Source organism: Petromyzon marinus, chromosome 68, assembly GCF_048934315.1.
Source record: "Petromyzon marinus isolate PM22_M1 ecotype Great Lakes invasive population chromosome 68, UKy_Petmar_22M1.pri1.0, whole genome shotgun sequence".
NCBI lineage: Eukaryota > Metazoa > Chordata > Hyperoartia > Petromyzontiformes > Petromyzontidae > Petromyzon > Petromyzon marinus.
In genome coordinates, this window is record NC_133734.1 from 6,857,548 (window position 1) to 6,917,419 (window position 59,872).

General features: G+C 50.5%; 2 protein-coding genes across 2 annotated transcripts; one reads left to right on the forward strand and one right to left on the reverse strand.

The window, feature by feature from the left end:
• Window positions 1-18,554: 18,554 nt before the first annotated feature.
• LOC116956987 (uncharacterized) lies at window positions 18,555-30,572 on the forward strand. The gene is made up of 5 exons (XM_032978904.2): window positions 18,555-20,516; window positions 22,018-22,111; window positions 22,861-23,198; window positions 25,882-25,992; window positions 28,725-30,572. The coding sequence occupies exons 1-5, from the start codon at window positions 20,433-20,435 to the stop codon at window positions 29,358-29,360; spliced, it is 1,263 nt and encodes a 420-aa protein (XP_032834795.2). The 5' UTR covers window positions 18,555-20,432; the 3' UTR covers window positions 29,361-30,572.
• A 17,670-nt stretch (window positions 30,573-48,242) lies between these two features.
• On the reverse strand, window positions 48,243-56,318 carry LOC142906641 (uncharacterized). The gene is made up of 3 exons (XM_076054876.1): window positions 56,217-56,318; window positions 55,853-55,921; window positions 48,243-53,429 (listed from the first exon to the last, which is right to left on the reverse strand). Exon 3 carries the CDS (start codon window positions 53,399-53,401, stop codon window positions 52,079-52,081), a length of 1,323 nt encoding a protein of 440 aa, XP_075910991.1. The 5' UTR covers window positions 53,402-53,429; window positions 55,853-55,921; window positions 56,217-56,318; the 3' UTR covers window positions 48,243-52,078.
• Window positions 56,319-59,872: the final 3,554 nt, after the last annotated feature.

The window sequence follows — 59,872 nt, forward strand, 5'->3', positions numbered from 1 at the left end:
ACTGTCACACTCACTCACCCTCACTAACCTCACTCACCCTCACTAACTCACTGTCACACTCACTCTCACTCACCTACTCACTGTCACACTCACTCTCACTCACCTATTCACTGTCACACTCACTCACCCTCACTAACCGACTCACTGTCACACTCACCCTCACTCACCTACTCACTGTCACACTCACTCTCACTCACCTACTCACTCACCTAATCACTCTCACTCACCTACTCACTCTCACTCACCTACTCACGCGCACACTCACCTACTCCCTGTCACACTCACTCTCACTCACCTACTCACTCTCACTCACCTACTCACTCTCACTCACCTACTCACCCTCACTCACCTACTCACTCTCACTCACCTACTCACTCTCACTCACCTACTCACTCTCACTCACCTACTCACACTCACTCACCTACTCACTCTCACACTAACCTACTCACTCTCACCCATTCACTCACCCTCACTCATTGTCACACTCACCCTCACTCATTCTCACTCACCTACACACACTCACCCACTCACTCGCACACTCACCTACTCACTGTCACGCTCACTCTCACTCACCTACTCACTCTCACTCACCTACTCACACTCACCTGCCCCTCCCTCGCACTCATTCACACTCGTGTTTTTTTGGGTCGAGGGTGTGAGGGTGTTTGAGTGAGTAGGTGAGTGTGTGAGAGGGTGTGAGTGAGTGTGAGTGAGTAGGTTAAACTGTTAAACTGTTAACAGTTTAACATCAGAGGTCTGACTCCGAATCAGTCGAGCGGCAATATCTTTTCATCGGATGCGTAACGCTGTGTCGAAGCTACCTGGTCTGTCGCTCCGCACTAAGCCTCAGGTCTTCTCGGCCACGGTCATTCCCTCCCTTCTCTACGCTTGCGAAACGTGGACCCCCCTAATGGAACATCTTCGCCGGTTAGAAACATTTAGGCTGGCCTGCCTATGATCCATCCTGGGTTTAACCAGACTGGATTGTGTGAGGAGCTCACAAATCCTTGAAAGATCTGGGCACGGTCCCATCGGTGAGCACCTCCGGCGGGCAAGGCTGCGATGACTGGGTCATGTTTTCCGCATGCCCAGCCACCGCATGCCGAAACAGCTTTTGTTCGGCCGGATCGAGGCGGCTAGACGGGCGCGGCACAGGCTAGAGAAGAGATGGAGTGATGCGGTATAGGAGGACGTGGAGTTGAGTGGACTTGCCGATGACTGGTACCAGCGGTGTCAAGATCGGCCTCTGTGGAGGAGGCTCGTGAAGGACGCTACTTAGCAGTTGGAGGCAGTCGCCCTCCAACAACAACGGAGGGCGGAGGAGCGACGCTCACAACAATGAGCGGAGCGCCGGGTGGCTAAAGCAGAGCAGGTTGGCACAGTAGGGGGCACAGGTGGTGCATCAGCCAGTCATCTCAGTCATCTCAGTCAGTCGACCCGTGGCACCTGGGTCTGCCCCATGACCTCCTGCCAGCGGGCGTTCGACATTTCACGTGGCCTCAAGGTGCACATGGCCTGGCACAAGCGTCGTGGTGACGTCACCGCCACTTTGTGGCGAATGGCGGTTGTTGTTGAGTGAGTAGGTGAGTGTGTGAGAGAGTGTGAGTGAGTAGGTGAGTCTGTGAGACAGTGTGAGTGAGTAGGTGAGTGCAGGAGAGAGTGTGAGTGAGTAGGTGAGTGTGTGATAGAGTGTGAGTGAGTAGGTGAGTGTGTGAGAGTGTGAGTGAGTAGGTGAGTGTGTGAAAGAGTGTGAGTGAGTAGGTGAGTGTGTGAGAGGGTGTGAGTGAGTATGTGAGTGTGTGAGAGGGTGTGAGTGAGTATGTGAGTGTGAGAGAGTGTGAGTGAGTAGGTGAGTGTGAGAGAGTGTGAGTGAGTAGGTGAGTGTGTAAAAGAGTGTGAGTGAGTAGGTGAGTGTGTGAGAGAGTGTGAGTGAGTATGTGAGTGTGAGAGAGTGTGAGTGAGTAGGTGAGTGTGTGAGAGAGTGTGAGTGAGTAGGTGAGTGTGAGTGAGTGAGTCTCTGAGTGAGTGAAAGTGTGAGAGTGAGTAGGTGAGTGTGAGTGAGTGAGTCTCTGAGTGAGTGAGTGAGAGTGTGAGGGTGAGTAGGTGAGTGTGAGTGAGTATGAGTCTCTGAGTGAGTGAGTGAGTCTCTGAGTGAGTGAGTGAAAGTGAGTGAGTGAGAGTGTGAGAGTTAGTAGGTGAGTGTGAGTGAGTGAGTCTCTGAGTGAGTGAGTGAAAGTGAGTGAGTGAGAGTTAGTAGGTGAGTGTGAGTGAGTATGAGTCTCTGAGTGAGTGAGTGAGTCTCTGAGTGAGTGAGTGAAAGCGTGAGTGCGAGTGTGAGATTTAGTAGGTGAGTGTGAATGAGTGAGTCTCTGAGTGAGTGAGTGAGAGTGTGAGGGTGAGTTGGTGAGTGTGAGTGAGTATGAGTCTCTGAGGGAGTAAGTGAGTCTCTGAGTGAGTGAGTGAAAGTGAGTGAGTGAGAGTGTGAGAGTTAGTAGGTGAGTGTGAGTGAGTATGAGTCTCTGAGTGAGTGAGTGAGTCTCTGAGTGAGTGAGAGTTAGTAGGTGAGTGTGAGTGAGTGAGTCTCTGAGTGAGTGAGTGAAAGTGAGTGAGTGAGAGTTAGTAGGTGAGTGAGTGAGTATGAGTCTCTGAGTGAGTCTCTGAGTGAGTGAGTGAAAGCGTGAGTGAGTGAGAGTGTGAGAGTTAGTAGGTGAGTGTGAGTGAGTATGAGTCTCTGAGTGAGTGAGTGAGTCTCTGAGTGAGTGAGTGAGAGTGTGAGAGTTAGTAGGTGAGCGGTGCTGTTCCCATTCTCGTTCAGCACCATGGCAAGTCGGGAGTCCCATCGCTGTCGAAACTCCCCGTTTGGGACACCGACTTCGTTTACGAAACAGCCCCTGGGGGGAGTCCCCTAGACCCGGGGCTGGCAACCGAAACAACGAGAAGAGCGAATAATGTCACGAAGCAGCCCTTGAAGATTCCACTCAACCCGAAGCCCATTCAGCTCCTCAGTTAATTTTTACTTGCAGCGTCTTCACAGCACTGTGGTGCGACTTTCATCAAATCACCCAGCGGTCTTTAATTCACGTTCACAAATGTTCGGGCTGTCCTCCAATGCATGTGCACGGATTATCTTAGGAAATGTACGTAGGACGTTCACAATTTAAGATTACAGGAGTGTGACTACAGGAGTGTGACTACATGAGTGTGACTACAGGAGTGTGACTACAGGAGTGTAACTACAGGAGTGTGACTACAGGAGTGTAACTACAGGAGTGTGACTACAGAGGTGTGACTACAGGAGTGTGACTACAGGAGTGTAACTACAGGAGTGTCACTACAGGAATGTAACTACAGGAGTGTGACTACAGGAGTGTCACTACAGGAGTGTAACTACAGGAGTGTGACTACAGGAGTGTCACTACAGGAGTGTAACTACAGGAGTGTGACTACAGGAGTGTTACTACAGGAGTGTAACTACAGGAGTATAACTACAGGAGTGTGACTACAGGAGTGTAACTACAGGAGTGTGACTACAGGGGTGTGACTACAGGAGTGTGACTACAGGGGTGTGACTACAGGAGTGTCACTACAGGAGTGTGACTACAGGAGTGTGACTATAGGAGTGTAACTACAGGGGTGTCACTACAGGGGTGTCACTACAGGAGTGTATTAATTCTGGGTTCTTTGGGTTGAATTTTGGATTCGAGATGTCCCCCCACACTAAATCATGATAATGGACACAATTTTAACGTAAAGAATAGGCAACTAAAATATTATAATTCCAGTGTCCTGACTTGTGGGCCACCCTGTATAATAATAACAATACCCTTACGTGTGTCCTGGCTTGTGGGCCACCCTGTATAATAATAACAATAGCCTTACGTGTGTCCTGGCTTGTGGGCCACCCTGTATAATAATAACAATAGCCCTATGTGTGTCCTGGCTTGTGGGCCACCCTGTATAATAATAACAATAGCCCTATGTGTGTCCTGACTTGTGGGCCACCCTGTATAATAATAACAATAGCCTTAGGTGTGTCCTGGCTTGTGGGCCACCCTGTATAATAATACCAATAGCCCTATGCGTGTCCTGACTTGTGGGCCACCCTGTATAATAATAACAATAGCCCTGTGTGTGTCCTGGCTTGTGGGCCACCCTGTATAATAATAACAATAGCCTTACGTTTGTCCTGACTTGTGGGCCACCCTGTATAATAATAACAATAGCCCTATGTGTGTCCTGACTTGTGGGCCACCCTGTATAATAATAACAATAGCCCTATGTGTGTCCTGGCTTGTGGGCCACCCTGTATAATAATAACAATAGCCTTACGTTTGTCCTGACTTGTGGGCCAGCCTGTATAATTAATAACAATAGCCTTACGTGTGTCCTGACTTGTGGGCCACCCTGTATAATAATAACAATAGCCATATGTGTGTCCTGACTTGTGGGCCACCCTGTATAATAATAACAATAGCCTTACGTGTGTCCTGACTTGTGGGCCAGCCTGTATAATAACAATTGCCCTATGTGTGTCTTTACTTTTGGGCCACCCTGTATTGCAACATCCGATAATAACATTTGAGAGTGAGATGTCATCTCCACGTGAACTCGTTCTGTCTATAGACGCAGGCTAACCATAGTGTTTGTTGTAATCTCGCTGACCACCTTAGCACGTCCGGAATAACCCGCCACGGAATCTCGAAATCGGTGCTGCGCTAACCGCTGCGCCACCGCTCCATGTGCTCTGTTGGTAGCAGCAGTGGGGGGTGGGGGTAGCGGGTGGGGTTAGGGGGGTAGGGGGTAGGGGGTGGGCGTAGGGGTGGGTTTAGGGGGGTAGGGGGGGTTTGTTTGGCCCGTGTGGCGTTGCTAAGGGTCACGTGACATGCCAGTAAGGTGGGGGGGCAGCGCGCGCACCGTGACGACTGCGCGCGCTGCCAGGGGGTCGCGTGGCCCCTCCCTCCTCGTCCCACGGACTTACCCCTCCTCATTCCAGTAGCAATCACACAGGTAGACACACACAGGTATATACACACACACAGGTACACACACACAGGTACACACACAGATACACACACACAAACACAGGTACACACACAGGTACACACAACAACAACCGCCATTCGCCACTAAGTGGCGGTGACGTCACTACGACGCTTGTGCCAGGCCATGTGCACCTTGAGGCCACGTGAAGTGTCGAACGCCCGCGGGCAGGAGGTCACGGGACAGACCCAGGTGCCACGGGTCGACTGACTGAGATGACTGGCTGGTGCACCACCTGTGCCCCCTACTGTGCCAACCTGCTGTGCTTTAGCCACCCGGCGCTCCGCTCGTTGTTGTGAGCGTCGCTCCTCCGCCCTTCGTTGTTGTTGGAGGGCGACTACCTCCAACTGCCCAGTAGCGTCCTTCACGAGCCTCCTCCACAGAGGCCGATCTTGACACCGCTGATACCAGTCATCTGCAAGTCCACTCAGCTCCACGTCCTCCTGTACCACATCACTCCATCTCTTCTCTGAATGCCACAGAGATCCAGGCAGTACTGGTCCAGCTCCCGACAGAAGAGTGGCAGCCTCTCCTCGGCAGTGAGCATTCGAACATTCCACGTGGCCACACGAAGTGGCTTATCGTTGTTTCTGGAGGAGCCCCGAGGGTAGAGATTCAATCTCCTGGCTCAATTGGGGTTTGGCTTGGAGACGTCATAGACGCTTGTCCCCCCAGGGCCTCCGGCACAAGTATATTAGTTATATATTTAAGCCGTACTTTCGTGGTAATTTTTTGAAGGTGGAGGGGTTACCAGCCCCTCGCACCCGTCCAGAGCCCCCGTTTAGCCACTGTGGTGGTCACAAACCCCATGAGGGGAGAGGGCCAATCGGAATTGGCCCTCTCCCCACAGCACTGTCCACGACAGAGTTGCCCGTCCGGCGCCGCGAGGAGGTAGGGGGTTGTTTTGCCGGACGGTACACACACACACAGGTACACACACACAGATATACACACACACACAGGTGCACACACACAGGTACACCCACACACACAGGTACACACACACAGGTACACACACACACAGGTACACACACACACAGGTACACACACAGGTACACAAACAGGTACACACACAGGTACACACACAGGTACACACACACAACAACAACTGCCAATTCGCCACTAAGTGGCGGTGACGTCACCACAACGCTTGCGCCAGGCCATGTGCACCTTGAGGCAGTCACGTCAAGTTTCGAACGCCCGCTTGCAGGAGCCCACGGGGCAGACCCAGGTGCCACGGGTCGACTGACTGAGATGACTAAGATGACTGGCTGATGCACCACCTGTGCCCTCTACTGTGCCAACTTGCTGTGCTTTAGCCACCCGGCGCTCCGCTCGTTGTTGTGAGCGTCGCTCCTCCGCCTTCCGATGTTGCTGGAGCGGGACTGCCTCCAACTGCCCAGTAGCGTCCTTCACGAGCCTCCTTCACAGAGGCCGATCTTGACACCGCTGGTACCAGTCATCGGCAAGTCCACTCAGCTCCACATCCTCCTGTACCACGTAACTCCATCTCTTCTCTAGCCCGTGCCGCGCCCGTTTAACCCTCTCGATCCGGCCGAACAAAAGCTGTTTCGGCATGTGGTGGATGGGCATGCGGGCCACATGACCCAGCCAACGCAGCCTTGCCTGCCGGAGGAGCTCACCGATGGGACCTTGCCCAGATCTTTCAAGGATTTGTGAGCTCCTCACACAATCCAGCCTGGTTAAACCCAGGATGGATCGTAGGCAGGCCAGCCTAAATGTTTCTAACCGGCGAAGATGTTCCATTAGGGGGGTCCACGTTTCGCAAGCGTAGAGTAAGGGAGGGAATGACCGTGGCCGAGAAGACCCGAAGCTTCGTGCGGAGCGACAGGCCAGGTAGCTTCCACACAGCGTTACGCAACCGATGAAAAGATATTGCCGCTCGACTGATTCGAAGTGAGACCTCTGCCGTCAATCCGGAGCCGGTCAGGTACACACACAGGTACACACACACAGGTACACACACACAGGTACACACACACAGGTACACACACACAGGTACACACACACAGGTACACACACACAGACAAAGATCCCCCATGTAGCCTTAACAGACTGCAGGGGCAAGTGAGCTCCTATGAAGGCCGGCACGGCACACGAGGGGGTGGGTGGCCAACACCACGCACGACCGCCTTTGTCTCCCCAGTGGCGAAGTTTACACACCGCACCAGGTACTCATTCGAGGCTGAGTCAACCTAGGGGAGGCCCAGGCACGGTTCAGATAATCGTCACCGGTAGTGTTGGCCGTGAGCGGGAATTGAACACGCGTCGCCGGGTCTGTAGTGCAGCGCGCTAACCACTACACTACCGCTCCCCACGCACAGATACACACACAGGGGGGTGAGGGTGGGGGGTGAGGGGGGGTGAGGGGGGGTGAGGGTGGGGGGTGAGGGGGGGTGGGTGGGGGTTGAGGGGGGGGGGTGCCCCGTGACCCCCCCACCCACCAGGCCGGGTTAATGAGTCCCAAGTTTTGCCGCCCCTCTCCGCGCGGTGTTCGAAGATAAAAGCGGCAACGCCACGAGCACAGGGGGCAGAAACTCGGCACTCGCACACAGCAGTAGCACACAGCACTAGCATACAGCACTATCATACAGCTGTAGCTGTAGCTCACATTACTAGCAAACAGCTGTAGCAGTAGCACACAGCAGTAGCATACAGCAGTAGCACACAGCACTAGCATACAGCACTAGCATACAGTTGTAGCACACAGCACTAGCATACAGCTGTAGCACACAGCACTAGCATACAGCTGTAGCTGTAGCTCACAGCACTAGCATACAGCTGTAGCAGTAGCACACAGCAGTAGCACACAGCAGTAGCACACAGCTGTAGTAGTAGCACACAGCAGTAGCACACAGCAGTAGCACACAGCTGTAGCAGTAGCACACAGCAGTAGCACACAGCACTAGCATACAGCACTAGCATACAGCTGTAGCACACAGCACTAGCATACAGCTGTAGCACACAGCAGTAACTGTAGCACACAGCAGTAGCACACAGCAGTAGCACACAGCACTAGCATACAGCACTAGCATACAGCTGTAGCACACAGCACTAACATACAGCTGTAGCACACAGCACTAGCATACAGCTGTAGCACACAGCAGTAGCACACAGCTGTAGCAGTAGCACACAGCAGTAGCACACAGCAGTAGCACACAGCACTAGCATACAGCTGTAGCACACAGCACTAGCATACAGCTGTAGCAGTAGCACACAGCACTAGCATACAGCTGTAGCACACAGCACTAGCACACAGCTGTAGCAGTAGCACACAGAAGTAGCACACAGCTGTAGCACACAGCAGTAACTGTAGCACACAGCAGTAGCTCACAGCACTAACATATAGCTGTAGCAGTAGCACACAGCAGTAGCACACAGCACTAGCATACAGCACTCAGCACTAACACTCAGCACTAACACTCAGCATACAGCACTAACACACAGCACTAGCATACAGCACTCAGCACTAACACTCAGCACTCAGCACTAACACTCAGTACTCAGCACTAACACTCAGTACTCAGAACTAACACTCAGCACTAACACTCAGCACTAATACTCAGCACTAACACACAGCACTAACACTCAGCACTAACACACAGCACTAACACTCAGCACTAACACTCAGCACACAGCACTAACACACAGCACACAGCACTAACACACAGCACTAACACTCAGCACTCAGCACTAACACTCAGCACTAACACTCAGCACTAACACACAGCACTAACACGCAGCACTAACACTCAGCACTAACACTCAGCACTAACACTCAGTACTAACACTCAGCACACAGCACTAACACACAGCACTAACACTCAGCACTAACACTCAGCACTAACACTCAGCACTAACACTCAGCACTCAGCACTAACACTCAGCACTAACACTCAGCACTAACACACAGCACTAACACTCAGCACTCAGCACTAACACTCAGCACTAACACTCAGCACTAACACTCACCACTAATACTCAGCACTAACACACAGCACTAACACACAGCACTAACACTCAGCACTAACACTCAGCACTAACACAGCACTAACACTCAGCACTCAGCACACAGCGGCAGCCCAGGGGTCTCCTCTGGCCCCATCCCGGCGTCGTCTCGCCGAGCGAAGTCCTCGATGGGGGGGCAGCAGCCCGGGCCGGGCTTGGCGGGGGGTCACGGCGCGCCGGGGTCGTCCGTCCGGCACGGGTAGCGCCGCAAGTTGCCCAGGCGGGGACTCCGACGACAAATCACCGACAGCTGCGGCGAGGCACAGCTGGACACGGGGCCACAGCAGCGGCAGCAGCCGCGGCATCTCGGTGTCGAACTCGATTGGAGCGGGGGGGGGGGGAAGGTTTGCTGGCTGGCTGGGTGACTGGGTGACTGGCTGGCTCGCACGTTCGGAGGGGAGGGAAGAACGGGGGGACCCTTCAACGTAAGTGTGAGTGCGAATGATGTCATTAATAGCCTACACACAGCGTACACACAGCCTACACACACACATAGCGTACACACAGCGTACACAATCATAGCGTACACACACACACATAGCATACAATACACTTAGCGTACACACACATAGGTTACACACAGCGTACACACACACATAGCTTACGCACAGCGTACACACACACATAGCATACAACGCACATAGCGTACACACACATAGCGTACACAATCATAGCGTGTACACACACATAGCATACAACACCCATAGAATACACACGCAGCGTACACAATCATAGCATACACAATCATAGCATACACACACACAGCCTACACACACACATAGCATACACACACACATAGCGTACACAGTATCTGCGTATAATTACATCAGGCATACCGATAGGTAAAGACAAAGAACCCCCGTATAGCCTCACGGACCGGTGGGGCGAGTGCTGTAAGCGAGCAGCGATTGAGGCTACCGGCACTGTGGCTACACACGAGGGGGTGGGTGGCCGGCACCACGCCCGGCCGCCTTTGTCTGCCAAGTGCTAGCGATGTTCACTACACTACACCACCACCACTACACCACCACCACCACCACTATACCACCACCACTACACCACCACCACTACACCACCACCACTACCACTACACCACCACCACCACTACACCACCACCACTACACCACCACCACTACAGCACCACCACTACGCCACCACCACCACTACAGCACCACCACTACACCGCTACACCACCACCACTACACCACCATCACCACTACACCACCACTACACCACCACCACTACGCCACCACCACTACACCACCACCACACACTACACCACCACCACTACACCACCACCACTACTACACCACCACTACACCACCACTACACCACCACCACTACACCACCACCACCACTACACCACCACTACACCACCACCACTACACCACCACTACACCACCACCACTACACCACTACCACTACACCACCACTACACCACTACCACTACACCACCACCACTACACCACCACCACCACTACACCACCACCACTACACCACCGCCACACACTACACCACCACCACTACACCACTACCACTACACCACCACCACTACACCACCACCACCACTACACCACCACCACTACACCACCGCCACACACTACACCACCACCACTACACCACCACCACTACACCACCATCACCACTACAGCACCACCACTACACCGCTACACCACCACCACTACACCGCTACACCAGACGTGACTCACGTGAGGCTGAGTCGACCTACAAACACAGACACACTCAGTGCTAGGTGCGTTTCAATACGTAGACAAATTGCTGCTAGCTAACAGCACCTGTTAAAGGGCTACCTGGGGGATCTTTGTTGTAGAGACGCACTTGCCCCAACCTTCTACTGAAGGCTACCTGGGGGATCTTTGTCTGTGTTGTCTAGACGCACTTGCCCCAACCTTCTACTGAAGGCTACCTGGGGAATCTTTGTCTGTGTTGTAGAGACGCACTTGCCCCAACCTTCTACTGAAGGCTACCTGGGGGATCTTTGTCTGTGTTGTAGAGACGCACTTGCCCCAACCTTCTACTGAAGGTTACCTGGGGGATCTTTGTCTGTGTTGTCTAGACGCACTTGCCCCAACCTTCTACTGAAGGCTACCTGGGGGATCTTTGTCTGTGTTGTCTAGACGCACTTGCCCCAACGTTCTACTGAAGGCTACCTGGGGGATCTTTGTCTGTGTTGTAGAGACGCACTTGCCCCAACCTTCTACTGAAGGCTACCTGGGGGATCTTTGTCTGTGTTGTAGAGACGCACTTGCCCCAACCTTCTACTGAAGGCTACCTGGGGGATCTTTGTCTGTGTTGTCTAGACGCACTTGCCCCAACCTTCTACTGAAGGCTACCTGGGGGATCTTTGTCTGTGTTGTCTAGACGCACTTGCCCCAACTTTCTACTGAAGGCTACCTGGGGGATCTTTGTCTGTGTTGTCTAGACGCACTTGCCCCAACCTTCTACTGAAGGCTACCTGGGGGATCTTTGTCTGTGTTGTCTAGACGCACTTGCCCCAACCTTCTACTGAAGGATACCTGGGGGATCTTTGTCTTTGTTGTCTAGACACACTTGCCCCAACCTTCTACTGAAGGCTACCTGGGGGATCTTTGTCTGTGTTGTCTAGACGCACTTGCCCCAACCTTCTACTGAAGGCTACCTGGGGGATCTTTGTCTATGTTGTCTAGACGCACTTGCCCCAACGTTCTACTGAAGGCTACCTGGGGGATCTTTGTCTTTGTTGTCTAGACGCACTTGCCCCAACCTTCTACTGAAGGCTACTTGGGGGATCTTTGTCTGTGTTGTCTAGACGCACTTGCCCCAACGTTCTACTGAAGGCTACCTGGGGGATCTTTGTCTGTGTTGTAGAGACGCACTTGCCCCAACCTTCTACTGAAGGTTACCTGGGGGATCTTTGTCTGTGTTGTAGAGACGCACTTGCTCCAACCTTCTACTGAAGGCTACCTGGGGGATCTTTGTCTGTGTTGTCTAGACGCACTTGCCCCAGCCTTCTACTGAAGGCTACCTGGGGGATCTTTGTCTGTGTTGTCTAGACGCACTTGCCCCAACTTTCTACTGAAGGCTACCTGGGGGATCTTTGTCTGTGTTGTCTAGACGCACTTGCCCCAACCTTCTACTGAAGGCTACCTGGGGGATCTTTGTCTGTGTTGTCTAGACGCACTTGCCCCAACTTTCTACTGAAGGCTACCTGGGGGGTCTTTGTCTTTGTTGTCTAGACGCACTTGCCCCAACTTTCTACTGAAGGCTACCTGGGGGATCTTTGTCTGTGTTGTCTAGACGCACTTGCCCCAACCTTCTACTGAAGGCTACCTGGGGGATCTTTGTCTGTGTTGTCTAGACGCACTTGCCCCAACGTTCTACTGAAGGCTACCTGGGGGATCTTTGTCTTTGTTGTCTAGACACACTTGCCCCAACCTTCTACTGAAGGCTACCTGGGGGATCTTTGTCTGTGTTGTCTAGACGCACTTGCCCCAACGTTCTACTGAAGGCTACCTGGGGGATCTTTGTCTTTGTTGTCTAGACACACTTGCCCCAACCTTCTACTGAAGGCTACCTGGGGGATCTTTGTCTGTGTTGTCTAGACGCACTTGCCCCAACGTTCTACTGAAGGCTACCTGGGGGATCTTTGTCTTTGTTGTCTAGACGCACTTGCTCCAACCTTCTACTGAAGGCTACCTGGGGGATCTTTGTCTGTGTTGTAGATTGGCCGCGCACGCGCAGTGACCCCGAGGAGGAGGAGGGGGCGGGGGGGGGCCCGGCACGCGCCATGGAGGTGAAGGCGGCGGGGAGGGGGGCGCGGGGGGCGCGGGGGAGGGGCGGGGGAGGGGCGGGGGGGCGGAGACCGCTGGGGGAGTCGTTCCACAACGAGCGGGAGGAGGATGAGGAGGCGGTGATGAAGAGGAGGAAGGTGCGGGGCGTCTAGAACCTGTAGTGTGTGTCACTGTGTGTGTGTCACTGTGTGTGTCACTGTGTGTGTGTCACTGTGTGTGTGTCACTGTGTGTGTCACTGTGTGTGTGTGTCACTGTGTGTGTCACTGTGTGTGTGTGTCACTGTGTGTGTGTCACTGTGTGTGTCACTGTGTGTGTGTGTCACTGTGTGTGTCACTGTGTGTGTGTCACTGTGTGTGTCACTGTGTGTGTGTCACTGTGTGTGTGTGTGTCACTGTGTGTGTGTCACTGTGTGTGTGTGTCACTGTGTGTGTCACTGTGTGTGTGTCACTGTGTGTGTGTGTCACTGTGTGTGTCACTGTGTGTGTGTCACTGTGTGTGTCACTGTGTATGTGTGTGTCACTGTGTGTGTCACTGTGTGTGTGTCACTGTATATGTGTGTGTCACTGTGTGTATGTAGTCACTGTGTGTGTGTGTCACTGTGTGTGTGTGTCACTGTGTGTGTGTAACTGTGTGTGTAGTCACTGTGTATGTCACTGTGTATGGCACTGTGTGTGTGTCACTGTGTGTGTAGTCACTGTGTGTGTAGTCACTGTGTATGTCACTGTGTGTGTGTCACTGTGTGTGTAGTCACTGTGTGTGTAGTCACTGTGTATGTCACTGTGTGTGTGTCACTGTGTGTGTAGTCACTGTGTGTGTAGTCACTGTGTATGTCACTGTGTGTGTGTCACTGTGTGTGTGTCACTGTGAGGCAAAACAACCCCCTACCTCCTTGCGGTGCCGGACAGGCAACTCTGTCATGGACAGTGCTGTGGGGGGAGGTCTAATTTCGATTGGCTGCTCCCCTCATGGCATCTGTGTCCACCACAGGGGCTAAACGGGGGCTCTGGACAGATGCGAGGGGCTGGTAACCCCTCCACCTTCAATTAATTACCACTAAACCGCGAATTAAGTATATAACTAATAGGCCCCGGGGGGACAAGCGTCTATGACGTCTCCTGGCCAAACCCCAATTGGTGGAGCCAGGAGATTTAATATCTACCCTTGGGGCTCCTCCAGAAACAACGAAAACCCACTATGAGTGGCCACGTGGAATGTTCGAACGCTCACTGCGGAGAAGAGGCTGACACTCCTCTGTCGGGAGCTGGACCGGTACCGCCTGGATCTCTGTGGCATTCAGGAGGTCCGGTGGACCGGTTCTGGCTCCTGCCACCATGAGGGGTGGACAGTCCTCTACTCGGGGCAGCAGAGTGCCAAACAACAGGGTGTGGCTCTTCTTTTGAACAAAAGAATGAAGGGGGCAAGGGAGCGTGGCGGTGAGGTGTGGGAAGCTGTAAGCTCCAGGCTACTTTGGGCTCGCCTTCCCATAAACCGGAGGTGAGGAATGGTGGTCGTGGTTACTTATGCCCCCACCGAGGATGAACATCCGTTGAGGGATGCAGGCAAAGCCGATGAGTCAGATGCCTTCTATGACCTCCTGTCACAGGTGCTGGCTAAAGTGGCCCCTCGGGATAGAGTCATCATGTTGGGTGACTTCAATGCCCGAGTTGGTCATGATGCTGGCACCTGGTCTGGAGTGATTGGAGGGCATGGGCCAGATCAGCTCAATAACAACGGTAGGAGGCTGCTAGATTTTTGTGCAGCCCATGGGCTTGTAATTGCCAACACGCTGTTCCGGCATCGGCGCATCCACACAACATCATGGATGCATGCCGGGTCCAAGCAAGAACATCTGCTGGACTACATAGTGACGGACCAGCGGATGCGAGCCCATGTCCTTGACACCAGGACCTACCGTGGAACTGATCTGCCCTCTGACCATCGACTAGTCATCTGTAAGATGCGCCTGCCATTCTTCCACTCCGGTGGTGGGTGTACACCCAGGACAACATTACAACCTAAAGTGGCCTGGTCTCAGCTGATGAAAGTTGCAAGCGAGAATTTTATCATCGCTTGCGGCTGGGTTTGGCATCGTCCCCGACTCCTCCTGATGTCGAGGGTAAATGGGCGAGGTTTAGGACTGTGACTCATGCAGCTGCAATCGCTGCTTAGGGTACGCGGTCCAGACCTCCCCAGAGACCCTGGCTGACAGAGGAGGTGTTCAGGATGGTTGAGAAAAAGCGACAGGCCCACTGCCATCGGCTACAGAATCCCACGTCAGAGAATGAGGAGGCTTACCGCAGCCTTCGCTTGGAGGTTCGGAGAGCCGTGAGGCGCTGCAAGGATGGGTGGTGGTCGCGGGTTGCTGAGGAGACGGAGTCTGCCTCAGTGGCCTGTGATCACAAATCTCTATTTAACTCCATCAAAAAAGTAACCTGCAGCGCCACACCTATTACAATCATTAGGGGAAAAAACGGTGATCCAATCGCCAACCCCCAGGAACAGGTTTGCAGATTTGCTGAGCATATCTGTGAGGTCCTGGGGGGGGGGGGGGAAATCCCTCAGCCAGGAAAACATCGTGGCACAAAGTGAGGATGACCCTACTGAGGCTGCGGTGCCTCAAATATTGGAAGAAGTCACCCCCTGTGAGTGGCTGGCTGAGGTGCCATCTGTTGAGGAAGTACTGAAGGCGATCCGGAGTCTGAGACCAGGAAAGGCAGCGGGCAGAGATGATCTCCCAAGCGAAATGCTGAGGGAGGGTGGCGTTTGCACACAGACTGCCCTATATGACATCATAACAACAGTCTGGACCACTGGATGGGTTCCGCAGGATTGGAAGGATGCCCTGGTGGTCCCCCTTTTTAAAAAGGGGGACCGCACAGACTGTAACAACTACAGGGGCATTACACTCCTCAGTGTGCCGGGAAAGGTCCTGGCAAGGATTATTCAGCATCGCCTTGCCATGCATGCTGAGGAGAGGCTTGCGGAGCCCCAATGCGGTTTCAGGAAAGGGCGGTCCTGCACAGATGCCATATTTTCTGTCCGTCTGCTACAGCAGAGGTGTAGCGAATTCCAACAAGACCTACATCTCTGCTTTATTGACCTAGTCAAGGCCTATGATACCATCAGTAGGCCTGGGCTCTGGGTTGTTCTTCGTGCTTTTGGAGTACCTGCCCCTCTGCTCACGATCATTAAGGACCTTCATGATGGTGAGCGGGCCCGGGTAAAACTACGTGGCTAGGAGTCAGAGCCATTCCCTGTACACCTTGGGGTGCGATAGGGATGTCCCACATTATTTAACATATATTTTGACCACGTAGTTCGTGAAGCCTTCAATGGCTGTACCGGGGGAATCTCCATATGGTACAAATATAATGGGAGGCTGATCGATGCCCAGGTGCGGTCAAGGGATGGCTCCCTATTGCTCAACCACGTTATGTATGCTGATGATTTGGTAATAGCTGCTCATTCAGAGGAGGAGTTGGAGACGCTGCTGCTGAGACTGGAGCGTGCCACTAAGAGGTGGGGCCTTACCATCAGTCCCACCAAAACTAAGCACCTGCCTGGGTATTTTGTACCATCGGACACTACACCCCCACAACTCCCAATCGGTGATGGGGCAGTTGTGGAGCGAGTGGAGAGTTTCCCATACCTGGGCAGTGTGCTTATGACCGGCTCCAGTTTAACAGCAGAGGTCTCACTCCGAATCAGTCGAGCGGCAATATCTTTCCATTGGTTGGGTAACGCTGTGTGGAAGCTACCTGGTCTGTCGCTCCGCACTAAGCTTCAGGTCTTCTCGTCCACGGTCATTCCCTCCCTTCTCTATACTTGCGAAACGTGGACCCCCCTAATGGAACATCTTTGCCGGTCAGAAACATTTAGGCTGGCCTGCCTACGATCCATCCTGGGTTTAACCAGACTGGATTGTGTGAGGAGCTCACAAATCCTTGAAAGATCTGGGCAGGGTCCCATCGGTGAGCTCCTCCAGCGGGGAAAGCTGCGATGGCTGGGTCATGTAGCCCGCATGCCCAGCCACCGCATGCCGAAACAGCTTTTGTTCGGCTGGATTGAGGGGGCTAAGCGGGCGCGGCACGGGCTAGAGAAGAGATGGAGTGATGTGGTACAGGAGGACGTGGAGCTGAGTGGACTTGCCGATGACTGGTACCAGTGGTGTCAAGATCGGCCTCTGTGGAGGAGGCTCGTGAAGGAAGCTACTGGGCAGTTGGAGGCAGTCGCCCTCCAACAACAACGGAGGGCGGAGGAGCGACGCTCACAACAACGAGCGGAGCGCCGGGTGGCTAAAGCACAAATCAGGTTGCCACAGTAGGGGGCACAGGTGGTGCATCAGCCAGTCATCTCAGTCAGTCGACCCGTGGCAACTGGGTCTGCCCCGTGACCTCCTGCCAGCGGGCGTTCGACACTTCACGTGGCTTCAGGGTGCACATAGCCTGGCACAAGCGTGGTGGTGACGTCACCGCCACTGAGTGGCGAACGGCGGTTGTTGTTGTGTAGTCACTGTGTGTGTAGTCACTGTGTGTGTAGTCACTGTGTGTGTCACTGTGTGTGTGTCACTGTGTGTAGTCACTGTGTGTGTGTAGTCACTGTGTGTGTGTAGTCACTGTGTGTGGAGGACCTGTACACCCAGGACCCCATTCCAACCTAAGGTGGCCTGGTCTCAGCTAGCTGATGGAAGTTGGAAGTGAAAATTTCATCATCGCTTGCGGCTGGGGTTGGCATCGTCCTCCACTCCTCCTGATGTCGAGGGTAAATGGTCGAGGTTTAGTACAGTGACTCATGAAGCTGCAATGGCTATTTTGGGTACGCGGTCCAGACCTCCCCGGAGACCCTGGCTGACAGAGGAGGTGTTCAGGATGGTTGAGAAAAGCGACAGGCCCACTCTCATCGTCTACAGCATCCCACGTCAGAGAATGAGGAGGCTTACTGCAGACTTCGCTCGGAGGTTCGGAAAGCCGTGAGGCGCTGCAAGGATGGTTGGTGGTCGCGGGTTGCTAAGGAGTTGGAATTTGCCTCAGTGGCCCGCGATCACAAATCGCTCTTAAACTCCATCAAAAAGTAACCTGCAGTGCCACACCTATTACAATCATTAGGGTAAAGAACGGTGATCCAATCTCCGACCCCCAGGAACAGGTTTGCAGATTTGCTGAGCATTTCTGTAAGGTCCTGGAGGAGGGGGAATCCCTCAGCCTGGAAAACATAATGGGGCAAAGTGGGAATGACCCTGCTTAGGCTGCGGTGACTCAAATATTGAAGGAGGAAGTCACCCCCTGTGAGTGGCTGGCTGAGGTGCCATCCGGTGAGGAAGTAATGAAGGCGATCCAGAGTCTGATACGAGGAAAGGCACCAGGCAGAGATGATCTCCCAAGCGAAATGCTGAGGGAGGGTGGCGTTTGTGCGCAGACTGCCCTACATGACATCATAAAAACAGTCTGGGCCACTGGACGGGTTCCGCAGGATTGGAAGAATGCCCTGGTGGTCCCACCCCCCCCCCCCCCCCCTTTAAGAAGGGGGACCGCACAAACTGTAACAATTACAGGGGCATCTCACTCCTCAGTGTGCCGGAAAAGGTCCTGGCAAGGATTTTTCAACATCGCCTTGCTAGGCACGCTGAGGAGAGGCTTGCGGAGCCCCAATACGGTTTCAGGAAAGGGCGGTCCTGCATAGATGCCATATTTTATGTCCGTCTGCTACAGCAGAGGTGTAGGGAATTCCAAAAAGACCTACATCTCTGCTTTATTGACCTGGTCAAGGCCTATGATACAATCAGTAGGCCTGGGCTCTGGGTTATTCTTCGTGCTTTCGGAGTCCCTGACCCTATGCCCACGATCATTAAGGACCTTCATGATGGTGAGCAGGCCCGGGTAAAACTACGTGGCTGGGAGTCAGAGCCATTCCCTGTACACCTTGGACTGCGACAGGGATATCTTCTGGCTCCAACATTATTTACCATCTATTTCAACCACGTAGTTCGTGAAGCCTTCAGTAGCTGTACCGGAAGAATTTCCATCTGGTACAGATACAATGGGAGGCTGATCGATGCCCAGGTGCGGTCAAGGGATGGCTCCCTATTGGTCAACCACGTTATGTATGCCGACGACCTGGTAATCGTCCAAAATTGCGTGACGTCATTTATGGACAGCCCCTAGGGGCGTTACCGCTCGAGTCGCCACACCTCGGGTCACAGCGGATGACGTAGCGGGAGCCGAGGGGCCCACAGTCCGATCAGATTTGAAGCTTTCGTGACTGCAGGAATCCACGCTCTTTGCTTCTTTGGGTAAAGTCATCACGGAGCTAGAAACAAAATAACACAAATCGCGACGTTTCAGGCTCAACACAAGCGGCTGTCATCAGCTGGGACAACCACAGCAAGACAAAATTGCTGAAGTGTGCGAGAGAGCCGCCTTTTCTTACCTCTGTAACCTCGTGCCACGGCAGCTCTCTCACACACTTCAACAATTTTGTCTTGCTTTGGTTGTCCCAGCTGATGACGGCCGCTTGTGTTGAGCCCGAAATGTCGTGATTTGTTTCATTTTGTTTCTAGCTACGTGTTGACTTTACCGAAAGAACCCAAGAGTGTGAGTCGGATAAAATTCCCGACAGAGGCGGTCGTCGCAGCAGCAGCAACGTAGGCAGGAATGAGCGGGACCGGACTATCAGGCACAAGACGTCAGGGCGGATCGGCGCAATCCCACCGCCATGCGTGCTTCCGGCTGCTCGCCACGGTGCCGATGTACAAGAAACATCGCATGGTCGTCATGGAGCATCTGGGTAATTCGGTGTCCCCTGTGCAGGTCACGTGCCAAGGGAGAGAGGAGGGGGCGAGGTGCGGGTGGGGGGAGGAGACGCGGGGGGCACGAGGTGAGACCCCTCCCCTCAATCCCACACTCACTCAATCCCACACTTTCTCAATCCCGCACTCTCTCAATCACACACTCTCTCAATCCCACACTCCCTCAATCCCACACTCCCTCAATCCCACACTCTCTCAATCCCACAATCTCTCAGTCCCACACTATCTCAGTCCCACACTCTCTCAATCCCACACTCCCTCAATCCCACACTCTCTCAGTCTCATACTCCCTCAATCCCACACTCTCTCAATCCCACACTCTCTCAATCCCACACTCTCTCAATCCCACACTCTCTCAATCCCACACTCTCTCAATCCCACACTCTCTCAGTCCCACACTCTCTCAGTCCCACACTTTCTCAATCCCACACTGTCTCATTCTCACACTCTCTCAGTCTCATACTCTCTCATTCTCATACTCCCTCAATCCCACCCTCTCAGTTCCACACTCTCTCAGTCACACACTCTCTCAATCCCACACTCTCTCAGTCTCACACTCTCTCAGTCCCACACTCTCTCAGTTACACACTCTCAGTCACACACTCTCTCAATCCCACACTCCCTCAATCCCACATTATGATGGTGATAATGGTGTTGATGGTAGTGTTGATGGTGGTGCTGGTGGAGGTGCTGCTGATGATGGTGGTGGTGTTGCTGCTGATGGTGATGATGGTGATGATGCTGATATTGATGTCGGTGACGTTGGATGTTTCCAGGCCTGGCGACCATCAACTCGAGTGTGTGGCAGCAGTTGGGGCCTCGAGGAGTGGAGAACTCCGCGGAGTTCCAGGTGAGACCCGGACTGGGGTCGATGTGCACCTTTCTGTTGAGTGGTCCTCGTATTGGTGGTGGTGGTGGTCCTCGTAGTGGTGGTGATAGTGCTGGTGGTGGTGGTTGGAGTGGTGGTGATAGTGGTGGTGGTAGTAGTCGTGGTGGTGGTGGTGATAGTGGTGGTTATAGTGGTGATAGTGGTGGTAGTGGTGGTAGTGGTGGTGGTAGTGGTGTTTGGAGTGGTGGTGATAGTGGTCGTGATAGTGGTGGTGATAGTGGTGATTGTGGTGCTAGTGGTGGTGATAGTGGTGGTGATAGTGGTGGTGATAGTGGTGGTGGTGGTAGTGGTAGTGGTGGTGATAGTGTTGGTGGTAGTGATGGTGATAGTGGTGGTGATGGTGGTAGTGGTGGTGATAGTGGCGGTGGTGATAGTGGTGTGGTGGTGATAGTGGTGTGGTAGTGGTGGTGGTGGCAGTGGTTTTAGTGGTTGTGCCCGTGGTGTTAATGGTGGGGACCAGGAGTGTAGTGGTTAGCGCTACGCTGCTGTGCTATGGACCTGGCGAACCGAGTTCGATTCCCGCTCATGGCCAACACCACCAGTGACCATGATCTGAGCCGGTCCTGGGCCTCCCCTAGGTCGACTCAGCCTCAATTTAGTACCTGGTGCGGTGTCTACTAAACATTGTCACTGGGGAGACAAAGGCAACTAGGCGTAATGCCGGCCTTCATAGGTGCTCGCTAACAACCCTTGCCCTAATAGTCTGTTAAGGCTACATAGAGGACCTTTGTCAATGGTGGTGTTGGTGCTGTGTGTGTGGTGTTCTGAGTGCGGTGCTCTGAGCGCAGTGTTCTGAGCGCGGTGTTCTGAGTGTGGTGTTCTGAGCGCAGTGTTCTGAGCGCGGTGTTCTGAGTGCGGTGTTCTGAGTGTGGTGTTCTGAGTGCGGTGTTCTGAGCGCAGTGTTCTGAGCGCGGTGTTCTGAGTGCGGTGTTCTGAGTGTGGTGTTCTGAGTGCGGTGTTCTGAGTGCGGTGCTCTGAGCGCGGTGTTCTGAGCGCAGTGTTCTGAGCGCGGTGTTCTGAGTGTGGTGTTCTGAGCGCGGTGTTCTGAGCGTGGTGTTCTGAGCGCGGTGTTCTGAGTGCGGTGTTCTGAGTGCGGTGCTCTGAGCGCAGTGTTCTGAGTGTGGTGTTCTGAGCGCGGTGTTCTGAGCGCGGTGTTCTGAGTGTGGTGTTCTGAGTGTGGTGTTCTGAGTGCGGTGTTCTGAGTGCGGTGTTCTGAGTGCGGTGTTCTGAGTGCGGTGTTCTGAGCGTGGTGTTCTGAGTGTGGTGTTCTGAGTGCGGTGTTCTGAGTGCGGTGTTCTGAGCGCGGTGCTCTGAGCGCGGTGTTCTGAGCGCGGTGTTCTGAGCGCGGTGTTCTGAGCGTGGTGTTCTGAGCGCGGTGTTCTGAGCGCGGTGTTCTGAGTGCGGTGTTCTGAGCGCGGTGTTCTGAGTGCGGTGCTCTCTGGGTCTCCGGTGCGAGCCGCAGGGCGCTCTGCTGGAGGCCGCTGCCGTGGAGCTCGGCCTGAATCTCACGGACATGAGGGCCCCCAGCGGATTCCCGGCCCTGCTGCCAACTCCAGGTGAGGCAACGGCACTCGGCCCGTCACCACCCCGGTGGACAAACCACGTCGTGGTGGTGGTGGTAGTGGTGGTAGTGGTGGTAGTAGTGGTGGTCGTGGTGGTGGTCGTGGTGGTGGTAGTGGTGGTCGTGGTGGTGGTAGTGGTGGTGGTCGTGGTGGTGGTAGTGGTGGTCGTGGTGGTGGTAGTGGTGGTGGGAGTGGTGGTGGTGGTAGTGGTGGGAGCGGTGGTGGTCGTGATATTGGGGTAGTAGTGGCAGTGGTGGTGGTAGTGGGGTAGTGGTGGTGGTGGGGTAGTGGTGGTAGTGGGGTAGTGGTGGTAGTGGGGTAGTGGTGGTAGTGGTGGTGGCAGTGGTGGTGGTAGTGGTGGTCGTGGTGGTAGTGGGGTAGTGGTGGTAGTGGTGGTGGTAGTGGTGGTGGTCGTGGTGGTTGGTGGTGGTAGTGGGGTAGTGGGGTAGTGGTGGTAGTGGTGGTGGCAGTGGTGGTGGTCGTGGTGGTAGTGGGGTAGTGGGGTAGTGGTGGTAGTGGTGGTGGCAGTGGTGGTGGTAGTAGTGGTAGTGGTGGTAGTGGACCCCTAGATGCACGTGGTAACGTGGCAATGTGGCCACGTGGTAAGGTGGTAATGTGGCCACGTGGTAACGTGGTAATGTGGCCACGTGGTAAGGTGGTAATGTGGCCACGTGGTAACGTGGTAATGTGGCCACGTGGTAACGGTCTGCGTCTGTGGGTAACGCCCCCCCCTCTCCCCCCAGAGCCGACTCCTCCTCTGCTGTTGCTGCCGGCGGAAATGGCGGAGTTGGAGGCGCAGCTGGAGATGGGCGCCGTGGGGCTTGGCCTGGGTGCAGAGGGGCCGCTCGGCCTGGACGGCCAGGCTATGGAGCTAGGGCCCTCCCTGGGCCTGGACTCCGCGCTGGAGCTGGCGGGGGGAGACGCGGAGGAGGAGGAGGTGCGGGGGTTCGACTCCACGCCGTGGGGCGGAGACGAGAAGAAGGAGGAGGAGGTGCGGGGGTTCGACTCCACGCCGTCGTGGGGTGGAGACGAGAAGGAGGAGGCGTTGGCGTTGCAGGAGGCGCTTGGGGAGAACCGGCAGGTAGGGTCGTGGGCTAACGCGCTGCGCCATGACCCGAGTTTGTGGCCACGACCGCCACCAACACGGCAGTGATTTGTCTGAACAATCGGTCCTGGGCCGCCCCAAGGTCGACTCAGCCTCAAATGAGAAGCTGCTGCGATGCATCGTAAACATCGCCACCGGGGAGACAAAGGCGGCCGGGCGCGGTGGTGGCCACCCACCCTCACGTGTGCCGTGCCGGCCTTCGCATGTGCCGCACACTATCGGCGCTTGCCCCAACAGTCTGTTAAGACTACACGGTGGGGATCTTTGTCTTTGTAGGTGCTGCTCGCTAACACCACTTGCCCCAACAATCTGTTAAGGCTACACAGGGGATCTTTGTCTTTGTGTGCACGACCATCGAGCATCGCTCCCAAAGTGATGTCATCCAATGCCACGTGGCACCGTTTTTGGCAGGAAAAGCGCCTTTGTGACATCATACTAGCGCCACTACTTTGTATTTTCTGAATTTAATTTCGATTAAAATGGAGCTTTTCAGATTAATAAGGCTGTTTGTATTAATCTGAAAATGTCTTTATTTAATTAAAAAAATTCTAAACATAACCTGACTATTCTTGGTTCTTTCGGTAAAGTCACGTAGAAGGGAAACAATAAAATAATAAACATATAAAACAATAAAATTCTCACTATTGTTTCATATTTTTATTATTTTATTGTTTCCCTTCTACGTGACTTTACCGAAAAAACCAAGAATATGAATCCCTGCAGTCACGAAAGCTTTAAATCAAAATATAACCTGACTATTGTACAATACACACACACCAATAATATTACAACAGCCACCATTCACTACTAAGTGGCAGTGACATCACCAAGGCGCTTGTACCAGGCTAGGCGCACTTTAAGTCCACGTGAAATATGGAAGGCTCGCTGCTGGCAAGAGGCCACGGGACAGACTCAGGTGCTATGGGTTGACTGACATGATTGGCAGATGCACCACGTGTGCCCCCTACTGCGCCACCAAGCTGTATTTTATCCACCCCACGCTCCGCTCGTTGTTGTGAGCGTGGCTCCCCCGCCCTCCGTTGTTGCTGGAAAGCGACTGCCTCCAACTGCCCAGTTGCAGCGTCCTCCAAAGAGGCCAATCTTGACACTGCTGCTACCGGTTATTGGCAAGTCCAAATCCTTGTGTACGGCATCTGTCCATCTCTTCTCTGTCCCGTTCCACTCACTCACGCATTCACTCACCCACTCGAACATCAAACCATCTCTACTCTAGCCTGTGCTGTGCTCATTTAGGCTGGGCATGCGGGCCGCATGATCCGTCCAACACCACCCGCGCCTGCCAGAGGAGCTCACCGATAATGAGGACTGTTTCAAGATCTTTAAAGTATCACACACACCCACACGGTACATCAAAGACCCCAGTGTAGGCAGTAATACGCGACTGTTGGGGCAAGTGCCGTTAGTGAGTAGTAACGCCTATGAAGACCGGCATGGCACACGAGGGGGTTGGTGGCCAGCACCGCACCCGACCGCCTTTATCTCTCCAGTGGCGAGATTTACACATCATGACAGGTACTCATATGAGGCTGGGTCGACCGTACATCAAACGCAAACTGTGACCCATGCACAAATACACGCTGCACAATGCAATATTATCACGATTTAGAAATCTTAAGTTGTTGGCTCCACGAAGACCAAGTCGTGCTGGGAACCAGCACAGCCTCTGCTTGGCTCAGAGCAGCTGGTCGCGTCTAAGTACGTGTGTCTGCATCGTCGCACATATTTAGCACGACTGGCTGTTCTGTACAGGCGCCTGCTGGCGGACTTGCGTCAGGCGGATGGAGATTTATAATCACAGGTGAGTGGAGTTTGTCCCTGGCCTGCAATAACGCCGAGTTCAATTTCGATTTAAAGCTTTCGTGACTGCAAGGATTCATCTTCTTTGGTTCTTTCGGTAAAGTCACGTAGAATGAGAATAAAATAATAAATTGATAAAATAAAATAACAATAATATTCTCAGGACGTTTCAGCCACAACACAAGCGGCCTTCATCAGGTGAAGGGGACGAGACTGTCTGGAGGACAGCGCTGGAGTGAGAAAGCCATGCTGAGATCTTCGACCTTTAAGCTGTGTGAGAAGAAACAAAGAGCCTTGACAAAGGAATTAGCATATAATTTAGCATAATCACTCAGCCATTTCAATGCTAAATTCTATGCTAATTCTTTTGTCAAGGCGCTTTGTTTCTTCTCACACAGCTTAAAGGTCGTGATCTCAGCGTGGCTTTCTCACTCCAGCGCTGTGCTCCAGACAGTCTCGTCCCCTTCACCTGATGAAGGCAGCTTGTGTTGTGGCCGAAACGTCGTGAGAATATTATTGTGTTATTTTATTTTATCAATTTATTATTTTATTCTCATTCTACGTGACTTTACCGAAAGAACCAAAGAAGATGAACGCCGAGTTCATTCACCAATCAAGTCCTCCTGCATCAATGAGTTCTAGGGTTGCTGGTGCTATGATACGGTGTCACAGGCGGCATTATCCACGGCGCGGCCATCCCCTCCACCGCTGCCCATACATTGTGCTCTGAGGATTCCAGGGTGGTGTCGCTGTGCTTGGCTGTGACTCCGTGGTGTGGCTCTCTGGTGTGATTCTGCGTGGCTCTAACTCTGCGCTGTGGCTCTGCGTGGCTCCCGTGCAGCTGAGCGCCGCCCTGGAGCGGAGGGACGCTGAGGCACGGAGGCTGCGTGCCAGGAACTTGCGACTCCGCCAGCTAGCAGAGAGCGCACGGACACTGAGCGCCACGCTGGAGGTGAGGTGCCACACTCACTCACTCACACTCACTCACACTCACTCACTCACACTCACTCACTCACACTCACTCACTCACACTCACTCACTCACACACTCACTCACTCACACTCACTCACACTCACTCACACTCACTCACACTCACTCACTCACACTCACTCACTCACACACTCACTCACTCACACTCACTCACACTCACTCACACTAACTCACACTCACTCACACTCACTCACTGACACTCAACAACAACTGCCATTCACCACTAAGTGGCGGTGGTGTCATCACGGCGCTTGTGCCAGGCTATGTGCACATTGAGGCCACGTGAAGTGTCGAATGCCTGCCGGCAGGAGGTCATGGGGCAGACCCAAGTGCCACGGGTCGACTGACTGAGATGACCGAGACGGCTGGCTGATGCACCACCTGTGCCCCCTACTGTGCCAACCTGCTGTGCTTTAGCCACCCGGCGCTCCGCTCGTTGTTGTGAGCGCCGCTCCTCCGCCCTCCATTGTTGTTGGAGGGCGACTGCCTCCAACTGCCCAGTAGGGTCGTTCACGAGACTCCTCCACAGAGGCCGATCTTAACACAGCTGGTACCAGTCATTGGCAAGTCCACTCAGCTTCACATTCTCTTGTACCACATCACTCCATCTCTTCTCTAGCCTGTGCCGCGCCTGTTTAGCCCCCTCTCTCCAGCCGAACAAGAGCTGTTTAGGCATTCGGTAGCTGGGCATGCGGGCTACATGACCCAGCCAACGTAGCCTTGCCTGTCGGAGGAACTCACCAATGAGACTTTGTGCAGATCTTTAAAGGATTTATGAGTTCCTCACACACTCCAGCCTGGTTAAACCCAGGATTGATCGTTGGCAGGCAAGCCTAAATGTTTATAACCGGCGAAGATGTTCCATTAGGGGGGTCCACGTTTTGCAAGCATAGAGAAGAAAGGGCATGACTGTGGCCGAGAAGATCTGAAGCTTCTTATGGAGTGACAGACCATGTAGCTTCCACACTGCGTTATGCAACCGATGAAAAGTTAATGCTGCTCGGCTGATTGGGAGTGAGACCTCTACTGTCAAACCGGAGCCGTTCATGAGCACACTGCCCAAGTATGGAAAACTCTCCACTTTCTCCACAACTGCCCTATCACCAATTCTGAGTTGTGGGGGTGGAATGTATGATGGTACAAAATACCCAGGCAGGTGCTTAGTTTTGGTGGGGCTGATGTTAAGGCCCCACCTCTTAGTGGCACGCTCTAGGTTAAGCAGCTGCGCCTCCAACCCCTCTGAGTGAGCAGCAATTGCCAGATCATCGGCATACGTAACATGTTTGACCAATAGGGAGCCATCCCTTGACCACACCCGGGCATCGATCAGCCTCCCATTATATCTGTACCAGAAGGAAATTCCCCAGGTACAGCCATCAACGGCTTCACGAACTACGTGTTCAAAATAGATGTTAAATAATGTGGGAGCCAGAGGACATCCCTGTCGCACACCAAGGTGAACAGGGAATGGCTTCGACTCCCGGCCACGTAGTTTTAGCCGGGCCCGCTCACCATCATGAAGATCCTTAATGATCATGAGCAGAGAGTCAGGGACTCCGAAAGCACGAAGAGTAACCCAGAGCCCAGGCCTATTGATAGTATCATAGGCGTTGACCAGGTCAATAAAGCAAAGATGTAGGCCTTGTTGGAATTCACTACACCTCTGCTGTAGCAGACGGACAGAAAATATGGCATCTGTGCAGGACCGCCCTTTCCTGAAACCACATTGGGGCTCCGCAAGCCTCTCCTCAGTGTGCCTGGCAAGGCGATGTTCATTAATCCTTGCCCCGACCTTTCCCGGCACACTGAGGAGTGAGATGCCCTTGTAGTTGTTACAGTCTGTGCGGTCCCCCTTCTTAAAGAGGGTCCAGACTTGTTATGATTTCATGTAGGGCATTCTATGTGCAAACGCCATCTTTCCTCAGCAATTCGCTTGGGAGATCATCTCTGTCCGGTGCCTTTTCTGGTCTCAGACTCTGGATCACCTTCAATAATTCTTCAACATATGGCACTTCAGCCAGCCACTCACAGGGAGCGACTTCTTCTTCCAATATTTGTGGCAGGAAGGGCTGGGCTCACTCGTCGGTTTACAGCCACTCAGGTCCTGTGTGCATCTCTCCATCTGCAATACCAAACACACAAATCAATCAATTAATACAAATCGGACGATGATAGAAACCTTTCTCACAATAACACCGGAGGTTGTTAAGATGTCCAAACACCAGACAGACACCGATCACGACCAGGCATCATCAAGTCTGCATGAACCACACAGACTTGAAACTGATTGGCTCACAGCAGAGCCACAGCCTCCCCTGTGGCTCTCCGTCACCGATGCTACCCAGTAAAGAACACCAACAGACGAACAGTACAAGGACAATGCAAACTCCAACGCATTAATCTTTCAGGGTATGCAGTTTATCTCTTGTCGGCCGGTGAAGAGGCAACAATAGTTCTGCAGTTCTTTATAGATTGAGATGTTTCCAGCCAACTCGTGATGAGCGGCCACCATTCACGTGGACCGGAGCGCCCAGTTAAACCCCAGAGAGGAGCACTGTGTGTCACACTTTGATCCACCGCGCTCTGCAGTGCACTGCCCGCACCTCTGATTAACGTGGTTATGTACTGTGAAAAATAAGTTCAACAAAAATACATTGCCTCCCTATTGACCTCCATCCCTCCCTCCCCACACAGAATCTGTCCCAGGAATGGCCAGGGCTGGCTGAGTGTCCCCAGCAGCCAGAGCAGGGCCTGAGTGGCCAGGCCGTGAGTCGTGCCGAGGGTCGCATGAGGGACCTGCTGGAGGAGGCATCGCGCTGCGTCCTGCAGCTCGACCCCTCCTCCACCTCCTCCTCTATCTTTCCTCCTTCCCCCTTCCCCCTCTACCCCCCTCTTCCTCCTCCGCACTCCTCCTGCCTCACTCCTCCCAGGGAGTCCAAACGCCGCCGCCTCGAACGGGGGGGCGGCCCCGAGGCGGTGGGCGACCGCTCGTGCCGGCGGCTTCGCGGCAGCGACGCCGCCGGCACCGCCGACCGCGCGCACACCGACGTCGCCGTCGACGCCGCGGCGAGGCGCGCGGTTGGGGGTGGCCCCCCCCCTCCCCTCTCTGCCCCCGCGCTGCACGGCCGCTTTGCGGGCTTCGTGACGACATCGCCGCCGCGAGCGACGCTCCGGGAGCCCGGGGGAGATGACGAGGGGGGGGGGGCCGGGTTCCGCGCGAGCGTCCGCGAGCACGGCACGGCCAGGACGCTCGTCTTCCGGCGTGCCATCGCGCTCGTGGCCTGGGCCGCCGCCGAGGGCCGCTACCGCTTCCGCTGGCAGCCCACGTGAGCCACGCCGTCGTTGTGATCATCACCGGTGTGGACATCGTGGACATCATCGTTGGTGTCAATACCCAGGAACTGACGAACCCGGACGAGGAACTCATTAACCCAGACTAGGAACTCCTGAACCCGGACTAGAACCTAGAGCAGGGTGCTTAGCGTGGGGCTGCCCCTCAAGAGCGTGGGTCCGGACCGCTTTAGAAGCTGCACTTTGGTCGCAGGCATGTGGAATGGTGACAAGGCTGGCTCCCGTAATGGGAACGTGGAAATCCTACTGCTGGCTCATCGCCCGCTCAGGATCAACAGCCCCTCCTCAAGCGGGGGTCCCCGACGAACGCTTGGCAAGAGATCTCGTCAATGAATGCCACATGAGGTGGTCATGCTGTGAGCCCTCCCCTGTTGAGGTTAGGGCTCTGCTGATAGCAACGCGGCCGACTCTGACATGAGTAAACCTATTACCCCGATGCTACATATTAACTTATTGCTTAATTTATTTTCGTATTTATTTTCGGCCCCCCCAAGATCAAGAAAAGTTTTGCCAAGGCAAATATCATTTGTGTTGTGTGATGCAAGCTGTACTTGTGTAGTGTCAGCAGAGTGGGAGGCAAGGGTTTCAGGAGCACCTTCTTTATTAACATCTTCAGGTTCACCCTCGCGCTCTCCCTCGTCATCTAGCCTTGCCTTAACACAACCCTGACCGTGTTACACTGACGGTGCCGACGGAGACAGCCAACAACTATCCAGCGGCGCAATATTTAGTGAAGACGGCAGCAATGAAGGCGGCGAAGACAACTGCGACGACGATGAGACGAGTCCACTTCCCAAAACCGGCAGCCACGAGCTCCCGTTCTCAGCTGCTTTTATGCTACCCGGCGCGACCTGGCTCCGCCCTGGCCACGCCTCCCTTCTCGAACACACCAGCGGGTTCCAGGGGCTTCCAGATGAGGTCTTCCATGACCCTTGTCCCAGCTCCTCCGCCCTGCCAACACAACCGCGTATACACTCACGGGCGTGTGTGCTGCTCTTCCACCGCTGTTGCCGTTGCTGAACAACAGTCGGCGCTATTACACTACACTTGTATAAGCTATTGTAGAGCTAGAATATTCATAGTCGTGATCATAATAATATATCTATGTACACCTGGCGTGTGAGATAAATGTGTGCACTTTAATTTATCGGTGCTTTTGTGCAAATTTTAATAAATTATTTGTTAATTTTCTTTGGTTAACGCTGGGTTTATACTACTGTCACATATTGGGTGTCTGACTGTTCTGAGTCTGAGTGAGTGCAGCAATTCCTCGAAATGAAAAAATTATGCATTAAAAAATGTATTTGTAGGTGAACGGAATTTTAGATGGCAAGTGCCTTGAGATCAAACACGGAGCACGCGGGAGGCTGCATCGTCCATCCATTGCTGGACGTCTGTGAAAAATAACTTTGTAGTTGATCAGATTCCCTCTGCAGTCTATCCCCACAGTGCAACAGTAATGCCTCCACATCACCTCACAAGTCACTCCGACGTGTTTTGGTGAGTTAAATGAATGATGCAGTCGTCTTAAGATGTATGTTGCTAATTATCCTTATTTATGCATAGTTAAAAGTGATATATGTGGGCGTGTGGATGTTTAGATGAGGAGTAGAAGTCGAAATGACTGTCCGGGGGTAAAGCCATTTCCGATTTAAGACATTCCCGTTTACGTCTGGAAAACGGAATGTGGAGTGAGTGGCGTAGAATGCGCGTGGTGGTGGTGGTGGTGGTTGATGTTCGTGATGCACATTTTATGCAAAATGTGCTTTGAGGAAAATTGTCAGAGGAGCGGCAAAGTGGACCGGTTTGTCGCAGGATCGCTCCCTGGGATGCAGCAGCTGTGGAGGCAGCGGCGATGGTTGATGACGATTGATAATGATTGATGACGATTGATAATGATTGATGACGATTGATAATGATTGATGACGATCGATAATGATTGATGACGATTGATGATGGTTGATTATAGTTGATGGTGATTGATGATGGTTGGTGGTGATTGATGATGGTTGCTGGTGATTGATGATGGTTGATGGTGATTGATGATGGTTGATGGTGATTGATGATGGTTGATGGTGATTGATGATGGTTGATGGTGATTGATGATGTTTGATGGTGATTGATGATGGTTGATGGTGATTGATGATGGTTAGTGGTGATTGATAATGGTTGATGGTGATTGATGGTAATTGATGATGGTTGATGGTGATTGATGATGGTTGATGGTGATTGATGATGGTTGGTGGTGATTGATGATGGGTGATGATGAATGATGATGGTTGATGGTGATTGATGATGAGTGATGATGAATGATGATGGTTGATGATGGGTGATGATGGGTGATGACGGTTGATGATGGTTGATGATGATTGATGGTGATTGATGATGGTTGATGGTGATTGATGATGGTTGGTGGTGATTGATGATGGTTGATGGTGATTGATGATGGTTGGTGGTGATTGATGATGGTTGATGGTGATTGATGATGGTTGGTGGTGATTGATGATGGGTGATGATGAATGATGATGGTTGGTGGTGATTGATGATGGGTGATGATGAATGATGATGGTTGATGGTGATTGATAATGGGTAATGATGAATGATGGTTGATGGTGATTGATGATGGGTGATGATGAATGATGATGGTTGATGATGGGTGATGATGGGTGATGACGGTTGATGATGGTTGATGATGGTTGATGATGGCTGATTGATGGTGATTGATGATGGTTGATGATGGTTGATGGTGATTGATGATGGTTGGTGGTGATTGATGATGGTTGATGGTGATTGATGATGGTTGGTGGTGATTGATGATGGTTGGTGGTGATTGATGATGGTTGGTGGTGATTGATGATGGTTGATGGTGATTGATGATGGTTGATGGTGTTTGATGATGGTTGATGGTGATTGATGATGGTTGATGGTGATTGATGATGGTTGGTGGTGATTGATGATGGTTGATGGTGATTGATGATGGTTGATGGTGATTGATGATGTTTGATGGTGATTGATGATGGTTGAGGATGGGCGATGATGGGTGATGGTGATTGATGGTGATCGATGATGGTTGATGATCGTGATTGATGATGGTTGATGGTGATTGATGGTGATTGATGATGGTTGATGACGGTTGATGATGATTGATGGTGATTGATGATGGTTGATGGTGATTGATGATGGTTGGTGGTGATTGATGATGGTTGGTGGTGATTGATGATGGTTGATGGTGATTGATGATGGTTGGTGGTGATTGATGATGGGTGATGATGAATGATGATGGTTGATGGTGATTGATGATGGGCGATGATGAATGATGATGGTTAATGATGGGTGATGACGGTTGATGATGGTTGATGATGGTTGATGGTGATTGATGATGGTTGATGAACTCTCGTTCGTAATGGACTCGCCCAATCCACCCCCTGCTCCCTTCCTCCGGGAGGGGGGGATTCATTCATAATTCACTCATTCACTCGCTCACTCCCCGTCTCTCTCTCTTTAATAAATAAATAAAACCTGCTGTCGATGTGGCGCTTTGTTTGTTTCGGTACAGGTTGTGTGGTGCTAATTTGTTTGTGGCAGTGCCGATTGCACTCACTGTTGGTTGGTGGGTCTTTGGAAAGCCGTAAACTGTTGGCAGTTTTGAGGCCCTTGGTTTGATCGGATTTTGCCCCTCCTTGGCAATGATTGCAGCCGTTTTGAGTTCTAAGGCATTGGTTGGGTCTCTGTTTTCAGTTCTAAAGCATTGGTTGGGTCTCGTTCCATTTAAAGGTCGGTACCTCAGTCTAGTAAATCTCTGATTTTGTTATCATATTCCCCACCGGACATCAAGACTGTTGATCGACCTTTGTCAGCAGCAAGAATAATAAGAGTATATTTGTTTCAACTCCCTTGAGGCTTTTGCCTCACTGACAAACGCACAACCACAGCTGCCACTGCTCTTGTCCGGGAGTCCTAATTCCAATTTCGGGAGTCTGAATTTTACATCGTGGAGGCAAAATTTCGACGCCATGGAATTTAGACTCCTGTAGCCATAATTAGAGGTAAGGGTCACGGCTCTTAGGTTAGGTCTATATAATCAGGGCTGTAGGGTTGAGGTGGCTATAGGTGCATTACAGGTTAGGGTCATGGATATAGGGTCAAGGTTATATGGTTGAGGTGTCTATATGTGCATTACAGGTTATGGTCAGTGCTATAAGGTCAGGGCTGTAGGGTTGAGGTGGCTATAGGTGCACTGTAGGTTTTACACAAGTCATGTGATGTACTATTGTGGACAAACGCACAACTCCAGCTGCTGCATCGGACAAAATAACCGAGCAGAGGGACAGCCTCCACGTAGCCGCCTCTCCACACAAAAATAGGAGTGGTTCTACGCATCACGTCAGCCGCACGACTTTCCGAGAGTGCAGCTCATCAGCAGCAGCACTGATACATCACAAGCAACAGGTTTAGGGTTTAGGTTAGGGGTTCGGGTGAGGTGTTAAGGTTATGGGTGAAGGTTAGGGTTAGTTGTCAAGGTTAGGGCTAGGGTTAAGGGATAGGGATAGGGTTAGGGATAGGGATTAGAGTTTAGGGTTAGGGTTTAGGGTTAGGGTTGGGTTTAGAGATAGGTTTAGGGTAAAAGGTTAGTGTTTTGATTTTGCGTTAGGGTTTAGGGTTAGGTTAGGGTGAGGTTAGAGTTTGGGTTGTGTTAGAATTAGGGTTTAGGGTTGGGTTAGGGTTTAGGGTTAGGTTGGGGTTAGGGTTGGGTTAGGGTTATAGGTTAGTGTTAGGGTTAGGGTAGTTAGGGGTTATGGTTTGGGTTCGGTTGTGTTAGGGTTAAGGTTTAGGGTTAGAGTTCGGTTAGGGTTAGGGGTTAGGGTCTGGGTCAGAGGGTTAGGGTTTGGGTTAGGGGTTAGTTTTACGGGTTAGGGTTAAGGGTTGGAGTTAGGGGTTAAGCTTATGGTAAGGGGTTAGGGTTAGTGGTTAGGGCTTAGGGTTAGGGATAGGGTTAGGGCTCGATTATTCTGACTCACTACTCTCCGGCACATCTGGCAAGAAACATTACTAAGCTGCAGCGAGTACAAAATTATTTGGCAGGCATCATGACGGGTACTGCAAAATCCGACCATGTCTGTCCATTGCTCGCCGAACTGCATTGGCTTCCTATTGCCGAACTCATACATATGTAGTGCCGTGAATTTACTCGGACGACAACCGTCCCTTTTTCCGCCGTCACTTTTATTCCATCGCTCCGTACACACAGTAATTCTCTCCGTGCTCCGCCAACTCGGACACTCCGATTTACTTCAGCATCATCCGTGCATCCCCTTCCACACCCAGTGTTTCTTCGCCTATCTCTTCACACACAGTGTCTTCCCTTCCACACACAGTGGTTCATCTTCTATCTCCTCACACACAGTATCGCCGCTATCTCTTCACACGCAGTGACTTCCCTTCCACACACAGTGGTTCGTCTTCTATCTCCTCACACACAGTATCGCCGCTATCTCTTCACACGCAGTGACTTCCATCTATTTACACACAGTGACTCTATCTATCTTCGCTAACGCTGACTCTCCCTATCGCTATTTACTGTCTTTGGGGTCCGGCTCTCTATCTATTCTTCCCTAACATTTCCAGCTGTCTTCTTCGTATCTCTTCACCTCTCGCCAACAACTGCCCAGCAACAACTCTCCAGCAACAACTCTCCAACAGCAACTCCCCTCCGTTCAAACCACCTCGCGTTTTATCCCCTCTCGCATTAGCCTTAATTAATTGCCACGTGGCTCGCTGGCCGTTTCCCGCCAGCCCGCACCTGTCCCCTTCATCAGACATTCAGACGCCACCACTTAACGCTAACAGCCTCTCGACCACGACTCCCTTAATTACTTGGGTTTGTTTACGCCACTCGCGACTCGACCACCTGTTCGACCTCGTGTGACCCGTTCTCCTTGTCTGTCTGTATGTACTGTATATGGCCAATTCCTATGCGCATTATCTACTGCACTACATCACCCCCCCCCCCCCCCCCCCCCCCGTGATGAAAGAACCTAGCCGTCCCCGGCTACGATATACTCGAATTGGAGTAGTGGAGTGAAGCGGACGGAACGATGACAACATATATACATAACGCATTTGCAATATACAACCATTTTGTACAATCACGCAACGAAACGCACACAACACCTTTATACAGAATTCCCAACCCCCAAAGTCAATGTATTGTATTCCTCCTGGAACGGGTTCCCGCTGCCGGTCCATCTCCCCTGCACGGGATACCCTGCGGTAAGGGAGGGCCTCGCTCGTCTTGCCAATGAACCCTACGCCCATCCCTGTCCCAGCGACACTCAGCTGGCGGGGCTGTCCGTCGTTCCCGGTCGGGACGGCCATTGGTCCGGATCCGTGGCCGTTCAATCTGCGTCCGGTCGGTAACCCTGCCCAAAAAGGGCGATCCTGCAGGCACACGGGGGGCAGATCTCTGGGACACGCGCACTTGTGACCTCCCCACAGGTTCGTCGGACACATCCAATACAGGCCGCTCTCGGATGGGGGATGACGCATCATATGGTAACACAAATTTCTTCAGGCGCGACGGGTGAACAAACCATGTCCGACGACCGAATTTTATTCGCACACTCTGATCCCGTAAAACCTCCACAATATCAACGGGCCCCTGCCAGGGGCGGTGAAATTTCGGGGACGTTCCCACCGGCACCATGGGGCAGTGCAACCAGGCTTTATCTCCAACACTTCATGGCTCTCGTGGCCGCTGCCTGCCAAACAATCTTTCGTTAGTGGCTTGTCGTCGTGCCGTATTTTGCAATGCAGCCTCTCGGGCTTCCCTTAGACGGTCCAAAGCCACCTGCATCGGAGCAGGCACCGTCGTAGATTTCTCCCGTTTTCGAATTCCCAATTTCACAATAGCCGGCGCTTCCGGTTCCCGTCCATACATCAGAAAAAATGGCGAGTACCCCGTTGAGGCATGCGGGGCCAATCTATACGCGGCCAGCGTCGCTGCAAAATGCAGATCCCAATCATCTTGAGCGGTGTTTACTTGGTGACAAAGCATGGACGTCAGCGTCCTATGCAGCCGCTCGACCATCCCGTCAGTCTGCGGGTGATACGGGGACGTCCGGATCTTTTTGGTCCCCAGCGAGTCACACACGTCCTTAATCAATTTCGATGAAAAATTTCTGCCTTGGTCAGTAAGCAAATGTTCCGGGGCCCCCTTATCTAATACGTATCCATTCAAGAAAGCCTCAGCGATCGACGGCGCTGACTGGTCTACTAGCGGCCATGCCATCGGCCAACGAGTTAAGTATTCCACCCCGAAGAGCAAATATCTGTGCCCTCGGGGGGTGACGGGAAACGGACCCAAAATATCCAGTGCCACAATTTCGTTCACTCTCGAAACTTGAATCGATTGCAAAGGGACACGATATGGCCGTGCCGGCGCTTTCCTCCGTGCACATTCCTGGCACGCTTTTACATGCTGTTTCACATCGTTAAACATTCCCGGCCAGTAAAATTCACTCCCCACCGTCAACGCGGTCTTCTTCTCCCCCAGATGCAGCAATTTCTCATGTACCTCGTTAATCAGTTTCCCCCACAACACCTTCGGGACAAGAATACAAAATTTTTGTGCTTCCACATCCCAGCGAACAAGCAACCCCTCCGTTAACATCAAAAATGGGCGATCCTCCAATCCCCTTGAACGAAAGGCACGCAGCCTCATCCTGGTCAGCGAGGAATCTTCCACCTGCAGTTGCTTCCACTGCTTCAATGACAACCCCAACAGTCCAATTTCTGCTCCAGGGACTATCCCTGGCACCCCCGAACCCGCTGCAGCGACCGTTTGCGGAACCTCCTGCAGTGGCGGGCCGCAACGCACCGAGCCCTCTTTGCACCGACACGTCTCAGCCGGTCGCGGCAACCTCGACAAAGCATCCGCGTTTACATGGTGCGTCCCTTTCCTATGCTGGATCGTGAAAGAGTACTCCTGGAGGGTCTCAATCCAGCGAGCCATTTGCCCCGATGGCTGATCCACGCACAGCGAGTACTGTAGCACCGCGTGATCAGTGCGGATCAAAAATTCCCTGCCGTATAGATACGGTCGGTACTGGCGCACAAAATGGACAATCGCCAATAATTCCCTACGCGTCACACAGTATTTTTGCTCCGCCGGCGATAACACCCGGCTGCCATATGCTACCACTCTCTCGATGCCATCAACCATTTGTGACAAAACCGCGCCTATGCCCGTATCACAGGCATCCGTGTCAAGTATAAACTGCTTCGTAAAATCCGGGTATCCCAACGGTGGTGCATCCGCCAGTGCGGCCCGCAACGCTTCAAACGATTTTTGTTCAGCAATCCCCCATTGAAACTTTACACCTTTCCCGGTCAGCGTATGCAATGGTCGAGCAATCGTGGCAAAGTCCTTAACGAACTGCCGATAATACGACGCAAAGCCCACAAAGCTACGCACTTCCCCTGGTGTTTTCGGCACTGGCCATGTACGCACACAACTCGTCTTCTCCGGATCAGTGGCCACTCCTGACGCACTAACGACGTGCCCCAAATACTTCACCGATGTTCTCAACAATTGGCACTTCTGTGGTTTAAATTTCAATCCAGCGCGCCGCACTCTGCCAAAAACGGCGCGCAGCCATTGCAAATGTTCATCGAAATTCCTACTGAAAACAATCACATCATCTAAATATATCAAACATGACTCCCACTGCAGGCCCGACAACACGAGTTCCATTAATCGCTGGAAGGTCGCCGGCGCTGAGTGGAGTCCCATCGGGAGCACGTTAAATTGATACAATCCTTGTGGTGTCCGAAATGCCGTTTTAGGTCTTGACTCTTTATCCAGGGGCAATTGCCAAAAGCCCGACAACAAATCGAGAGTCGAAAAGATTCTGGCGCCGGACAGGGCGTCCAGCGAATCATCAATTCGTGGAAGCGGGTACGTTTCCGCCACCGAAACTTTATTCAATTTCCGATAGTCAACACAAAATCGCATGGTTCCGTCACGTTTTTTAACGAGGACAATAGGGGCTCCCCACGGGCTGGACGATGGGGCGATAATATCCTGCTCTAGCATTTCATCAACAGATCGCCGAATACATTATTTCCCAAGAGGACCTACACAATGCGAATTTAACCTGATCGGGGGTGCGTTTCCCGTGTCAAAACGATGCTGCAACAACGTCGTTCGACCCACGTCGTATTTCCCTGAGCTGAACACATCCTTAAATTCCACTAGCAACGCATGCAACCTCGACCGTTGCACAGGCGATAACTCTGGGTTTTGTTCGTAAAGATCCCTTAACCATTCCGGATCGTCCTCCTCCCTTGACAACATTTCATCCTGCCCCGTAGCAAAACATGTTTTTGTTTCTGGACCCGGCGCACCCGTTGCGTGCGCCAACGTAGTGCCCCCTTGAATAGCAACCTCTTCGTGCCCCGCGTTTATAATTTGAATGAAGGGATCACAATAAGTTAGTATTATGGTCAAAGCTCCTACCACGGTGGGCATTCTCGACACAGCATTTGAGGGTGTCAACAGCACTCCCTCCTGTAGCTCATCCAAAGACAATTCCTTCTTTAACCGTAGCGGTACCAATATTTGCGATGCAGGCGGGACGCGCACGGTGCGGCTCACCACGGCCTGCACCACAGCGTTCGCCGCCGCAAATTTCGAAGGCGTCCCCAAAAATTTCATACATTTCCCCGACGGGAATTCCAAACAACCTTTTTCCACTGAAATCTTAATTGGCATCTTTTGCAAAAAATCCGTGCCCAACAAACACGGTATCACCAAGGCCGTTGAAACCAAAACACTTCCTGTCACAATAACCTCCCCAATTTGAATTGTCGCAACCACGCAGCCCATAATGCCCAAACTACCCCCGTTTGTCGCTACACATGGCCCTTCCACTGGCGCTAACGATCCAGGCGACGTCGGCAGCGACCGAAAAGTTTTCAACGAAATGAGAGTTGCCGACGCCCCGGTATCCACAATAACCCGTACCATAACACCTTGAATACATGCCATCACATCCGACGATCCCGGCGCGGCCACCAACACATGATGTACCAACGCACCCCACATATCCCGGCCATGCGTCCTATCCGAACCCGATGAATACGGTGGAGATGACGCGGATGAGTGATGTGGATAGGGCGGCCATGTATTGAATGCATCTCGACTCACCCGGGATCCTTGGTCTTGGGGGAACCGCCCGCCGTAGTTGTTCGGCGTCCATGGAGGACCACCTCTTCGTCTCCAGCAGTCGCGGAGGAGATGACCCCTCCGCCCGCACTCGTAGCATGTCCGATGCACGCTGTCTCCATATGCCCCGGGACGATGCCGTCGGTCTCCGGTCGATACTCCGGCCGCCGCTGCCATCGGCGGCGCCTCGTCCACCACCACCGCCACCGTGCTCGCAGCCCCGGCAGGGGTCGTCAGCGACGGCTGCACTACCACTGCCGCTGGTTCGTCTCGTATATCAAGGTTGACTTGTATGTTCCTGGCGATCAGCAACGATGACACGTCGTCGTCATCATCCTTGACCGGGAGCGACAAGACGATTTTCATTTCCTTCGCCAGCTGTAACATCTTCTCTTGCAGCAGGGAGTCCCAGCCCTCTTCGTCCATCGCTGGGTACGCAACCTGGGCGAGGGCCAGCAAGGCGCTGCGAAATGCCAGGGGGGACTCCATGGCCTCCCGTTTCCTCTGTTGAAATCGACGTTTGGCGACCGACCGCGGCTCGTAGACCTTCCTCATTGCCGCAATAACACCGTCCAATGTTTTTCTGACAGCGGCAGGGAGTCCGTTAAAAGTCGCCAAGGAGTCATCATCCAATGCCGTCGGCAGTGCTCGTAACGCGGCACTCTCCGTCCACTTCAGGGACTCGTAAGCCGCACGGAATCTTCGTATGAATGCCGTCCAATCTCCCACTTTGGCCTCAAATTATTGTAAGTGTAGCCGTCGTGGCGGTCCCTCCGACTGGTCGTCTTCGTCGTCAGAATCTTCCAACTGCTCTGGCTGAGCGGCAACCTCTGGCGGTGGACCCGGTACGGGTAGTTGAATGCGGTTCTCCGTCAAGAAGTTCTGGAATTCCTCCGACAACTTCTTCATTCTGGCCTCCCACTGGGTCATGAGGACTCGCCAATCCTCCGGCGATCCCCGGCCTTCAGCACCACCCGAACCGCTGTCACCGTCCGGAGTACTGCCGGCCATCTGGCCGGGCTGCAAATCGTCGTTGTCGCTGTCGCCGCCCGAGTCCACTGGCACATTTCTTTTCTTTGCCGCTTTCCTTGACATCGTGGCGTGTTCCGTATTTTTTCTGACACCAAATGTAGTGCCGTGAATTCACTCGGACGACAACCGTCTCTTTTTCCGCCGTCACTTTTATTCCATCGTTCTGTACACACAGTAATTCTCTCCGTGCTCCGCCAACTCGGACACTCCGATTTACTTCAGCATCGTCCGTGCATCCCCTTCCACACACAGTGTTTCTTCGCCTATCTTCTCACACACAGTGTCTTCCCTTCCACACACAGTGGTTCGTCTTCTATCTCCTCACACACAGTATCGCCGCTATCTCTTCACACGCAGTGACTTCCATCTATTCACACACAGTGACTCTATCTATCTCCGCTAACGCTGACTCTCCCTATCGCTATTTACTGTCTTTGGGGTCCGGCTCTCTATCTATTCTTCCATAACATTTCCAGCTGTCTTCTTCGTATCTCTTCACCTCTCGCCAACAACTGCCCAGCAACAACTCTCCAGCAACAACTCTCCAACAGCAACTCCCCTCCGTTCAAACCACCTCGCCTTTTATCCCCTCTCGCACTTAATTAATTGCCACGTGGCTCGCTGGCCATTTCCCGCCAGCCCGCACCTGTCCCCTTCATCAGACATTCAGACGCCACCACTTAATGCTAACAGCCTCTCGACCAATCACAGCCCTCGTGCCACGACTCCCTGTTTGTTTACGCCACTCGCGACTCGACCACCTGTTCGACCTCGTGTGACCCGTTCTCCTTGTCTGTCTGTATGTACTGTATATGACCAATTCCTATGCGCATTATCTACTCCACTACACATACAAGGTTGCACTCATTACATACAAAGCGCTTGCCACAAATGAACCACAATACCTTGCTGATGTCATCAAAGAGCTTAATCCATGACTCAAAGTCTGGTCATCTTCGCAGCAGCTTTTGGCTAGTCATCGAATAAAGACAGTCTCAGCATTGCATGCTTTCAGATGCACTTCTGCAGCCATCTGGAATGTTTTTCCTTCCGATATTAAGAAGCTACTGGAGCTACGGACTTTTTTAATCTAGATTGAAAATTAATTTTATTTTAGAACTGCTTTTTATGCTTCGTTTGTTGTCCTCCGCACCTCCGATGAGCATGGTTGTCTATGTATGGTGTGAAATAAGTTCAACATACACACCAACATGGACACTCGCTAAATAACCTAACCAACATGTACACTCGCTAAATAACCTAACCATCATGGACACTCGCAAAATGACCTAACCAACATGGACATTCGCAAAATAACTTAGCCAACATGGACACTCTCTAAATAACCTAACCAACATGGACACTCGTTAAATAACCTAACCATCATGGACACTCGCAAAATAACCAAACCAACATGGACACTCGCTAAATAACCAAACCAACATGGACACTCGCTAAATAACTTAACCAACATGGACACTCGCTAAATAACCTAACCAACATGGACACTCGCTAAATTACCTACCCATCATGGACACTCGCTAAATAACTTAACCAACACGGACACTCGCAAAATAACCTACCCATCATGGACACTCGCAATAAATTAACCAACATGGTGCTGTATCGCCACCGTGTGGTCACATGGTACAACTGCAGTGCCTCGGCGCGGCAACAGCAGCAGTGGCACTGTGCGGTGTCTTCACGGCTTCATTGCAGCCAACCGCGCTTGGCACTAACGCCAGGACACCGCAGCACCAGCGACTCACAACTGCGGGGAATGCGCGGGTGACGTCTGACAGCGGCAACTGCTGGCGTACTGTGTTGGCCTGTACTGCACATGTCCACCACATAGCAGACTTAACCACGAATGTAATGGTTGTGGTACTGCACGTGTCCACCAGAGGGCACACGTCAAACGCCGGTAAAAAACGACCGATTTGCTCTGAAATTATTTATTTCTTCACGGATTTTCAAGTAACAGACTACTGCATTGACATCCCAAGCTGTCCCATACGTTTACACAGTTGAATATTTGGTGAACATCGGTGCTGAAATAGTGAAACGCACTGCATTCCCAAACAGTGCGCTTCAAACAATCACACCCATCATCGACTTCAATGCAAAATGCCGCCCCGGTTCCACAAGTCACACAAGCAAGTGGTGTTTGCCCTTCGACTCTACTCGACAGTCGCGCTATAAACGATTCAACTCATCTCGCTGAGACGAGTTTAAAGGCATTAGGGTTAGGGTTTAGGGGTAGGGTTCGGGCTTCGGGTTAGGGTCAGGGTTAGGGGTTAGGGTTTAGGGATAGGGTTAGTATTTTATTTTCTTATTTTTTTATATATATAAAAGTCTCCACACACGCGCTTGTGATTTGGCTCTCGAACGGTGGGCTTTTAGTATAATTTGTTTTGCCAGCCAGCACGCCCTAAGCCCCGTGGTGGGAATAGGCTATTCCTTTTTCACGTCCGTCACCTTTAAATTAGTTAAATTAGCGATTTAGTGGGATTTCGCTATATTTATTTATTTATTGCGCGACATCGACCGTACAAACTCACGCCAATTGCGTGGGGAGGGGGGCGGACCCTGCCAAGTGATGCGCGTTCGGTCGAGCTCACGGGGGACATTTTATTTTAGGCGTTTAACATTCAATAAATATACACATAACATGGAATAACATGCAATAAATATACACATAACACTGCGGCTATTTCTTGACAGTGTGATGTCCTCTTCGCCACCCCCCCCCCCAACACGATGCGTGCAATTACTGCTATAAAGTCTGAAGATATTAATATTATTACAGCGCTTAGATAGCATTATTGTAGTATTATTGTTTACTATTATTAAACAAATACGTTGGCAGATGTTACAATAATAATGTTTGTGTGCACAAAACTAATTTTTCATTATTAGGTTGCTAAATATTCCCTTTTGCTGTGCTTTCATGATACTGCGACCGTCTACTGCCAGTCTGTGCTGTTGCCTGCTGCCTGCTTATTAATTAACGTCAGTGCACTGGCAATATTATCTACACTGCTAATTTTCCTTTTGGGCATTATGAGTGTATGCCAGTCTATAATCTGTTGCCTGCTTCTTTACCTCACTCAGTGTACTGCCAGCCTTTCATGTCGACTGTATTCTGCTTTTTCAGCTGCTGCCCGTATTGCCAGCTTTTATGTCGACTGTAGCAATGCTTATGTCATTGAGTCGGCGTACTGGCAGTCTATAATCTAGACTGTAGCCTGCTTCTCAACTTACCTGTGCGTATTGCTGCCCTTTAATTTACACGTATTTCTGCTTATTTCTTCAATGCATTTCTATTGTTTCGATTGCTCACGCCACGCTATTTACTCATACGTAGTACTGCGATACTGATAGCTGTGCCATCATCGGGGATTGCTGTACACGTTGATGTGTATGTGTTTGAGTCCATATGTGTGTGCTTCTCAAAGACAGACACACACGTGTTTAAGTCCACGTGTGTGTCTGTCTTTTTCGAACGGACAACGCCCCATGTGTGTGTACGTAGAAGTGTTTGTGTGTATGTGTTAGTCCAAGTGTGCATGTCAGTGCATTTGTGTGCGTATCGTCGGCTACAGCATCCCACGTCAGAGAATGAGGAGGCTTACCGCAGCCTTCGCTCGGAGGTTCGGAGAGCCGTGAGGCACTGCAAGGATGGGTGGTGGTCGCGGGTTGCTGAGATGGAGTCTGCCTCAGTGGCCTGCGATCACAAATCCCTATTTAACTACATCAAAAAAGTAACCTGCAGCGCCACAACTATTACCATCATTAGGGGAAAAACGGTGATCTAATCTCCGACCCCCAGGAACAGGTTTGAAGATTTGCTGAGCATTTCTGTGAAGTCCTGGGGGAGGGAAAATCCCTCAGCCAGGAAAACATCGTGGCACAAAGTAGGGATTGCCCTGCTGAAGCTATGGTGCCTCAAATATTAGAAGATGAAATCACCCCCTGTGAGTGGCTAGCTGAGGTGTCATCTGTTGAGGAAGTACTGAAGGCGATCCAGAGTCCGAGACCAGGAAAGGCACCGGGCAGAGATGATCTCCCAAGCGAAATGCTGAGGGAGGGTGGCGTTTGTGCACAGACTGCCCTACATGACATCATAACAAGTCTGGACCGCTGGACGGGTTCCGCAGGATTGGAAGGATGCCGTGGTCGTCCCCCTCTTTAAGAAGGGGGACCGCACAGACTGTAACAACTACAGGGGCATCTCACGCCTCAGTGTGCCGGGAAAGGGCCTGGCAAGGATTATTCAACAGCACCTTGCTATGCACGCTGAGAGGCTTGCGGAGCCCCAATGCGGTTTCAGGAAAGGGCGGTCTTGCATGGATGCCATATTTTCTGTCTGACAGCAGAGGTGTAGGGAAATCCAACAAGACCTACATCTCTGCTTTATTGACCTGGTCAAGGCCTATGATACCATCAGTAGGCCTGGGCTCTGGGTTGTTCTTCGTGCTTTCGGAGTCCCTGACCCTCTGCTCACAATCATTAAGGACCTTCATGATGGTGAGCGGGCCCGGGTAAAACTATGTGGCTGTCAGTCAGAGCCATTCCCTGTACACCTTGGGGTGCGACAGGGATGTCCTCTGGCTCCCACATTATTTAACATCTATTTTGAACACGTCGTTCATGAAGCCTTCAATAACTGTACCGGGGGAATTTCCATTTAGTACAATGGGAGGCTGATCGATGCCCGGGTGCGGTCAAGGGATGGCTCCCTATTGGTCAGCCACGTTATGTATGCCGATGATTTGGTAATTACTGCTCATTCAGAGGAGGAGTTGGAGATGCTGCTGAAACTGGAGCGTGCCACTAAGAGGTGGGGCCTTACCATCAGCCACACCAAAACTAAGCACCTGCCTGGGTATTTTCTACCATCGGACACTCCACCCCCACAACTCCCAAACGGTGATGGGGCAGTTGTGGAGAGAGTGGAAAGTTTCCCTACCTGGGCAGTGTGCTCATGACTGGCTCCGGTTTAACAGCAGAGGTCTCACTCAGAATCAGTCGAGCGGCAATCTTTTCATCGGTTGCGTAACGCTGTGTGGAAGCAACCTGGTCTGTCGTTCCGCACGAAGCTTCAGGTCTTCTCGGCCACAGTAATTCTCTCCCTTCTCTATGCTTGCGAAACGTGGAACCCCCTAATGGAGCATCTTCGCCGGTTAGAAACGTTTAGGCTGGCCTGCCTACAATCCATCCTGGGTTTAACCATGTGTGTGTGTGCGTCTAATTCGATGTGTTTCTATGTGTGTGGGTCGATGTCTGTCAGTCCATGTGTGTGTCTGCCTTTTTCACCCGGGCAATGCCGGGTATTTACCGCTAGTGCTATATATTACATTAAAATTTCAAGTAGAAAAAAGCAAATCGGTAGACTAACCTATGCTGTTTTCTTGGCAAAATTGGCCCAATTTTCCTAGCTTTACTTTTTCAACAAAAAGTGCATTCCTAGGCTGTGTTTAGCCTTAGTACCCTATATATTACGTAAAAAAGTGGGGATTTTCATCCATGAAATTTTCGAGTATAAAAAGTTAATCTGCATATCGTGCCGTTTTTAGTAAAAAAAGCCCAACATTCACAGCTTTATTTTTGGACGAAAGTTCATTCCTCTATTATATGTAGCCTTATGCTATGTATTAGATTCAAAGCGAAAATTTCATGATGAAATTTTCACGTCCCACAGAAAGATAATTGCCATTTCTAGATTTAAAGCTTTCGTGACTGCTAGGATCCATACTCTTTGGTTCTATTGGGTAAAGTCACGTAGGTGAAAATAAAATAAAATAATAATTTTCACCTACGTGACTTTACCCAATAGAACCAAAGAGTATGGATAATTGCCATACTCACCTAGGTCGTTTGTGGCCAAAATTGGCCAAATCTTTCCAGCTTTATTTTTCAACAGAAGTGCATTCCTCGGCTGTGTTTAGCTTGAGTATGCTATATAATACGTTAAAAAGTAGGAAATTTCACCATGAAATTTTCTAGTAAAAAAAGCAAATTGGCATACCACGCCGTTTTTAGCAAAAATAAGCCCAAATTTCACAGCTTTATATTTCAACAAAAAGTTCATTCCTCCATTGTATTTACCCTTAGTATGCTATGTATTAGATTAAGCGTGTAAAATTTCACGATGAAATGTTCACGTCCCAAAGAGAAAATCGGCATGCTGACCTCCGCCGTTTTTGGCCAAAATTTGCAACATTTTCACAGCTTTATTTTTCGACAAAAGTTCATTCCTCCATTGCATTTAACCTTAGTATGCTATATATTACGTTAAAAAGTGGGAAATTTCACCATGAAATTTTCTCGTAATAAAGAGCAAATTGGCATACTTACGTATGCCGTTTTTGGACAAAATTGTGGGAGGGTTTGGGTATTGGTGAGGGTTAGGGGTTAGGATTAGGGGTTAGATTTATGGGATAGGGTTAGGGGTTGGGTTTGGGTAGGGTTAGGTTTAGTGTTAGGGTTAGGGGTTAGCGGTTAGGGGTTAGGGTTAGGTGTTAGAGTTAGGGTTAGTTAGGGTTTAAGGTTAGCATTAGGGTTTAGGCTTTAGGGTTAGGGGTTAGAGGTAGGGATTAGAGGTAGGAATTAGGGGTTAGGGGTTAGGGTTAGTTAGGGTTATTGTTTAGGGTTAGTAGTAGGGGTTAAGGGTTAGAGGTTAGGGTTAGTTAGGGTTATTGTTTAGGGTTAACATTAGGGTTTAGGGTTAGTGGTTAGAGTTATGGTGTTAGAGTGTTAGTGGGTTACAGGGTTAGGAGTTAGCGTTAGGGGTTAGGGTTATGGTTTAGGGTTCGGGGTTAGGCTTAGGGTTAAGGTTAGGGGTTAAGGTTATAGTAAGGGATTAGGGTTAGGGGTTACGGTAGTTAGGATTAGGGTTTTGGCAAGGGGTTAGGGTAGTTAGGGTTAGGGCACCTATGCAGTTTTTTGCCAAGATGAGCCAAATTTTCCAAGAAAAAGTTAATTCCTCCCTTTTGTTTTGCATTAGTATCTTCTGTGTTCTTTCGGTAAAGTCACATAGAATGGAGATAAAATAATAAAAATAATAACAGAATAAAATTCTCACGACGTTTCGGCCACAACATAAGTAGCCTTCCTGAGGTGAAGAAACAGGACTGTCCGGAAGACAGCGCTTCACGAAAGCTTTAAATAGCATTAGTATGTTATATATTTCATTAAAAATGGGAAATTTCACCATGAACATTTTAAGTAAAAAAAAACAAATACGCATACTAACCTATGCCGCATTTTGCCAATAACTGGCCCCAATTTAATAGATTTTATTTTTCTACAAATAGTCCTTTCCTTGGTTGGGTTTAGCTTTAGTATACCATATATTACATTAAAAGTGGGACATTTCACCATGAAAATTTCAAGTAACAAAAAAGCAAATTGGCATACTAACCTATGCCGTTTTTTGGCAAAATTGGCCCAATTTTCATAGCTTTATTTTTCAAAAACAAGTGCATTCCTTAATATGATTTTTTTTTGGATTAGATCGCATAAATACAGTGAGGGAAAAAAGTATTTGATCCCCTGCTGATTTTGTACGTTTGCCCACTGACAAAGAAATGATCAGTCTATAATTTTAACGGTAGGTTTATTTGAACAGTGAGAGACAGAATAACAAAAAAATCCAGAAAAACGCATGTCGAAAATGTTGTAAATTGATTTGCATTTTAATGAGGGAAATACGTATTTGACCCCCTCTCAATCAGAAAGATGTCTGGCTCCCAGGTGTCTTTTATACAGGTAACGAGCTAGATTAGGAGCACACTCTTAAAGAGGGATTATTAAAGCAACGTACATTATGCTTTTGCTTTATGCGAGCCCTTTGAACTTGTCTATTGTTTATTAAAATAGCCCTACCAACGGTAAGCCCTAATGAAGTACGCTGCCCTTTGTAGGCATGCATTTAAATAATATATTACGTGATTATTCGCTTCCACGCAGCACTAAAACGGTAGTTATCTGAACAGTTAAAGTTATTTGTATTTCTTTCAATTTCGATAGATTCTCTGTCTTGGCCAGTAGTAGCTAGTTTTGCACCAAACTTCAACATTATCAAAATCAATTGAGTGTCCTTGTTGGCACGCATGTTCTGCTACTGCTGACAGTTGTATTTGGGAGAATTTAATATTTCCCTGATGTTCTTTTAATCGCGTGCTGATCATTCATCCTGTTTGCCCAACATAACATTTACCACACGTGCAGTTAACCCTGTACACACCTTCTGTTCGGTAATACATCTTTTGTACCAGATATTAAATTCTGTATTTTATGTACCCTGCCAAATCTGACTTGGATGTTTTGTTTTTCCAAACATCTGGATAGTTTATCAGTTACTCCCACAATGTACGGTATTTTGATCGTTTTAATTACTTGGGCAGTTTCAACGCTCATGTTATTTGATTTGGCGTTGGTAGTCAAAGCCCTGTTGATTTGTGCATCATTGTAACCGTTAATTTGCAGCGCTTCTTTAACATGTTGAATTTCACTTCTCAGACTGTTATCATCTGACACTTTCTTAGCTCGATGAATGAGCGACTTGATAAGAGCAGATTTTTGCATGGAGTGATGGTGTGACTGCATTCAAATAGGCGTCATTATGCGTTTTCTTCAGTAAACACTGTTATTTTACCATTTCTACCCCGTGAAATTCAAAATGTTAAAGTGCTGCAAATGAACGGTTACAATAATGCACAAATCAACAGGGCATTGAATACCAAAACCAAATCAAATAACAAGAGCATTGAAACTGCTGTTGTACATATTCAGTCTTGAAAATTTATAAAAAATTAATGAGAATATAATAGTGTAATTATCCGAAAGTATGCGAATGTATGCAAATGATTAATTAACGCTAATTATGAAGGTGTAATTGTTTTAGGTTATGCAAGTGTATGTAGTTATAAGTTATGCAATTATGATCATTAGGCTTGGCTTCGTTGTCTAGGGTTGTATTATCAATCGGGATAGTACAATGATTCTCACTTTAACTTTTACTGATTATGTCTTAGGTGTTTGTCAGAGCTCTAAATTCAGATCAAACCACAGGAAACAGTTCTTATAATTAATATTATTATGCATAAACTTAGGAAGGCACCACTCACTATTTTGTATTAAGCAACTTTAATATAAAAAAACTCTAATATGCGAACTCCTGGAGATGTCTTCCTCATTGATCTGTACATTTAACCTTCAATGATTACGTTTGTTAAACTGGGCAACAGAACAATCGGAGAGGCAGTTCAATATTTTCTTGAAACTTTCGTGACTGGAGGAATCCACTCCTAATTTAACCAGCTATTTTTTTTTAAAATGTGCTGTCTGCTTAACAGTGTACGTACAATATATTATTGCGTCATTCAAAACGAGTAGGCCATTGCATGCTGGCGTCTGGATGAAAATATAGCAAGTTCTAAACATTACCTACAAATGACATAACTGAGATGACACATCAATCATTGCCCCCTGCTGACAGGCTCTTGTCCACATGCAGGCCGGTGCAGGGCCACCTCCTTGTACCACACGGGGCAGCTGCTACTTGGGGATGCTCTTCCGAGTGTTTGAGACGAGATACGATACAAAACTCCGAGTTGTAGAGGCAATTAAGCAAGCACCATATAAATGCAAATATTAGAACATAGTGAATGCTTGGGAGCTTATTGGTTCTCGCTCCTGGTTAGATATATACCGAATCCACAGGTCCACAAAGACTGACCATTCTTACTCTGCAGGTTGAACCGAGGAATTGAGTGTTCAACTTCACATTCTTGTCTTTCAAGGCCTGTGACAAAGGTGCATCTATTGGAGCGACATCGTCTCAAGCTTACACATACACTGGGTCTCCATTTGACTTTGTATTGTCTTGGAGGAAGTCCACCCACACCTCCACTTCCATAAACTGCTGGGAGTTTTTTCTAGATTTGAAGTTTTCGTGACTGCAAGCATCCACGCTTTGGTTCTTTCGGTAAAGTCACGTAGGTAAAAAATAAAACAAAATGAAAATATCACAACGTTTCGGAGGCAACACAAGCTTTCTTCATCAGGTGTAAATAGCACAGCAAAATTACTGTAGAGAGCTATTTGTGATGAGAGATTAATTACATAGGGTAAGAGGGGGGAGGAGCCAGGGAGGACGGACACAGGGTGGGCGGGGGGGGGGAGTTTGGGGTGTGGGTGGCGGGAGCCAGGATGGTAAAGCTACTCCTGCTATTGCTCCTGTTCCACGGATGGGGGGGGGGGGACGCGGAGCGGGGGAGAATGGCGGATAAAGTTTAACATGGTTAATAACATCTTTCCAATGATTGCTCAATTTGAATCCATCTGCTCGGTTGAAGTTATGTCTATGTTTGTATATCTGTATGGCTTCATGGACAAATCGTTGGTAGTATCCAGACGGCTTGCAGAATACCTTGGTATCGGAGAAAACAATATCATGAGAACCCACAGCGTTGTAACAATGATCAGCCACGGCAGAAGAATTCGTCCTACTGTTTCAAATCTGACTTGTGCTGGCGAATGCGGTCAGATACATGTAATTTCGTTTCCCCAATGTAACAACCACCACAAATGAAACTCAGTTTATAAACACCAGGGTACAGTAAGTCAGGGACGAGATCCTTTACGGATGGGATCAGATCACGAATTTTGTGTACTGTACTGAATCGGACCTGGATCTTGTGTTTGTTTAGAATTTTGGAAATCTTTTTGGTAGCGCCTGCTATGTATGGAAACGTGATGGTTTTGATCGGAGTCTCAAGAGGTTGTTTCTCCATGGTAGGAGAAACAGCTTTGCGGATAGTACAGTCCGAGTATCCATTCATCTTAAGGGCCAGGCGTACGTGTTTCAATTCACTGACCAGGTGGTGTTTGTCAGAGATGCAGTGGGCCTTATGGTGTAGTGTTTTGATTAGGGAATTCTTCTGTGCCGGATGGTGGTGGGAATCAGGTTTCAGATATGAGTCTGTGTGGGTAGCCTTCCTGTAGACAGAATGTCCCAAAGAGCCATTGGACCTCCTCTCAAACAAAACATCCAAGAATGGTAGCTTGCCATCCTTCTTCACTTCCATGGTGAATTTGATGGATGGGTGTATGGAGCTAATGTGGTCGAGAAATTGGTTAAATGCTGGTAGGCCATGTGGCCAAATGACGAACGTGTCATTCACATCTCTTCTACAGGGAAGGACGCAAGGTGGATGTCTGGATGGCGTCTGATTCAAATTTCTCCATGGAAACATTGGTGACAAGGGAGAACCCATGGGGGTACCCTCATTTTGTTTGTAGAAAGTACCATTCCAGGTGAAGTAAGTGTTGGTGAGGCAGTGCCTAACCAGCGCAGGGACATCAGGGTTCAGTCCATGTTGGACTAAGTCTTCAATTATTGCTATGGTGTCAGGCACTGCTGGGAGTTGCCTCACTCTGCCTCACAATCAGAATTCACCTCCTGCTTCACGTTGCCTCCATCGATGTGAATATCCCATTTTGGAGTTGAATCTTCATCTTCACATTTTACGTTCACTTCTTCACTCTTCAACATCACTTCTTCACATTTCACCTCCACCTCTTCATATTTCACCTTGATACCTTCAAAAAAGTCCAAGCTGAGATTTTCTTCCGGTTCTTGTTTAATGAAGGATGGGCTCATTGCGGAACTTTCACTTCCACAAGCTGATTTCAGACTCCACTCCCTGTGAATCTTCTGATGCTTCTGTGTTCTCTGGTGGGCATGAAGATTTGATGAAAGTGTAAATGCCTTCCCGCACGGAGTGCACTTGAAGGGTTTCTCTCCCGTGTGTGTTCTCTGGTGTGCTACAAGAGGAGATGAATGTGCAAATGCCTTCCCACACACACTGCACTTGAAGGGTTTCTCTCCCGTGTGTGTTCTCTGGTGTGCTGCAAGAGGAGATGCATGTGCAAACGCCTTCCCACACGCACTGCACTTGAAGGGTTTCTCTCCCGTGTGTGTTCTCTGGTGTGCTACAAGAGCAGATGAATGTGCAAATGCCTTTCCACACACACTGCACATGAAGGGTTTCTCTCCCGTGTGTGTTCTCTGGTGTGTTACAAGATGAGATGAATGTGCAAACGCCTTTCCACACACACTGCACTTGAAGGGTTTCTCTCCCGTGTGTGTTCTCTGGTGTATTACAAGAGTAGATGAATGTGCAAACGCCTTCCCACACACACTGCACTTGAAGGGTTTCTCTCCTGTGTGAGTTCTCTGGTGTATTACAAGATTGTATGAATCTGAAAACGCCATACCGCACAGAGTGCACTTGAAGGGTTTCTCTCCTGTGTGTGTTCTCTGGTGTTTTTTAAGAACAGTTGACTTTGAAAATGCATTCCCACACACACTGCACTTGAAGGGTTTCTCTCCCATGTGTGTTCTCTGGTGGGCCTGAAGAACTGATGGCCATGCAAATGCCTTGTCACACACAGTGCACTTGAAAGGTTTCTCTCCTGTATGTGTTCTCTGGTGGGCCTGAAGAGCTGATGGCAATGCAAATGCCTTGTCACACACATTGCACTTGAAAGGTTTCTGTGTGTGTGTTCTCTGGTGGACCTGAAGAGCTGATGGCCATGAAAATGCCTTGTCACACACAGTGCACTTGAAAGGTTTCTCCCCTCTGTGAGTTCTTTGGGGCTGTGTCAAATTTGCAGTATGATCCATGCTGTTTGCACGCTGGTCCCATTGTTGCCTTTTTGCACCGAGCTGCGCCGAGTGCCTTTGCTCCATCAGACCAATTCTGCAGAGGAAACGACAGCTGCAAACAAAAACAAATTATATCCACACCATGTATATTAATATATTCATGATGTATTGAAAAAGTTTCTCAAAATCATCGCACGGGCTGTGACTGCACACAATGAGAGGGCAAATTGTCACAAATATGCCTGGAAGCGCTAGTATCTTCAAAATGAATGTTAACCCAAAACTCCGAGCACACAATTTCGGGTGTCTGGTTAAAAAAGGAATATTTATAAAAGCTAAATTCAGCTGACATAGCAAAGGGCGTTGAAAATAATACTTTGTGTTATGCAGAAATGCATAAATTAATGTTCAATCGCAACTTAGAGGTGTGAAGCCAGGCTCAGATTTCCTTGAATGCTGGGATGAACAGTTCCGACTTCAGCTGCACGTGTGCTGTGATAACTTCCTGACTCCATTCTTACAAAGAGTTCCAGAGAAAAACAAAAATAAACTACTCTTTAGATTTCACCTCCGTGCTAAATAGAGTTAATAGATACTCTTTGGTTCTTTCAGTAAAGTCACAAAGGTATACAATAAATAAATCACAACGTTTCAGGCACAACACAAGCGTCCATTATCAAGTGGGATGGGTGCTTGTGTTGCGCCCGAAACATTGTTTTTTATTTTATTTTCTACCTACGTGATTTCACCGAAAGAACCAAAGAGTATGGATTCCTGCAGTCACGAAAGCTTCAAATAAAGATAGAGTTAAAAGACTTTACTGCAAATACAAACTTGACACTGTCACACTCAGAGGCGGGGCCAGGATTTTCAGGTAAGGGGGGGGGGGCAACCCGTCCAGCAATGAAAAATGATAGTTGTTAGTAAGGAGTTGTTAGTAAGGAGTTGTTAGTAAGTAAGGGCTTGTCCCTTGCTTTGTATTCGACACGTGTGATCGGCATCGTGCTCGCTGAAGGTGTTTGCCTTCAGGGAAGTCGTGTACTGTATACGCAACTGCGCACAATTCTGAGTCGCTTGTAACTGGTTTGCCGTTACTTATTGCCAATTATGGACTCGGACTGTTGTCCTATCATCTCAGAGTCCCTGGCACGTAATAATATGCCACATGGTGGCAGTGGGGGAGGTCGTAAAATCCCGATTTATCTATATACTAGCTGTAATACCCGGCTTTGCCCGGGACTTGGATTCATCACACCCGGCCACCTTTGTCTCCCCAGTGGCGATGTTCACACCACAACAGTTACTCGTTTGAGGCTGAGTCGACCTAGGGGAGGCCCAGAATCGGTTCAAATAATCTTTACCGGAGGTGGCGTGAGCGGGAATCTAACTCGGGTCGCCGGGTTTGTAGCGCGGCGTGCTAACCGCTACACTACAATGCGTTACGCTTCCACATGCGGGGGTCACGTGACAGATTTGACGTCACAGCTCACTTGCCGTGCAAAAAACTACATGCATTATTGCATATAGTGTCTGTTCGAAATGTTTTGCATACTTCCCAACATGCTACACACTTGAAATTTGGCATGTGGGTAGGTTCCATACTATACACAATGAAACAAGTATAAAAATACTTTTGTATTTGGGGGGGGATGACCATGAAGTGTGTAGCATCAACCCACAACACACCTGAGTTAAGCGCTCTGCAATGCTTACCCCTACCGTATGGCTCTTCGCGCGCCGTACTTCTAGAGCTGTTAACGGCGTGCCAGGAGATTTTAGGTATTGTGCTTCGCTCCTGGCCGATGAAGCCATTGGCTTCTCGGAGTGTCAATACATATCCTCCGTGCGAAGAACGGGTACAACTGCTATCTTAAATATAAAGCAGAAATTACATCTATTTGTTTGCGTGAAGCAGCAAAAACTCTCCAACTCTGAGCTCTGGTGTCATTCAATTTTCACAGCTTATGCTGCCTGGAATTTCTAAGTGAACGCGACTATTTTCAGCTTGCCACGTCATTCCCTTCCCGAGTGGACAAAATGGACCTTACGTAGAAGTGGGGTAAGGTTGAATTTCCTTCAGTGAAAACATCCGATTTAGTTAAATTTATTTGTTTCGGCTTTTTCATTCTTGCAAGCATCAATTTATTTCAAAGCCGGGTAGTGAAGCTAGTTACTAATAAACCCCAATGATTCGGTGGAAATTAGGGATTTCGCTCGGATCGTTGGGGGGGCACGTGCCAACCCACCCCCACTGGCTCCACCACTGTCACGCACTGGCATGGTTCACAGGTGGTGGTGTGTCCAGACCCACGCCTGGCCACCTTCACCTGCTCAGTATTAAGGCTTCCTCCTCCACATGTAGAGAGTGAACACCGCCACGCGTCTAGAGTGAACACTGCGACCTGTATAGAGTGAACACCACGACGCGTCTTGAGTGAACACCACCACGCGTCTAGAGTGAACACCGCCACGCGTCTAGAATGAACACCACCACGCGTCTAGAGTGAACACCACCACGCTGTTGACAAGCCTCACCTGGTGTTGTTGTTGTGGGCAGGTCGCTTCTGAAAACAAGAGCGGTATAGCAGCTCAAGCGGTCTTGGCCTGGTAAAAAAAAAATTGTGTGAATATTTAAAATAAAACAAAGTTACAAAGTGGCGAGCCAGGTGAAGACAAATTTAAATTAGGCGAGATAATTGAAGCAAACGCGATCAGGCGAGGGCAGGAGGCAAGGCCCCGCGTTGTAAATTTCCAACCGGGACATCGCTTCCATGCTCGCTGCTACTCAATTGACATCCCTACGAGAGAGAGAAAGAGCGAGGCTCCACCTCGGTAAACAACAACCACCACCACAACAACCACAATCACCATAACCACCATCGCGATGAGAATTTCTCACCTCGGATTTCAGTGCACGGGCGGAGTGGCAGCTTCCTGTTACCTCGCAACGTCACACGGCAGCAGGTGACATGACGTCACTTGTGAGGTTCGATAACACTCCCCTCCCACAATGAACGGCTGCGTACGTGAATAAATTATTGTAGGTTTGAAGTTTTCGTGACTGCAATGATCCATACTGTTTGGTTCTTTAGGTAAAGTCACGTAGGCAAAAAAATATTGTATTTGTTATTTTGTTTACCTACGTGACTTTATCTAAAGAACCAGAGTATACATAAATTATGTTAATGAACCCGGCCCATATGTCGAGGGATGGGGCGTGGGTGCTGAACCCGTCGCAACAGCTTTCACTAAGACATTATGTTAATGAGCCGCCAGTCACTGGGCGTGGCTTTGCCCAAATAAGGATTGCACTGGAACAGATATCAGCAGCGGCCTAGCAGAGGTGACGTCACGCTCAAGAGCTCGGTGGTCGGGGGAGGGCGAATACCGTGGTGACATGATGTCACTAGCGAGGCACACCTCCCCATTGCGTATGACGCCAAGGAGGTCATGCTGAGCAGTGACGTCAGAGAGCGGGGTCAGAGTTCAAGTTTGTTGACGCGGCAGTGTCGTGGTGAGCGCTGCGCTCCGCACCCGACCAGCCGAGTTCAATTCCCGCTCGTGGCCTTAACCGGTGACGATTTTCTGAACCGGTCCTGAGCCTCCCCTACGTCGACTCAGCCTCAAACGAGTACCCGGTGCGGTGTGTAAACATCGCCACTAGGGAGACAAAGGTGGCCGGGCGTGGTGCTGGGCACCCACCCCCTCGTGTGCCGTTCCACCCTTAATAGGTGCTCGCTAACAGCACTTGCCCCTAGTCTGTTAAGGCTATACGGGGGATCTTTGTGTTAGGTGCTCACTAACAGCACTTGCCACAACATTCTGTCTAGGCTATACAGGGGATCTTTGTCTTTGTGTTGGGAGCAAGTTTGAGTGGCGTGTAGCCGTGGGAGTTGAACGGGCGCCTGCTGCTACTGACAGTCGTTGACTACGGTTGGACAGACGCTGATAGACACAGACAGACAAGACAGGCGGACAGACAGACAAGAGGAACACAGAGACAGATAGAGACGACATAAACAGAGACACAACAACAACCGCCATTCGCCACTAAGTGGCGGTGACGTCACCACGACGCTTGTGCCAGGCCATGTGCACCTTGAGGCCACGTGAAGTGTCGAACGCCCGCTGGCAGGTCACGGGGCAGACCCAAGTGCCACGGGTCGACTAAGATGACTGGCTGATGCACCACCTGTGCCCCCTACTGTGCCAACCTGCTGTGCTTTAGCCACCCGGTGCTCCGCTCGTTGTTGTGAGCGTCGCTCCTCCGCCCTCCGTTGTTGTTGGAGGGCGACTGCCTCCAACTGCCCAGTAGCGTCCTTCACGAGCCTCCTCCACAGAGGCCGATCTTGACACCGCTGGTACCAGTCATCGGCAAGTCCACTCAGCTCCACGTCCTACTGTACCACATCACTCCATCTCTTCTCTAGCCTGTGCCGCGCCCGTTTAGCCCCCTCGATCCGGCCGAACAAAAGCTGTTTTGGCATGCGGTGGCTGGGCATGCGGGCCACATGACCCAGCCAACGCAGCCTTCGCTGCCGGAGCTCACCGATGGCACCTTGCCCAGATCTTTCAAAGATTTGTGAGCTCCTCACACAATCCAGCCTGGTTAAACCCAGGATGGATCGTAGGCAGGCTAGCCTAAATGTTTCTAACCGGGGAAGATGTTCTATTAGGGGGGTCCACGTTTCGCAAACGTAGAGAAGGGAGGGAATGACCGTGGCCGAGAAGACCTGAAGCTTAGTGCGGAGCGACAGACCAGGTAGCTTCCACACAGCGTTACGCAACCGATGAAAAGATATTGCCACTCGATTGATTCGGAGTGAGACCTCTGCTGTTAAACTGGAGCCGGTCATAAGCACACTTCCCAGGTATGGGAAACTCTCCACTCTCTCCACAACTGCCCCATCACCAATTGGAAGTTGTGGGGGTGGAGTGTCCGATGGTACAAAATACCCAGGCAGGTGCTTAGTTTTGGTGGGGCTGATGGTAAGGCCCCATCTCTTAGTGGCACGCTCCAGAGACACAGGCAGAGAGAGACACACAGAGGCGAACAGAGACACAGGAAGAGAGAGAGATGTTGAATCGAACAAACGTAACTCGTACTCTTTGTTTTTTTCGGTAAAAAATAAATGAAAACTAAATCTAGTTGTAAAAATAATTGAAAACTAAATCTAGTTATTTTCATTTATTTTATTGATTTTCATTTATTTTATTTCATTTATTTTTTTCCTACTTGATTTTTTACCTACGTAACTTCATCGAAAAAAACAAAGAGTATGAATCCTTGCAGTCACGAAAGCTTCAAATCGAAACTTAACTCGCTCCATTGAAAGATTCCTCGCTCTTTGCCCATCCCCAGAAGTCGTTCTTATTTCTATTATCACTGTGGTGTGTACGTGTAAGCAATGTGGGATATCGATGTACACATATGAAACAGATTAGCAGCCAAGACGTCTTTCATACTCTTTGGTTCTTTCGGTAAAGTCACTTAGGTAGAACAAATAAAATAAATAAATCACGTATAGATCACAAGCGGTCGTCCTGAGGCATAAAAAATCCACATTTAAATTTCGATTTAAAGCTTTCGTGACTGCAAGGATTCATCTTCTTTGGTTCTTTCGGTAAAGTCACGAAGAATGAGAATAAAATAATAAATTGATCAAATAAAATAACACAATATTCTCACGACATTTCGGCCACAACACAAGCGGCCTTCATCAGGTGAAGGGACGAGACTGTCTGGAGGACTCCAGCGCTGTCCTCCAGACAGTCTCGTCCCTTCACCTGATGAAGGCCGCTTGTGTTGTGGCCGAAATGTCGTGAGAATATTATCGTGTTATTTTATTTTATCAATTTATTATTTTATTCTCATTCTACGTGACTTTACCGAAAGAACCAAAGAAGAAAAATCCATTGTCGCAGCAGAAGAAATAGTCACGTGAGCTATGACACGTGACATAGATAAGCTGCCCCCCACCGTTTGCCAGGGGGTGGCGCCGTGGCATCCGCATTGTAAATGAAGGCAAGGGGGCTGGACGTGCCCGTGCCAGCCCGTGCTGCCAGTGCCACCATCGCCCTGCTTCCGTGCTCTCTACGGAGGTGCCACTCTCTCCGCCCCCCCCCCCCCCCCCCGTGGCTCGCCCCGCTCAGCCGAACAGTTTTAATGTGGGCTCACGCCAAATTGATTTCTGTAAGACGAAGGTACTTTGAAAACCCACTGGCTATACTCTTATACTGCTAGGGACCTCCTGGTTTCACCAGCCCACAGGGGATAGTCCGTCCGTCTGTCGTGCATCCAAAAATGGGAGGGGTGGGGCTGGGTGGCGAGAGGTGGGGAGGGGCTGGGTGAAGAGGGGCTGGGTGGGGGGTGGGAGGGGTGGGGCTGGCTGGGTGGGGAGGGGCTGGTCACCTCGTGGTGCCCTTATAAAACTCAACGTTTAACCTACTCACGCCAGCTTGTGCCCAACCATAGTCGGGCATATTTGCGGAATACACCACGCCGCCGTTGACCCTGACCATTGACCGAGCAACCCAACGTTCCTACCAGCTCCC

Excerpts from the sequence above, each read along its gene's own strand:
- LOC142906641 (XM_076054876.1), bottom strand. The coding sequence starts at position 53,401 with ATGGAGCAAAGGCACTCGGCGCAGCTCGGTGCAAAAAGGCAACAATGG.
- LOC116956987 (XM_032978904.2), top strand. The coding sequence starts at position 20,433 with ATGTTTCCAGGCCTGGCGACCATCAACTCGAGTGTGTGGCAGCAGTTG. Across the intron at positions 20,517-22,017 it reads AGAACTCCGCGGAGTTCCAG|GGCGCTCTGCTGGAGGCCGC; the intron begins GTGAGACCCGGA and ends TGCGAGCCGCAG. Across the intron at positions 25,993-28,724 it reads CACTGAGCGCCACGCTGGAG|AATCTGTCCCAGGAATGGCC; the intron begins GTGAGGTGCCAC and ends CTCCCCACACAG.